General features: G+C 44.1%; 1 long non-coding RNA gene across 2 annotated transcripts; it reads right to left on the bottom strand.

Moving 5' to 3' along the window:
- Positions 1–16,506: 16,506 nt before the first annotated feature.
- LOC116594961 lies at positions 16,507–60,266 on the bottom strand. 2 transcript variants are annotated; one of them, XR_004287487.1, is made up of 4 exons: positions 60,205–60,266; positions 59,407–59,587; positions 32,109–32,227; positions 16,507–16,781 (listed from the first exon to the last, which is right to left on the bottom strand). It is a non-coding gene; the product is annotated as an uncharacterized LOC116594961 (long non-coding RNA). The 2 variants fall into 2 exon arrangements; XR_004287486.1 differs by lacking the exon at positions 60,205–60,266 and adding an exon at positions 59,670–59,801.
- Between the last annotated feature and the right edge of the window lie 11,823 nt (positions 60,267–72,089).

The following is a 72,089-nucleotide window of genomic DNA, read 5'->3' as shown; positions in this document are numbered from 1 at the left end:
TATTCAATAATCTCCATAACCCCCACCTTTGTCCAGTACCCTTCAGTCATAACAATCAACAGCTCATCTTAGGATGATAAAATAACCACATGCAAACATGAGCTGTTGTCCTCAGCCTCAGAGGATCTGTGAACTCTGAGGAGGTGTCAGAAGGACAAAGAAAGTTGAAATCATTCCCCAGCTGGATGCAAGAGAAACACTAAGTGACTCTTTTTGGAGAATATGAAGTCATAGCCCTGGGAGATAGCGTGAAGTGCAGAGTAAGTATATCCGTATCTCATCAACAGTGACCTACCAGACCTGTATGGACAGATTATGGTGGAAAGTCAGGCATTGTACCTGGCCTTGTGGGCTTTTTAGTCCAGTGGAGAAGCCAAATGACAATGCTTAATACAGCAATTTAACTTGTAATAAACTGTGTGCTTAGGGATGCTTTAGGAGGGAGTGGTCATGGGAATTCTGTTTGGAATGGATGGCTTGCCAGTTGATATATTAAGTGAGAAAGGGCCAGCCAGGTACTGGTGTTGAGGGTCTGGGCCAATGTGTATAAAGCCTTCAACTATGAAATGGAAGAAACAGACAGACAAACACCATAGGCATCCAAAGAGGGCAGACGTGGCAGTTTATAACTTGCAAGAGCTGGGATGTGGTTATGGAGAAAGCGGTGTAGGGGATCAAAGGTGTGGGCCCCCAAGGATGGGGGTGTGGTCGGGACTGACTAATGCCTTTAAACCTGGGCCAGCAGTGACCACAGAGAAGGCTGAGGCCACTGACACCAGCATGCCCCAGGCCTGGCTGATCTGACATTCCTTTACTCTGCGGTCCCACAGGGCTCGGGATTTTCATCAGAAGGAAGCATTATTAGGGGCCAGACTCAGGGGAAGGAAGAGGACACAGGCACAAAGAGTGAGAGGAAGGAGGCAAAGCAGGGAAAGTGGGAGGACAGGCCACATCTTGGTGCTAGGGACACAGACCAAGGGTGTATGGTTTTCAGGCTGGGAAGTATGGGGTTAAACCATGGGTACTTGAACCTCTGGCCCCACTGTTGTTCCTAAAAGGGGAAGTGTCAGGATATCGGGGTAAGAGGCATGGAGCAGGGGGCATTTCTGGTTGTCAGGGCCCTAGTTGCTTCCTCTGAGAAGCACAGACTGTGCTTAGGGGTTATCACCATAGCTTGGGCATGATACTGTTCCCTAGTAAGTAACCAGTATTTAGCATGAAGCTACCATGTTCCAGAAACTGCAGCAAATGTTGCCTCTGTAAGGAGTGATCATATTACACGCTGTGTAATCTGGGACTTTTGAGAATATTAGGGAGTGGGAAATATTCTGAGCCCACTGGAGTACTGACACCACTGGCAATAACTGGGTAAACTGGGGTGAAGGAAGGTCTCAGGTACACCTCCCTGCCCTTAGGAAGATGGTTGTTGACTGACTGAATGGGTAATGGGGTTAAAACCTATACTCTCATCTTTGTCCTTTAACAGGTAAGCAAATGGCAGGGCAGAAGAATCGAGAATATCCTGAGGACTTGGCACTCATTCTGGGCAGTGTGGGGGGCTAGATTTGGAGATTCCTTGATTCCAGTCCTGCCACCACTGTTAACTTTTCACCTTCATGTTATAAAGGGGTTAGCATGGTGCCAGGTACATAATATACAGCATTAAATCTCAGTTGATGGGATTAATTCTCAGGAGTGGAGAGAGACCAACACAACATTGCATCAAGACTGTGTTAAACGCATCTCCAACAGCACTGTGTCATCCATCCCTAGGGCCTGGTAGATGCTTTTCCTGTTCAAGGGACACACACACACACACACACACACACACACACACACCCCTCCCCAGAGCATGTTTTCCCCTGTTTCCAAACAGGGAATGTGCTGATCCATTTTCTCTCTGAGCAGGCTGAGTGGAAAACGCAAGGGAAGACTTGTGGTCCTTGGCCCAAAAACACATAAGGCTCCACTTTAGTCCTACCAGGGAATCACTCTGGATTTATTCACCACAAAGTGGTAGATGAGGATCACTTAGTAATTTGAAGGCCTGGGGAAAGAACACATATTCTAAGATGTTCCCAATGCAGGTTTGGAATTATGGAGCATTGCACATTTCAGCATTCGCTGGATGGTGCTACCCTGAGCTGTGGCTGGTGGTTCTAGGAAAGTCTGGAGATTAACCCAGAGGCTGAGACTCAATTGCAGGAATGTGCATCCCAGTTGAGGCCTTAGCCCATGTTCAGACCATACCTGTTGGCTTCTCACTCTTCCAACAACTGTATAATGAATCTCTACCTTATTTCCTGTCTATAATACATAGCATAGTTTTTTTTTCAAGACAGAGCCACTGAATGGAATAGATGTGATATGAGAGCAATGCAGGAATTACACAGAACACTGAGGGGCACAGACTGTTTTCCCAGGGGCTGATAGATCACATGAATAGGGCCTTGAAGGATAAGTATGCATAGGGAGTTGAAGGAAGAGGGAAGGAAGGGCATTGGCAAGATGGGAATAGTATGAACACAGGTATAGAGACTGGTGTGTCTGGAAGGTAGGTGAGTGTGTATACATAAGTAACATCTGGGAACAGTATGGGAGAAAGAGGCTACCTCAATTTTCTCTTTCTTATAAATTAGATTGGTGTCTTTCTTGGTCACAGACTGTGGTATCCAAGATTCCAAGGTGACTCTCAACTGCTTTTCTTATCTTGTGCAGTCACCTTTCACACTGAATAGGGCTGACCTATGCAACTGATAGGATGTGGTCAAAATTAAGGTGGCCCTTCCATAGCTAAGTCATAAAATTGTTTCTACTTAGCTCTTACTTGGGTCACCAGTTATGGAAAAGCCAACTGCCATTACCATGAGGATATGCAAACAGGCCTATGGAGAGGCCCATCTAGCAAGGAACTGAGGCTTCTAAACCAGTAGCACTGGCTTTAGTGCTACTAAATACCAGCACTACCTTGCCAGACAGGTAAGCGAGATACAGTACAAGTGGATTTTCCAACCCAGTCAAGTCTTCAGACAAAGGCAAACCTGGCCAATAGCCAAGTTGTATTCTAGGAGGCAGGATCACCCAACTAAGTTACTCCTGGATTCTGGACTCATGGAAACTGGATGAGAGAATAAGTGCTTATTGTTTGATGACACTTCTTGGGGATAATTTGTTATGTGGCATAGGTAACTAATACACAGATCACCAAAGTTATCTCTACTTTGAACCCTCCATCAGAATAGTCCTATGCTATATTTTTTTGGTTGGAGCTTCCACACAAAAGGATCTTCATCGTGGACTTCACTGTTGCAATAAATAGAAGACCTCCCAAAGAAGCATGTTAAAGGGAAGTGTGTCAGTAGTCAACCTGATATTAGATGTTTGTCAAGGTGGCTCTGTGTCTTTGTTTTCCCTGCACACAGACTATATTCTTCTCTGTGCAGCCCACTTCTTTTGTAAGGCTGTACATTTCCACTTCCCTATAACTTTGGTTAGCACATGGTTTGTGGGAGCAATACTGGTTCTAGCCCTTCTATGACCTTATTGATCCAGAGTCAATCCCAATCTTACTGCTCATTCTACAAGGCTTAGTTTATATTCTCAAGAGTGAAGCTGATTGGCCCCACCTTACTTGGATATCTTCCTATACACTTTTCAGGTAGGACCAAAAAGCAGAGTCAACCAGTGCAAAGCATGCCTGCCCCAGCCTCTCCCTTAGGATGGAATGGGAGTAGCATTTCCAAATCAAGGGCTATGGATTTGGCAAGGACTTCAAATGTGTCTAGAAAATGTAGCCTCAACTAAGAGCTTCCCAGAAAGCCTGCTCAAGATCACGATCACACACTCTCTATTTTTATTAACTCACTGGGGTGTGAAATGTTCTCTTCGGAATGGGAAGAGACATGAAATGTCCTCCTCAGCATGACAAAAGCCTGTTGGCAGCAAGACATTAGGATTCATGACCCAATTCCTATATTTCTACAAAGCAATTCCAAACTCTCAAAAGAAATTATACATCATATTATATCATCAGAACAAAATAAATATAAATCCCTGGATTAATAGGAAGGCATAAACAACTGCTGACAGCCTATAAATTGTATTAAGAATATTTTGATAAGCTCCCAGTTTTCCATACTTCCCTTAACCTCATGATAATAGCTGCTTAGATTCAGTACACATCAGGGGCATATGTGGTAAGTGTCTTGGTGGCAGCAGGGTGTAAGCAGGGTAGGAAATAAAGGAAAGAAAAACAAAGCAGTAGAAATGGAGTGGATGGATGATGACTTTAAGGGGAGAAAGCCAGAAGAATTTAATCTGGGAGCAGGGATCTCTTATGACTGGTCCATAAGAGGAGTTGGCTGGTGGAACTCTTTATGACTTTGCTCTTCATGCTTCTCCTCTAGCGCTTAGCAAAAAGGAGGCAATTCTGAATGAGTTAGTATTTATTCAAGAAACATTCACTGAGCATCTACAGGCTGAAGGGAATAGATGGGGTCATGATCTCGTACAACTTACAAGCAAGTGTAGGAAATAGTTGAACAAACAGTTGAAGTTCAGTGAAGTCACTTGTATATTGTGGTCATTGAAAAAATTAAATGTGTGCCCAGGGAGGTAGGGGGAGCTCCCAACTCTATTGTATTGACTCATGGAATGAGCATTGTTAAGGGTGCTGAATCGCATCCCCCTAAAATTTCTATGTTGATGTCTTAGCCCTTAATACCTCAGAATGTGACCTATTTGAGAATAGGATCATTGAACATATAATTAGTTAAGCAAGGTCATTAGGGTGGGCCAATGTGACTGATATCCTCATATAGAGGGGTGAGTTTGGATGTAGTGACTTATACGTAGAGAGAATGCCATGTGAAGCTGAAGGCAGAAACTGGGGTGATGCTTCTAAAAGCCAAGGGATTCCAAAGAATGCCAGCAAACCATTGGAAGCAAAGGGAGAGGGATGGGTCAGATTCTCCCTTAACCTTCAGGAGGAAGATATCTTGATTTTGGATTTCCAGCCTCCTAAGAGAACAAATTTCTGTGGTTAAGCCACCCGAAACTGTGCAATGTTGTCACAACAGCCCTAACAAATTAATTTAAGCATTTTAGATTAGAGATGAAGAGATTAGATTAAAGATTAAAAGAAAGAAAGATCCTCTAGGCTGAAGGGGTGGAAGAGAGACTCAGTTGCTTGAAGAAAATGAACCTTGGGAATCACTGCAAAGCAACTTGTGTTTCTGGAGTGCATGCTCGAGATTGATTAAGAATGTGGCTAGAAAATCAGGGCAATTGCAGAGAGATGCTTTCTGAGGTTGCAATGTCTAATTATAACTACTGGTGAAAGAGAGGATCAGGGCGTTGGAATAGCCTGAGGGCAACTCTGTGATGTGCCCATAGTATGCTATTTGTTAAATGAATAGACAAGAATTGGCTACGTGAGCACAGATATGCAAGATTTGGGACCCCTTGTATATCCAGCATTAGTCTCTACCTCCTGCATGAATGTTCCAGTGGCTTCCTTATCCCCAAATGAAGATAGACTCCTAAAGGCACGGTGCTAATAAATGGTGTCTGGAGTGAAAAGGTCAGTGCTAGCCTTCGTCTGTCCTCTCCATGTTCTCTGCCTTTCAACCTAACCCATCCATCATGTGTAGTTTGGAACCATAGGTTGCCAAAGTTCACCTTAAACTCAAAAGTTCACCTTAAACTCAGTTACATATTTTGGCATCTAGAGGAAAGTGTAGGATGTGTTGAGAAGACAGAGGTGGTAACTAGAAGGTGGGGAAAGAAGGACCAGCTCCTGAGACCATGACCTTGACTTGCCTGAATTCGGAACTGCTCTTTCTTAAACATACTTGATTTCTCCACAAATCACATTGTGGTGGGAGCCAGAGGGGGGCAGCCTTGTAGCAAAATGCCCAGAGGCTGCATTAACTTCTTTCCCTGGCAACTTGGAAGGCAGCTAATTTACACGCTACCTCCTATTAGTTTTGGGGAAAAAATATAGCTAACAATAAGGAAGAGAATGCCATCTATTTCTTCGACTTAAACACGCCTGCTTCAGTGGTGAACGGTTGATCTCCAAGCTTGCTGTTTTCAGGCTATAAAAGCTGTTTATTTCACTCTATAAAAGAACATTTGAACTTATATAGCTCTCTGAGTTTAAATGTTTGGGGAGAAAGAAAAACGCAAGGGGAATGAGCAAATTGAAGCTGAAATCTGATCTGTGTGGGCTGCGGGGCTTGCATAGAAACTTCCTTCATTGAGAATCCCTCCTCCCTGTCCCCAGCACACCCACAGCAGCCCCAGTGTGCACAGGAAACACACCCAGTCAAGTATGATTCCAACATCAGTGGTCATTTCTGCAAAGTTCTCCGAGTCAATCATTTCTCACGCACTGGCGCGATCCACACTCACTGGGGACTCCTTGGCTCTTAAAAAAGTGCAGCTGCACAAAGGAGGTGACAGACATTGACAGATCTGTTTTGTTTTCTCCCTAAAAATGGTGAGTTTCTGTGAGTGCTTAGGTTGAAATGAGTTTCCCCAGCATGTGGTGAGCTACTGCTCTGGGAATGGAAGGCCCCAAGGTTCTGAGAAATGACCTAAGTGCCCATGCCGCCGTCTCCTGAGGGATGCCCAGAGCCCCCTGGTTAGCCCGCAGAATTCTGGCCTGGACATTCTAGCAGAAGTGTTGAGGCTTCTCCAAGACAGGCGGACCATGTTTGTCAGCATAGTTCTGGTTTATGTCTGTTGTCCTCTTGGCATACTTTTAAGTGAAGGGGGCATAGTTGGCCCCCCTCACTCTCCACATGGTCTTGGTTTAGATCTTATATTATATAACCAATCTATTCCTAGAAGTCTGTTCGTAATTTGGGGACCACATTGTGTGCCCAGTGTGAGGACACAGATACTTTTGAGAGAAGCTTTCTTGGTTTAGGCTCTCAGAAGAGCAGATCTGAGTCAAAGTGTTGGTACAAATAGTTTATTTGGATGGTACAACAGCTGTAGGGGAATGGGGAAGTGAGAAAAAGGGACAGCAGCCAAAAAATGTGTGCTAGCAGACAGTACTGTGGGCACCTGGAGTTGGATTCTATGGAGGAAACTCTGGCAGACAATGAATGGCCCAGAATCATTCCTTGTGTTGGGGAAACTGTTCCCAGGGGGTTTATTTCTAGCACTGCCCGTCTGTCTGTAGCAGGACATGCAGCCTTCAGCTGCTTTGGAGAAAAGCTATAAGCAAAGACTTGTAGACCCTGGGGCATATTCTGAGCAAATGGAAGGGATGTGGCCCAAGACATGTGGGCAGGGACGGATACTGGCTGCTATGAGAGGGAAAGACAGGAGAGAGAAAGAGAACTGAATATTCTGGAGTGCCCACATTCTTCTTGACTCTTCAGTTTTGCTTAATTGACATGTACCCTCTTTCGGCAGGTTCATCATTACAACAGCAAAATTATTTTAAGCAAAATGTTCAACGCCAGTCTCTCTTATAAAACTATGATTTCCATAGGGCAGACTGCATTCACCTGCTTTTCTGTGTTCTGTAAATGAAGTATATTTACTAAGAAAAGCAATTGGATGAATGAATTGTGCCAATTTCTGTCATATCCTCTATATAGATTATGAGGGGTATACTATTATCTCCAACTTGTAGGCAAGGGAACAAGAAGAAACTTTCTGCAATATCACTAATTAGATAGCCTGGATTTGAGACCTTCAAATCCAGGCTATCTAACGTCTAAGCTCACTCTCTTTCAGCGTAACCTACTGATAAAGGGGAAATATGGATACATAAAGATCATTTGCATATATATGCATATATATATATATATATATATATATATATAAAATTATATATGTAACATAGAAACACAGGCACACAAGAATTGTGTAACAAAACCCCAGGCACTGCCTAATTGCTAGTTTTCATCACTTCCCACTCCTTTGGCATCTCTCCAATGTACCCTCTTACTTCAGGGTATGTCAGACTCAACTACTCTAACTTGAAGTCTTGGCATGGAAAAAGACAACTTTTTGCTTACTTAAATCTTCAGACAAGGGAAAAAAAAGCCAAAGTGTCAGAAACTAGTGTCTACCTTTCCTTTCAATGACTTTTCTCATCAAAGAGGTAAAGGCATTTAAGGATTCATGACATCATTATTTTTCATTCTTCATTGTTCCAAGTCTGGTCAAGTTTCAGTGGGGAGGAAAGACTCCAGTGTTGTGCTGGCAAATGTCAACAACTAGTTCTCTTGGGAAAACAACAGCAACAACAACAACAAACAACAAAAAAACCCCAAAACCAAACCCAACCAAACTTGAATTGTGGCATATGCAAATTCCTATGATGTAAATATTCCCATTAGGGCCCATTTCATATTATCAATGAGAAATCACTAAACATGGATACTGACAATAAGCGGACACGAGCACTCCATTCAACAGTGTTTGCACCACATGAACACAATAGGTGTAGATAACCTCACAAACATAGACAATAATAACATGTAGTAAACAATTAGAAAGCAATGAATTTTGAGTATTTATTACCTTTGCTCTTAATGCAACTTATTTGTGAGTTTATTGACTTGATTTTTAATAAAGGCTATGATAGGGGCACCTGGGAGGCTCAGTTGGTTAAGTATCCGACTCCTGACTTCAGCTCAGGTCATGATCTCAGGGTCATTGGGCTCTGTGCTCACTGGGGAGTCTACTGCTCCCTCTCCCTCTACCCCTGCCCCTCACTCATGCTCTCTCTCTAAAATAAGTAAATCAATCTTAAAAAAAAAAAAAGGTCATGATAAGAACTGGCACCAAAGATTTCTGCAAGTTTAACAATCACTCTTGTGACCTGGTATAGGCTGACTCCACCACCCCATTTTGGAGACTCTCATTTTGAAGAAGCTATCCAAACCTTTATCTTTAGTCCAAAAAAAGGAAGGTCTTTGGGTAAAATGGACGAATGACATACAGTTCAAGATTCTGGCTGGACAGCTAGAGCATGAGCCAACTTCTAGATGTTCAGCCAACTATCAAATCATCAAAAGTCCAAGATCCATTGTGAGTTGTTTTGTTTGCTATCACCCTCCTTTGGTCCTTCCTTGCACAACATCCTAGGCCCTATTTCCCAGTACTGCTCCCATTCCATAGGTGGGCCAAGTTTCCTTCCAGCCTTGATCCCTGTCCCCATGAAACTGAATTCCAAGATTCTTCAATAGTGTAGACTGTCTGATAGAACTGAGATATTCAGGTGGCTCCCCTAAATGGCTAACTATCAGAACCTCCCAAAGAGATTTTTGAAAACGGAATCTCAGGTCTGATCTCAGACCTGCTTGTTAGTTGGGGCCTGGGAATCTGTATCTTTAGGAATGTCCCATGTGTTCTGTGAATCAACCAGGCTTTAGAATGACTCTCAATGTTCCCACAATAACAGTAGAGAGAAGGAAACCACTGAATGTAGGTAGAAATGAAAACAAAAGAAAAGAAAAGAAAAGAAAAGAAAAGAAAAGAAAAGAAAAGAAAAGAAAAGAAAAGAAAAAAAACAAGAGTTTTAGGTGAATGCCAGGAATGGGACTACATGATTCTCAAATATTATGACTCTCTGAGGCAGAAGGCAGGGACGGCCTGTGCTCAACACTGTTGACTGATCGTGTCCTGGGACTGCTTCCTGTCCCTGGTCTCCATCCTCGCCTCCTCAGCACTCTGTGGGGCAGAGTCCCCGACAGTAACCAAGCAACTCTGGTGTCTGGCCTGAGCTCCCTGCTAGGGTTGCCAGATTAAATATAGAATATCCAGTTGAATTTGAATTTCAGATGAACGAGAAACAATAAATACTTTTTAAACACATATATGTCATATATATTTTAAATTATATGTTATATATACATGTATAGACATATATATACACACATGTGTGTGTGTGTATTCTGAAATTCAAACTTAACTAGATGGTCTGTATCCTGTATTTTTTATTGCTACACCTGACAGCCCTACTCTCTACAGTTATCTAATATCAGTAGGCTGAGGCATTAACCAAGACTATGCTCCTTTCTAAGAGGACATTTTGAACATCTATTCCTGTGGGTTGTTCATGGAGCCAACAGTCATAAGGAGGTCCCTCTTTAATAAACATAGCCTTCTGCACAGCTTGGCATTGTAGATTCCATTTTGTATGCATATATTTCATACCTATACCTGGCTGTTCTATGGGCCCCAAGTTCATCCCAAAGACCATGATGGTGAATGCTAGTGCTCTGGGAGGACGTGGGGAGAAAACCCCAACTTCCAATTATTTCAGAAGAGCAGCATCAGTCCAGCTAAACCAGCACCACTGTTGCAGGTGTCCAGTTTGTCTTTTCCAATTTTGGTTATTGGAAAGATGTCTAACCCGTTTGTCTAAGGGCAGATTCCACCTTTCTCTGTATTTGTCATAAATATGGATCAAACATGGAACCTTTTCATCAGTGATGGGATTATCTTGTATTTTGGAGAAACATCTGCATTTGTCAGTTAGCTATTTACTCAACAAATCTTTTCTTGAACATATACAATGTACTACATGTTGTTCTAAGTGTTGGGGATGCTGAAGTGGAAAAAAAAAATACACAGCCTTAAGGAACATGTCCTTTGGAGAAAATAAAGAAGGAAGGAGGATAGGGGTGCTTTTGGGGACAAAATTTTAAGTTGCAATTTTAAAATATTGATTAGAGAAGATCTCATTGAAAAAGTAAATTTAGGCAACAATTTGAAGGACAGATACTTTTAAGATTTTTAAGAACTCTGTAATTAGTTTGTTTACTCTTCATTTATTGTAAATACCTATTTACCCAAAAGAGAGTACTTCATACAAATGCTATCATTTATCAAGATATCAAATTTGTAAGATGATATTGGAATATGATGCACTAAACACAAATGTCCATTTCTCTGTCTCAGATGGGCCAACTCAGGAATATGCAGTGTATCACAGTTGTTTCTAATTAATGTTTGGCCGGGCAGGTAATGCTTAAAGCAAAAGCTCTGGAGAGTGACTGCTTGGTTTCAAATCCTGTCTCCACCATTGAACAATGATATTATATATGACAAGTTGCTTTAGTTTTCTGTGCCTCATTTCCTAATATTAAATTGGGGAGTAATGATATTAGTTACAGCACAGTATTGTGAGGATTAAATGACAATGTACAATCTTTGTTACACAGAAAGTTCTTAATGGTGTGATGAAACTGACTCTCCAAAAGGAAACAAAACAAAATTAAAAACAAAAAAACAAAAACAGAAAAATAAAAAAACAAAAAACCCCAAAGCCCTAATATGCAGTATTTGCCAATTTCCATGGTGTAAATATTCCCATCATGGCCAATTTCAAGCTACTGACATTGTCACTGAAGCTGACGTTGGGAATAGATGCACACAGGATGCCGGGACAAGTTGGCACAAGCTTTCCGTAACACCCCATCAGTGATTCATAGTGCCATATTGTCAATGGTATTTATTTTTCCATATATAATAATCTACACAAAGTATCACATGCATTTATTTATGACTTTAGAACAGTTTCTCAACCTTGTCACTGTTGACCTTTTGCACTGGATAATTTTTTATTGTGGAGGGTTGTCTTGTACATTATAGAGTGTTGAACAGAACTACTGACCTCTACCCATGAGACATTAGAACTACCCTCCTGCTCCAGTTGTGAGAACCAAAGAGTGTCCTTAGACATGACCACATGTTCTCTGGGGGACAAGATGTCTCTGGTAGAGAACTATGATTTAAAAAAAAAATACAAACAAAGGCTAGAAAATATATATGTCTAGAAGACACATTTTTAAAAAGAAAGTAAATTTCGTAAGTTCCCCATGTGGCTGCAAATACACTGAAATGAGAACAGGAATTCTTGTAGCTGCTGGACAGATAAATTAAGCACTGGTTTCACATTAGGAGAAAACATAGGCTTGGGCATCACTGATGGGAAGTACCAATGCAGACTGGCCAGGGTATTTGTGGTAGATGATTGTATAATGCCCACACTTCAATAGCCTCTTGATATCAGCTAAGCCTCAGCTTCTACTTAGACTCTGCACCTTATCAGCTGTGTAATTCTGAGCAAGTCACTTGACCACTCTGAGCCTCATAGTCCTCATTAATGGAAAAATGAAGAAGATTAATGTAAAAGGTTGTGAAAATCCTTACAAATATTTATTAAAGAGGAAAGAAAAGGGTCCCTATTAGCTCTCAGTTTTGGACGCTTGGTAGGTCTTGGGCAGGGATGGATGAAATGGGAAAGGTCAATGGGTGGGGTGGGCTGGGGAAAGCAGGTTGATAAAGTGCCTAGCCGGTCACACATGGCTGCAGGTCACTGCTTGGAAATGTGAGAACAAAATAGGACCCCAACCTAATGACTTTCAGGTGTGCTGGCCTGGCCATACGGCCATCGGGGAATCATGCTAAGGCCAAGACTAATGCTCCAGGGCTTCCAAAGCAAACATCCAGGCCTGGAGTAAACCCACCAGAGCCAGGGACCTGGGGCACACCGCCAGACTGGCCGGACCCTGTATCTACTGGTGCCCACACCGGCCCACTGTAGACTCCACAGGCAATGCCCAACTGTCCCTGATCTCAGCAGTCCCTGTTACCGTGTCACCTGCCCAGCCCAGCCAGGAGGGAAGCCACTGTCCCCTCTCTCTCACCTCCCTGGACCCCACTGAATGCCCTGCTGGTCGCAGCTGGGTGTGTAGACAGAAAATCTCTCCATTCTCCCTCCCAAGACCCTTTGCCTTCCTCAATTCTCTGCACCCCGCACCCTGCTCCAGCTCTCACCAGTATTCCACAGTGGTCTCTTCTTCCTTCCACTGCCCAGCTGTAGAGATGGACCCAACACCACTTGGATTCTACCTAAGTTCTGCTCTGCTCAAGTAACACTCTCTGATGGGCTTCAGGGCAAGCCCAATGTCATGAATGCAGCATTCATTAGTCCCCAGGACATGATGGGAGGTAGCCAGAAAGGCAGACAGGCAGGTAGGCAGAGTCAGGCCTTTGGGATGCCTGTTACCATGACACAAACTCTACTTTACAGGTACATGACCTGGGGCTTATAGGAAGAGACGTTCTGACTCCACAAGTAAGACTGTTGAGAAAGAATTTTTGTTCTGGGCCTTAGAGAGGGGATCTAGACAGCACTTCTCATGTACAAGCTGTGCAAACATGAGCATTACTTAATTTCTCTGTTTCCTCTGTCTATCAAGTTATAACGATACATACTTTCATATGATTGCTAGGAATATTAATGAGATTATTCTTCTTTCAACAAGCATTTATTAAGCACCAACTATATTCCAAGAGCAGTAGTAAGCCCTGGGAGATATATATGAATAAACCAAGGTCTCTTATCTTCATTCCAAGGAAAAGGCAAATGGGAAATTATAACAAAGTTATACATTATGTATATAAAATAGAAATAAGAGAGAAGTCTTCCTGGAATATGCCATTCATGAACCAACCGCAGGGCCTTTGCACTTACTTTTCTCCTTCTAACCCTAAACTCTTCCCAACGATACCTCCAAAGCTTATTCCCTCCCATTCTTCAGGTCTCTGCTCCAATGGTGTCTTGTCATAGACACTTCCTCTGACCACCATAACATAACATCCACTTTCACGTTCTGTTTCCCTTATCCTTCATTTTTTTCCAAGTCTGAAATACACTTTTTCTTTTCCCTTACCCCCTCTAGAATATAATTTCCATGAGAGCAGAGATGTTATTTTGTTCACTCCAGACCTAAGGCTATGTCTGTAATATAAATAAACACACCAAAATGTAGTTCTCAATTGAACGAATGAATCAATAAACGAATGAAAATTGGAGTCAACAGCTAGTTGAAGACAGACATCTTCCTGGGCGAGTCACAAAGAGGGAAGCTTGAGGGAAGCCAAGGGAGGGGCAGAGCTGTGGGGATGATGCCAGGGCGCTTAGGGGAGGGCAGGTACAAAGGACAGCAGAACATCTCATCCCCAGACTGCTGTTTTTTTTTTTTTTTTTGAGTCTCTAGGGAGCTACCAACAGGACCAGAGGCATTGGCCAGAAATGCTGTGTGGAGAGTAGGCTGGCAACAAATCCTACCAGCTCCCTCTGAGCCCGGAAGACCTGCGGCCACCCATGGGCTGGGTGAAGAACTTATCGATTAGGACCTGCTGGATGAAGAGGCACAAGCTGCCCAGGAGGGGTCCCCACATAGCTTCCTCAGAGGTGGGGCATTCTGGGGAAGTGAAACTCCAAGGTCATTTTGATTGAAGGCACGGTTTCAGTACACTCACAGGAAGCAGAGTCCTAAGGTCTGTTGTTTACAAGTCCCAAGAGAGGAATGCAGCCAGCTGGGGGAGGCAACCCTCCATCCCAGGTCACAAGTGGAGGGCAGGGTACCAAGCACTTATGACTCAGGAGACAGCTGGGGAAGCGGTCACTCATTTTTCACAGACTGGACTTTAACTGGCTATTTTAAAAGGCACCCCAGGAAAAGCCAGCTGGGAATCTGTGGTAGAACTCCTAAGCTCTGATGCTAAGGTCTTTATCTAAATGTCCAGACTCTGGGTGGGAAGAGTTTGTCATTCTGTGAAATACCCAGGTAGCCACTCAGAATGGTTATTTTCTCAGCGTACCCTCTTAGGAAAGTTGGGCTTGGCCTGGAACCTAGAATCCAATTTCAGTTTTAAAAAGTAGCACAGTGCCAGGCAAACAGAGGATGGTCATGCTTTCTCAGCATCGGACCTCCCCTACACCAGCCCCTGAGGGGTATACAGAAACCTCCAAGGGGACAGACTAGTTGACTGGGCCGAGCTGGCCCGACAGTCTCCTGAACCCAGATGAAGGCATGATGGCTGTGTCGGTCAGAATGAGCAGGCAACCCAAGACAATGTTTGCTCCTTCCCAGGATCCAGCCAAGGCCAGTCTGGCCCAGTCCAGCCATCCCATTTTGGAATTCTCCACTCAAAACGTGCTGTTCCCCAAGTGTTGATGAATTAGGGCTTAATTATCCTAGCTCCAGTTCCACGCTGCTCTGGTTACAGTAAATAAACCAGAGCCTGTTTAAATGGATTTTTACCATGGGGTGAGCATTCGCATGGACTTTTTGCTGTAATAGTATCACTGCTTTGAAGAGGGCCCAAGCCGCATGGAAGAGGTTTGCGGCAACTTCTCCCCTGCTCGGCAGACGTACTCCGGGGGAAAGAGGAAGCCCAATGTTCCCCCTGGACTGAAGTGAGGGAAGCTGAAGGACTGTAGAGTCAGCAATATTGATTCTTTCTCCAGTTCCTCGGCCATGTCCAGGGTTTTGAAGAGACCATGTTCTCAGAGAAACTGAAGAGGGTCATGGTAACTTCTACAGTTTTTTGAAATGCATTTTTAAAATTGATATTTCAGAAATGAATGAGCACAGCCACTGTGGTGTGGAGGCATGGTGTGAGGTAGGGGTGTGTGTGTGTGTGTGTGTGTGTGTATGTGTGAGGTAGGGGTGTGTATGGGGGTGTGAGGTAAGGGTGTGAGTGTGATGTAGGGGTATGTATGTGGGAGGTGCATGTGTGGGAGGTGTGAGGTAGGTGTGTGTGTGTGTGTGTATGTGTATGTGTGAGGTAGGGGTGTGTATGGGGGTATGAGGTAAGGGTGTGAGTGTGAGGTAGGAGTGTGTATGTGGGAGGTGCATGTGTGGGAGGTGTGAGGTAGGGGTGTGTGTATGTGTATGTGAGGTAGGGGTGTATGTGTATGTAGGACATGGAGGGATTATAAATTTTGGGAAATGGCCCCTTAGAGAAATGGTCATCTCACTTGTAATTAATTATTAATAAGTTACTTCCCAATTTACTCATGATTTGGGGGCTTTGCCGTCTCTCACCCAGGGCAGCTGTGCCATCCCTGTGCCTCAAAGCTCATCCAGGTCCAATCTTCTCAGATTTCATCAGAAAACTCTAGTATACAAATTATGGAATGCACTCCCTTGACCCAAATCCTCTCAATAAGCCAATGTCCTGGATAATAATGTCCAAACTCCTTTACTTGGCATTTATACATTCTGCTCAAACAGTTTGTGTCCACCTGGCACACGCACCCCTAGCACCCCACAGTTCAGCTGGAAGGAATCAGTAGGCCTGCTGTATCATTTCCCTTGACTGCTAACACATCGCTCTGCCAAAGACGTACTCAGCCTGTTGAGAGGATGCCTGGCAAATATTTCTCGACTGAAAAAATAAAGGGACGAGGAAGGATGTGCACAAACACAAACATCTCTTTATATTCTCCCCATTTTGCCCTTTGCTTTCCCATGGTCCCGACCTTTTCAAGAATATGGAACTCCTCTGACGGGATCCACGAGTGTCTACGTCAAGGTCAGAGCTAGGGCCATTGAAAGGGTAGGTAAGGGTGGGTAAAAAGTGGAGAAACCAAGTTCACGTCCTATGTCAGGCCCGGGCAGTGTCAGAGACGACAGCCCATGCCTTGTGAAGAGAGGACTGCGCCATCTTCGGGAAATGCTGAAGGTGCAGATCAAGAGACTGAGGCTGAATGAGAGCGATGGAGACCTCGCTTGACGCGTCTGAGGAGAGAGAAAGGGCTGCTGGCACTTTCATCCTCACAGATCTGCTCCAGGAGCCACCCGGATTCTGGTCACCCAGCCTTCGCAGACCTGCTGCTCCTCCTCCAGAGAAAAACTTCAGTGGCCACCCACTCTTCACAGTGGCTTATGACCGGTATGCCGTGAGTCCTGGTAAGAAGCCAGCTCAAATGACCACCATCTCTGTCCTGACTGCGGAGGAAAATGCTGTCATTCCAGGGAACCAGAATACCAAAAGGCTCTAAATTACCTGGTGATTTCAGAACCTCTCTCTTTTTTTTTTAACCTATCTCTAGCAGACAAAATAAGCTTTTTTTTTTTTTTTTTCCCCAAAATAAGCTTTTTATCTATACTGAATCTTTTCGGAAAATATTGGGGCTGTGTTCCTGTTAGCCTGGATCCTGGCAGCCTGAGACTTCACGGAAGCTGTTAGTTTCACTGGAATGTGGACGAATCTGAGATCTTCCACGATTCTCAGGGGTCACTTAAACAAGAGATGCCTCCGAGGTCAGCCCTAGATGGCTGAGAGCTGTTGTCCTCTCCTTCCAACCCAGGGGCTGGGCCGATGTCAGAGTCCAGGCAAATGCGGGCAACATATTCAAGGGGATGAGATCGGTTTCAGGACACTGGGACTTTACCTAATCACCGGGCCAGACCACACTCAATTAGAAACTGGGAAAAAGCAGATCCAGCTATGGGCGTGCAGATAAAGTCAGGGTGTGAACTCAGGTCTTCTTAACTTCAATTCAGGATGTACCCATGCTGCACCACAGTTTCTCCCTTAAGTCCACACTGCTGGTGTTCACTGTGTGAGTCCGTACCGAAAGGACTCCTTCACGCCCTAAACCTGGCACACAGAACCCAATCATGACTCCAGAGGTTGTGTCTCTCTGGCTTTGCTTGATTTTAATATGACATGGAGGGCCTGGAAGTCCCTCTTATTCATTTTATTTATTTATTTTAATGGCCTAAATTCAACTCCACTAAGCAAATCAATTTAGCGCCAAGGCTAAAATTTACAATACACCCACCAACACTATGGCTCAACAGGATGCATTAAGAGGCTAGTTAAACACCAAATGCAGTATAAATCTCAGCCTTATAGGTGGGCTGAAAACGTAAATAGCTTCCAAAGAGCTTCGATCAATACCAAGATATATGTGTTGGCTCAGAGTGTGCAAATAATTTAAATTTTAAATGAGCCCCTCCTTTGTACCCCTCCCCTCGTTCCTGGGCGCTGCAATTTCTGTTAATGGTGCCAAATTTCTAGTATCTGAGTACTGGTCCTTGTAGTTCTGTTAAGATGTCAAAACCAGAACTGAGGTAGTGTCATGGTCTGTATGTTGGTTGGAATCCAGAGGCAGAAAGGGGGAAAACCTGAAGAAGCTGGGGACATAGGGAGTAAGATAAAGGGTAGGCCCACAGGACATCTCAGAAGGGACAGATAGTCTAGAAAACAAGAGCAGGCCAAGCTGGTACTAAGAAATCACCAGGGCACACCCCAAATAAAGTGCCTTGGCATTGCCTTACTGAGACTGGGCTGATCTTGTTCTGGAAAGCCATAGATTCTGAGCATAGGCACCAAGTGAGGGCCTCCCCAGGGGGACACCACACACAGCTGCAAGACTTAAGAGTTATCAACAGAGACATAGACCCAGGGCCACTGCCAAGTCATATGGTAACTGTTTGCTTTGGGGCTGAGCTGCACTGAGTTCCCAAGTGAGGCAAGGAGGCAGAGACACACAGACAAGCTACAGTCTTTCTTCTCCAGGAGCAGTGTCAGCAGCCCCTGCATTTCTTGGGTGATGGGGCAGCAGCATTTTCATGATTTTCTCCGGAGTTTGGACTCCCTCTGTACACAGTCTGGATTGCAAATACTGGCGCATGAAACTGTCCCAAGGACCCTGGCAGCTCAGACTAAAGGAACAGTCCACAGCCCGCCTGCCATCTTCCCGGAGGGTACTGTCTCTGGGTTACACCCAATCCCACTTTGCCCTTTGGTTGTTCTTTGAGCTGTGGCAACTCCTTTGAGGTCGGGCTCATGAGTCTTCAGATCCCAGTAGTTTCAGGAATGAAGTCCACTGGAAAGAACCTTCCCTGCAACTCCAGGCCACCTGGAGGTCAGCCTGTCGACCCTCTGACGAGTCCAGTAGCAGGTGACTATGCAGAAAGATGCTCAGCAGATAAGCAGACCAGGTAGCTCTGCGTTTGGAGCCAAGCCCTCCAAGACGCTTATGCAAGGTGTGCCCTCAGTCATCAGCACCAACCCAATGGGACCAAGGAAGTTGCCTAAGGCTGGACTGACTCCCTGATGATCCAGCAGCTCTGGCTCCAGGGGAGGAGGGCAACTGGGTGCTCTCAGATTCAAGGACTGGGAAAACGGGGGCTGGGGGCCTGCATATATTGTGGGGGCAAAATAGGAGGGAGAGGCAAATGAGGGACAATTAATAAAGAATGAGAGAAGGATGACTAACGTTTTCACGGTCTGAACGTGTGCCAGACAATGTACCGGCAACATCTGCATGAGGACGGGGCACCCCCATCCCCGCACCTTCCCCCTGGATAACTGCAAGGAGCTCCCAGGAGGTACCCCCACCTCGAGTTTCAGCTGCCCACAGAGGCCACAGTTACCCTCTGAGACTGGAAACCCCACGGTGGAGACTCCTTCCATGACTTTCCACCTCCTTCAGAATAAACACCAAGCCCTTTCCCATGGCTGCTGAGGCCGCCTGCTCTGCTCCAACCCCTCTTCCTAGCTCACCCTGCTCCCACCCCTTTGAGCCATCCAGCTGCTCCTTACATCAAAAGCCTCAGGACCTTTGTGCCTCAGTTTGCTTCGCATGGAAAGTTCTTCCTGCCAAACTTTGCAAAGCTTGCTCTCTCACTTCACCCTACCTGCTCCAATGTCTCCTCAGAAAGTCCTCCTCTGGCTGCCTCAGCTAAAACAGCACCCCCAGCTCTGCTCTGGTGCTCTGGTGCCTATTCTATCTTTGCTTCTGAACATGTATCATTTGACTCGTCCTGGGCTCTCTGTTGTCAATGACCACCCTTCCCGCCTAGAAAGCAAGTTCCATGCAAGCTGGCGGCTTGTTCCTCCCTGCTGTGTTCTCAGGGCTGATGGAGTGGCTGGCCCCAGTCCCGAGAGGGTGTCCAGCAGGTTCTTGCTGGATAGAACAGTGGCGAGATGATCATGGGCCCTGTGAAATGTCTTCATGGAACTCCAACCTTCCATCAGCTGGTTGAGTTTATGTTCCACTGGTCTTCCTATCTCACAAATAAGGACATGAACATGTTTACAGGGTGGAAAACCTACCTGAAGTGGTGGTGCTAGTGGGCAGGGAACAGGGACTGGAAGTTGGACCTGACTCTCTGGTCCGGTAGGGGAGGAAATGCCAAACATCCCGAAGGAAATAAAGATAAAGGAAGGCCTCCTGCCCCTGAACCACCCACTGAATGATCCTGAACAATCCACTGAACTTGTGACTCACTCATTGTTATGCCCTCCACTCATTCGATTGGCCTAAATCTTCTTGGCAGGACACTGCAGCCAATGATGCCCAATGCCCAGTGCATGACAGCATAAAAGTGACCCTGACCTCAAACAGTTGAGGCACCAGGGCAAGAGAACACTGTGTGCACAGACAATTGGCAAGCAGTTAGGGAAGTCTGAAATCAAGGCAGGAAAATGTCTGGGGTCCCCAGAGGACCTTCACGTTCCAAGCTAGTCCTACATTCCGAGGTTCGCTGTAGTAGGATGGGCTTACCTCAACTCCCTCCTTTCCTGCGGGGACTGACACCGAGATGACAGGCTATGAACTTCTGACGAGTGCGACTAAATTTGGTTGTTGCTGCAGGAAGCCTCATCGGGACGCCCGGGTGGCTCAGTCTGTTAGGCGTCTGTATTCGGCTCAGGCCATGGTCCTGGAGTCCCAGAATCAAGCCCTGCATCGGGCTCCCTGCTCAGTGGGGAGCCCGCTTCTTCCTCTCCCTCTGCCCCTCCTCCACGTGTGCTCACTCTCTGTCTCTCTTGCTCCCTCCCTCTCTCACATACATAAAATACATCTTTTTTTTTTTTTTTAAAGAAGTCTTCATCATGCAGATGTCTGCTGTGCAACCAGTTTTGCCAAGTCTTTCCATCTGCCTTCCAAATATTCCCCCAGCCTTTCTTTCTCCACCCCCGGTGCCCTGATCCAGATGAGCCTTTACTGTCCCCAGAGTGGGTGAAGGCACCAGCCTCTCGAATGTTCCATCTGCTATCATTCTTGCCCCTTTCCACTCCAGACCTGAGCAAGTGCCCCACCCTCACCCCCTGACATCTCTGGCGCTCCCAGGGCCTCAGAAGAAAGTACAACCGAGCCTGTGGGACTCCTCTTGCAGCTGCTACGATGCCACCTGTGGGAGCTGTCCGGGTCAGCCCGAGTGCTCAGCTCCCCGGGGGATGCTGTGTCCTCATACACTCCCAGGCCTTCACATATGCCCTCTCTCCTGTCATTTTTATGACCCAACATCCACCTCAAGAGCAGCTTTCCCTGTGAAGTTTTCCATGATTAGCCCAGGAAATGAGATCACTCATTCCTCTGGGCACCCCAGACATTTTCTTACCACGATTTCAGATTTCCCAAATTGTTTTCCCATTATCTGTGCACAAGGCCTTCTCTTGCCCTGAGGCCTGAACTGTCGGAGGGTAGGGGCTGTTTGCCGTCGTTGTGCACTGGGTGTCGCTGGGTACAGGGCATCCCGTAAGTAGATTTAGACTTGATCTTAGCCAAAAGGCCGAGAAGCGATTGTAAATAGATTGAGGCCAGTCAAATGGGTGGAGGGTATGATGACCGAGTGACTCACAACTACAGTGGAGAAAGTCCCAAAACACTTTGCAATAATATTAGCCAAGATTTTCTCAGTGGTTCACTTTTTACTCGTCACATAAATCCCATGAAGGAGGCATCTTTATCCCTATTTTGCAGATGCCAACCAAACTGGGGCGTACCCAGAGAGGTTAACGGGATTGTCCTATGTCTGACCGTAGCTTGTGGTACAGAAGGCTGAGTTTAAAGCCTGCTCCATCTCAACGCACGAGCTCTTAGCCGTGGTGGGAACAGGGCGGTAGAAAGGAGAAATCTCTCTGCAGGTGGGAGCTGTGAAGCGAAGTTCCTCATATATGACTAGCTCCGAGGCTGGACTTGCAGGGAATTGCAGGATTAGGTAAGAGATGTGGTCGTAGCCCCGTCTGCAAGGTGTCTACCTCCAGCAGGCTGTACAGACTTATTTCCCCGGGATGTCAACAGTTCAAAGCACTTAATGTAAAAGCAAAACAAGCAGGACTTACGTGACTTGGCCCCATCCTTCACTGAGAATTTCAAATCATACTTGTCAACCTTGACATCCAAGTCCAGCCCTTTTGCCCCAGAACAGAGACACAAAAGGCAACTTAACTAATTGGTAAACATGATAGCACCCTCTTGTCTTCCTGGCCTTGATGTGAGGGCAGTTATTTGTGGTTGATCGCAGTGCATGAGGGCCGAGGGAGCACAGGGAGCAAAGGAGATGATGTCACCAATGATCCCTGGACAGTCTACACACTATCTTTACTCAGGAGGCTCTTCGAGTCCAAAGTCCTATTCTGTAACCTACTCAGCACTCTTATGGACCCTCCTATATTCATTCAACAAACACTCATTACCACTTAATATACCAGACTTTGTTTTAGATGATGAGCTATGGTGGCAAACAAGAAGAAGTCTCTTAAAACCATGAAGCTCAGATTATATGGGTAGGGCCAAAAAGTAACTACATAAATAATTATAAAAATAAAGTAGTTTTACTTTGCGGTAAGTATTATCAAATTGCTTAGGAGGCAGGGAGAGAAAATAATGAGGGTTGTTTTGCTTTTGATGGTGTGGTCAGGGGAGGCTTCCTGGAGGAGGTGTCATTTAAGTAGAAGCCTGAAGAAAGCAAAGAAGCCAAGCATTTGAGGGTGGTGGAAAAGAGAATTCCAGGCGCAGGTTGTCAGAAGACTGCCCTGGCAAGCCACAGAGTTGAAAACACATGCCTCCATGAGGGTGCCCAAGATAGGGATGGCAACAACATTGTCTCAAATTTTACTGTTGAATACCACAGTGCCTGTGTGCCAAGTGGGCCAGAAAATTGCTTTTCTTTTCTCTTCACCTTGATTTCTACACGAACTGTATCGCTGTACAACGACTTTCTGTTTTTATCCCTGGTGCTTATGGACAGACATTGAGAACACACCTTGGAAAATTTCTTTGGCTCCAAGTTACCAGCAAAATAGAACAATATGGATGCTGCCTCTGAAGGCAGCCTACTGTGGGCAGGGCTTCTACTTCAGGCCTGCCACAGACAGGAGACCAGCTCAGCAGCCCCAACGCCAGAGCCACCTCTTTCTTTTCTTTCTTTCTTTCTTTTTTTTTTTTTTCCTTTTTTTTTAAGTTTTATTTAAGTTATCTCTACACCCAGTGTGTGGCTCGAACTCATGACCCCAAGATCAAGAGTTATGTGTTTTTCTGACTGAGCCAGCCAGGTGCCCCAGAGCCACCTTAGTGAGAGATGTAAGGTGCTTCACATAAAAATACTGATCTCTTCTCTTTGTATGGCTCTGTATGGTTCAGAGGCAGTCAGGGAAGTCTCCTGGAGGAGGTGACTTCAGGAAGCATACAACGCCGGTTGGTAGAAAGGAGAAAGAGGCACATTCCAGACTGCAGACACAGCCACTTAGTTTTGAAAGTGTGGCCACCTGGTTTGTGTACAGGTGGAGGCAAGCTAGGTTAGAGCAAGTCTGTGCTAGAGAGAAGTCAAGGTCAGGAATACAAAGCTAGGAGACCAACAGCGGGCGGTGGGGGGGGGGGGGCTGTGAAAACCAGGCCTGAGCACTTTGATCCTGCACCTGCATCCCTTCCATCTTCTTTCTTTGGTGTGAGCGGGACTTGTTTCCTGTCCCCTCCAGGGGCAATGTCACAGCTACCACCTCAGTTCTCCCAGCCTCCTTGGGAGGTACAGTGACTCCCATGGACTAGGTTAGCTCAGAGATGGTGGAAGCGGAATTCAGCTCACATCCCGCACGGGTCACCAGAGCTGCCGCAGAGCTCCCTCCTTCCCTGCGCACGTAGGTCACAGCCAAACTTTGCTTCTTTGTCCCTTTCCCTCTCACACAGACAGATCCCATGATTATCCCATCTCTACATGCAGACTGGGGCTCGGACGCGTTAGGGAACTCCTCCAAAGGCTAGGAAGTGGCAAAGGTGTCCATTACTCAAAGCCAGGGGCCTCCTGCTCTCCACACCACCCTCCCCCGCCTCCCAGTTCCCCTTTCGTTGCTATTGTTAGATAATTATCGTTAATAGTACTACAATTCCTGCTCTGGGGCCATGTCAGAAGGGCTATAGTGAGAAGGCGAGCAAGGTGCACAGGCAGCTAGCTTGGCTACATCTGCCTGGGAGCTGCTGTTGGCCTGTGCACCAGGGACCCACCGAAGCCTGAGAGCTGTCAGCACAGATCCCACCAGGGAGTGAGCAACACCCCTTACTTCCTCGGGCCTCTCGGAAACCCGGCCAAGGAGCAGGCGTTGAGCGAACGCTCAGACAGCTCCTGGAGCCTCCAGCCCCGGGCACGGTGCCCTCGCCTGTGAAGATGGAAACGGCCAGGCCTGTCTGACTCCAAGACGCTTCATTGCTCCTGACACCTCGGACTTAAAACCCACCATCACTGTCATTCATCATCTACCCCGCGGGGCATGATGTAGGGAAAGATGGCGAGGGAATGAAAGGGAGCCGCGGAGCGAGGGCGGGGTGCGGGCGGGCGTACAGAAGTTGGTGGAAAGAATTAAGGACCCACTTGTGGGAATCCTAGGGGGTGCGTGGTTAAAAGCCCGGCTGTGGGGGAATCAAAGGGGAGCCCCCAGCACAGCTCAGGGCCAGAGGATCAATGCCTTGCAGGCCTCATTAGGCCTTGATCTCCCTTCTCCTCTGCCTTTGAGGGCACACGGCAGCCGCTGCTTGAGCAAATGCTGCCTCAGGACGAGCGGTCTCCAGTGGGGCCTGAACAGCCTTCTGACAGGAAGTCCCCAATGGGAGTGTCATAAATCTGGATTGTTCCACAAATCATGAGGTAAAATCACATCAAGAGAAAAAAAAAAAAAAAAGTCATTCCCTCTTCAATTCTCTTTCAGTCCCTAGAGTACACCAAGGGCAATGCATCCGATTAGTTCTAGGGTGTCTGTAATACTGAACTCCTTCCTCAGCTTCCCTTCAAACAAAGAGCCCAACCTGTGGTAGGTAACGGTGTCTAGGTAAAACAAAATCACATTGTCCGGCTTTCATTACACTTCTATGCTTAACTGCTGCTTAGTACAGGAAATATTTGTTTTCTCTCCAATAAGGATACAAAGTTCTGTGTAAATCCTTGTTCCTGAAGTTTTTGTTGTTTTATTTTGTTTAGTTTCTAAGTGAACAGAAAAATAACACAACAGAAAAATAACACAGATACTTGGGATATTTTGAGGAGATTCAGGGCCAACTGAAGGTTGGGTGGTAGGGCCCAGGGTGACAAACCTCTGAGGACTCTGGGAAGGTTCTGGAGCCAGGGCAACCAGTGCAGAAGCTGCTGGTCTCTGGCAGCCACAGGAGCCCCCTGAGCAGCGGCCTTTCTTCGAGCAAACATCCGTCTCTCTCCTCTTTGTCCTTAATGACCACAGCCGGGGGTGGGGGGAGCAGCTTTCACTCCCAAGGAGGCTGTTTGTATCCAGTCCGTGAGGAGAGGCCTAAATTGGCATTCCACATCATAATAAAAAAATTCCCAACAATTATTAAAAGATTCTTATCTCTTGCTCCCTACGTGGATAATGAGGTCCTTCTCTGCTGGACTGAGACAGGCTGTCTCTGCTCTCACTTAATGAAACAGGACCAAGTTTGCAAATGAGCCTGCCCTGGCTCTCCCCTTAACCTCTGCTTGTCGAGTTGTACATCAAACCTCCTAGCTCTGTCTTTCCTTATTAACAGCCCGTAATCTTAGCAGGGCCCTCGCCTTGGCACTTCCTCTTTGCGTGTACAGATCTGGTTTTCCTTGGACAGAGGGGTTGGGGGGGGGGTGTTGTCCTTGTCTCAGGGACTGAGGTTTTAGGGGATCAAGGTGCTCCTGCTTTCATGTAACAAGAAGGGTTCAGAACACTGAGTGAGACAGAGACAGAGAGAGAGAATATGTGTTTGCTGAAGAATCGCTAGCATTCTCTCCCTGGGACTACTGGTGCGGGAAGCTCTGTTTAGTAAGGGTTCTGATGGGTAACCTCTATCTGTAGCTGTGGGGTTCAGGGGTTCGTCTTCTTCTCCAGGCCCAGCCCACTCCCAGGGCAGGATCAGGTCAGCTGAGTCACTGTAAGAGAGGTCACTACATTATATTTTTCAAAGTCGTCCCTCCTCCGGGAGTCCCAGGGACTTTCCTTTATTTTGGCCCCCCACAAAAACCTTTGAAATAGGGACAGCTCTGCTAAGTGGAGTGTTTGACAGCTTCTTCTTAAAGGCCCATCCCCTGCTAGGGGAACAAGGAGAAGGCAAGCATGTGCTGAAGGGGAAGTCTTCGGAATAGGCTGACCCATGTAGTCTCTTGTGTGTACAGACTATTACTTTGATAAAATGAGAGTTGATGGGCCCTTCGCTCCCAGAAGGTGTTGACTTTCAATGTCTGGTGGAGCATGGCCAACGCTACAGCTCTTGAGGAAGCTGTCCGGTGGAATATTAACCATCCTCCATTTCTGGAGGGCTTCACGCAGACTCTGGGATTCTAGTCCAACTGTCTGTTGCTACCTAGCAAAGTATCCCTAAACTTAGTGGCTTGGAAGAAAACCTCCTGATTTCGTCAGGGCTCAGGAATTCAAGCAAGGCTGCATGGGGGCTCTTCTGCTCCTCAAGGCACTGCCTGGCATCTCGAGGTGGTGCACTTGGTCTGATGTCCCAAGGTGACTTTGCTTGCACATTTGGTGGAAGACAGTTACTCTCAGCAGGCTGTCTGGGCTGTCTGGGCTCCTCTCCCTCTCCACCTTTTCTCAGGGACTCTCCAGTGGTCTCTCCAGCAAGGTATCACACTCCTTACATGACTGTTCTGGGAATCTAGGAGCGAGCATTTCTGAAGACAGGAAGCAAAAGCTGCTGGCTTCTTGGAGTCTGGGCCTCTGATACATTTGGCTGGTCACAGCCACCATACTCTGCCCAGATCCAGGGAAGCAATACACCTTGGGAGCAAGGGTTAGGTTCCTAGTCCAATGCTTATGGAAGAAGGTACCAGCAACACACAAAGAAAAGCCTGGAATGCCTCTTGATAGACTTAAGTGAAAGAGTTGCTGAAATGGGACCAACCTCCCCGGCCCTATACAGAGCCAAGCTCAGGAAGTGACAGTCACAGGAATAGGACTTCGAGTATCCAAAGATGTTAAGGGAATCCAGATGTTAAGGTCTCCAAGGAGACAGAGGTCCTGAGATCTGGGTTTCCCCTTTGCTGCCCAAGAAAGGAATGTAGGGCAAAGACCAAATGTCAATGCCAGTCTCTGTTGCCAGTTTCCCCCATAGATGATCCCTTGCAGCTCGGGAAGTCGAGTAACCCACAGTTGAGGATGACACTCAAACCCGATAACTTACTTGTCTCTTCTACGGTTGTAAACATGACTATACTCTCACTGCTTACTTTTGGGGTCGTGGGGGAATCCAGAAGCAGTAGCTCCTTCCTTCCTACCAAAGCAGGGATATTAAGTCACCTCTTCATGCCTGTGCCCAGCCCCTATTATTGCCATCTGTTCCACCAGTCCTAAGCACTCCAGAGTGACAAGCTTGAGACATGGGGTACACCAGTTCTCCTTCCATTTTTTTTTTTTCCCCAGCTCAGCACCTGGAGTCTCCATTCCACCTGATGATCCTCGGGGTGACACGAGAGAGGAGGCTATTTTCAGTGGTGCCCACACCTAGCTGTGCATATGAATAACTTGGGAAACTTAAGAAACAAAATGTAGATCCACATGATACCTTTAAAGAGATCCTGATGCAGGAGGTCTGGGCTGGGACTCAGGAATCTCCAGGTCCTCAAGTCTTCCCCGGTGATTTTGATATGATTCAGTGCTTTCCTAGATGCATTTTATTAACTTCCAGCTATGCTGGGTCCATTTCAAAGGGACGGGGCCAATTAGCTCTCTCAGTTGGCGAGACCAGCCTGGTTATTGAGGAGACAAAGACCTGGGGTGTGTTTTCTATAGCGAGAGCCTGACCCGTGACCTTAGCCAGCTGCCTTGCAAATGCCATTGGTCACCAGGGCAACCCAGCCAGAAAGGGCTAACGGTTCAGAGCAAATGCATCTTCACTGTGGGTGTGGGAGGGAAGGAAAGACGACTCTCTCCTAAGAACAGACCATACTGACTGTCACTTCTGAACAGGATCATCGTCTGTTACTCTGAAACCATGTGATGGAACTAGACACCTCCTTGGTTCTTAAGACTGTGGGCCGTCCAACAAAGAATCCCACCCCTACCCCTTTCCTCCTAGGACATCTTTGTTTAAAGCAAGACAGAATAATATATCTCTGTGACATAGTGGTTAAGATACAGCCTCTGGATCTAAAGGTCTTCTGTGGATTTGTGGCTTTGGTGAGTGGTCTGTGGACAAGCAAGTGAATGAACCTCTATGTCTCAGTTTCCTCATCCTGCAAAATTCTGGTAAAACTGGTGCCTTTCTTGTTCCCAGGATAAAACGCCACGTCACACAGAGCAGCTTTGACTTAGCACAGGGTGTGCTCTCTAGCAAACACTCGGGAAATATTCTCTGTTGTCATTGCTGTTATTATTTTTACAAATGATAAATCCCTCTCATCACTTCTACTTTCATGACCAACATTGCCCTCAGCTTGTCCCCCCTTGCCAGTAATTTCCCTTCCTGTGATCGCTCCCCAACTCTGGTTCAGAGGACGCCTTCTAAGAGATCAATTTTAACAACTCACTCTGTTTAAAGAACTTACTGGTTTCCATCTCTTATGACACTCAGTACAAATCATTTACTTGGTACACAAAGTCCTTCATGCCTTGTCCCAGAACTCTTCTCCAGGCTACCGCCCCTTGATTTCCTCTGTATAGTAGGCACCAACAAGAATTCCATGTCTATAGAGCCGACTTTCAATGGTTCTCTCTGCAATATTTTTTTCTGCTGGCCAAGACATCCATCACCTTCTTTTCTCCATGGTGAGCCTCAAGTCACCCTTAAAGACCCATCCGTAAAGACACAATGTCTCAGGTCCTTCTTTGATGCTTTTAGCTTGGAACCAGTCTCGTCTGTGTTCCCGTATTTCTCCTTAATTCTATCAGAGTAGGGACTTACCTCAAAAGACTTTCTTAAGGACTTATCTCAAAGCTGTATGGCAAGTGCCTGAGGTTCAGGCTAATGGGATGAATTGCTCAGGCTCGGAGGGCACACATTCCTGGGTCCTAACCTAAGTGTGACTCCATTTTCTTCTCTATAAAATGGGCATAAAAGTACTCCTTTCCAGAGTTCTTGTAAGAATTAAATGAAATCATGCCAGAATAATACACAGCAGAATACAATAGTACTAAATAAGCACTAGCTGTTTTTTGTTTATTTTTCTTTTTTGTCTGTAGGTCAGTCTTCCCTGTGAGTTTTTTGGGTCAGAGCCCCTGACTTTTAGAGCTCTGCATCATGAGCTGCCCAGGCAAGGCCTAGCACTTCACAAGGGCTTAATGAATATGAAAAGTCAACAGATGCCTTCTAATCCCAAGTTAAACATTAACGTAATTACCTGCTTATGGTACTATCTGAAATGTGGTAAGAGTCCTGGCCTGAAATGCTGGGGCCCTATTTTCCTTTGTATTCCTTGCTCTCGTTCCTTACTCCTTCTTTTCCTTATTTCTTCTTTTCCCTTCCTTCCTTCTTTTTCCTCCTCTTTTCCATCCCTTAGTCTTTCATTCTCTTCTTACCTATTGGAATGATAATTGATTGATTTGCAATGAAATAATGGAATTGTATTAACAAGAAATACTTTGATCTTAGCGACAAGCCATCATACGACCACTTTGAAGGTGTTTGGGAGCTCAGGTCATAATTAAAAATTGCTAAGCTTACTCAGCAAGGAGTGACAATAAGTAGCCTGCCTGTTGAACAGCCACAGAAGTAAACTTGAAACTGGATTCTCCAGCCCTACTTCAAAGCCTGAGAAGACAGTAATCCCAGCTGACTGCATCTCTGAAACCTTAGGGGAACCAGAATCAGCCAGCTAAGTTGCCTCCAGACTTCTAAACCTCAGAAACTGTATGTGATAGTAAATCTTTGTTGCTAAGTGCAAACTAAGTTTGGAGTAATTTGTTAACACAGCAATAGATAACGAATATAGTCCATATCAACAATGTATTCTTTACTCTCAGACAAGAAGAAAATATGTGGAATTATAAGTTCTTTACGGAAACATGTATTTAGCATGAAAAGGGAGGTGAGAAAGAATGAAGTGAGCAACAGGTTATTTTTTAAAAAAATACATATTTCTAATATGTTTATACTATAAATGTTAGTAGTACAAATTCACGTAGTATAAATATTATAAAGTAAAATTTAGACTCTCTTCATTCCCCAGTCCTATGCCTCCAAATCGATAATATTATTTCTCCCAGAATGTATCCATTCATACATTAGTAGACATACAATGTGCCATTCACTGATCAATATGTTTCAAAGTGTGGTCCCAGCAGCATCAGCAGCATTACGTGGGAACTTGTTGGAAATGCAAAATTTCAGTTTTTGACTCAGACCTATTGAATCAGAAATTCCAAAGTGCATCCAGCAATCTTCGTTTCAGCAAAGCCTTTAGGTGATTCTGATGCAAAATAAAGTTTGACTCTACATACCATTCTGTAGCTAACTTCTTTCACTTAGCAGACCTTAAACAGCTTTTCCTGTATATATTTAAATGATACATTATTTAAACTGCCAAGATTCTGTCACATGTGTACATCATACTTCACTGAACAAATCCACAACCACATCTGCACCCAAGTTTCTTCAGTATCATAAGCAGAGTTAAAAAACAGAAAGACTTGTGCTATGCTTATGTGTTACAGAAGGATGGATGGATGCATAGATAGGTACATAGACAGACAGATAGATAGATGATTATAAATTTTATAAGAATTCTCTAGGAGAAATTCCCAGATGTGGTACAGTTAGGTCAAAGAGTAATTGTATATTGAATCTGGACCAATTTGGCAAGTTCTCTATGAAACTATTTCATCGATGTGTAGAAGGTCTGTCTACTCCTTGAAATCTGCTTCCATACTTGGGCATTATTATCAATGTATAAATTATCAATGTTTAAATATCAATGTTAAACCTTGATGGATTAAAATCATTACTCCCTTTATACTGCATTTCTTTAGTTATGAGTAATATTAAGTGCTTTTCATAGTTTTATTGACTTTTCCCCCCCTAGGAACTGCTTTCAGATAATTTCTTTCTAAAATGAAGATTTCAGCAAAGAGCTTATTCCGACTGGGTTGGGAGTCATTACAGAGTGTGAAGAAAAACTGCATTATTAGCATCCTGCCGATTGCCCTGAATGTTTAAATACGATTCATGAGAAGTGATTGATCATAATCAAAAAATTAATCACCAATCAGCCCTAGTAATTAAATTGTAATCATATTTGCATATAGGTGATAATTTATGCAATCTTTAGAGAAGGACATTTAGATGGGAGTCATTGACTGTGGAAGAGGTGCCAAAGTTGTCAGTCATGGGAACAGTGATTTTTAACGACAGTATGGCTGGATCCCTATGGTTAGTTCACTGGACTAAAGGGGCAGGCTAGACAGTGATGTCCACAGACTGGTCGGCATCTTTCTACCTCATACTCAACAGGGTATTTTATTTTTATTTTATTATTTATTTATTTAAAGATTTTATTTATTTATTTATTTGACACAGAGAGAGAAAGAACATGAGCAGGGGGAGCTGGAGAGGGAGAAGTAGGTTCTGCACTGAGCAGGGAGCCTGAAGCAGGACTCGATCCCAGGACCCTAGGATCATTACCCAAGCTGAAGGCAGACACTCAACCACTGAGCCAGCTAGGTGCCCCACTAATGGGACATTTTAATTTCAAGGACTATGACGATTAAAAATATGGATGGTTCCGGGCAAATCCAGTTTCCATGCTCAAATAGAGCTCACAGTGTACCCACACAGAATGGGTCTGAAAGGCAGACATTATGAGCTGATTTATGTCCAGTTCAGTTCCCATTTTTGGTAAAGGGCATGATAATAAACATTTTTGGCTCAGTGGGCCATATGGTCTCTGTTGTAAACACTCAACTCCGACATCATTTTGAAAGCAGCCCGAGATAACACATGAATGTACATTGCTGTGTTGCAATAAATCTTTACCTACACAAACAGTGCACCAGATTTGACCCATAGGCCAGTGTGTGCTCACCCCTGGCTTAGACATTCTTAGTGGACCAAGAGTTCAGGGTCTTACCTGGGATGAAATATCTCTTCTCAGTTCCCCTCCTTTTCCTCCTCCTCTTCTTTCTTCTTCTTAATAGTTGTGTTATGTAAAGACAGTTTCTTAACATCTCTGCAGCTCAGTCTCCTAATCTATAAAAGAGACTGAACTGCAGAGATGTTAAGGGTAACAATAATAGAACCTAATAAAAAGGTTATTGGGAAGAGTAAATTAAGTAAAGATTCTGGAAAACTCTTTGAGATATTCCCATGGCTGTGAGTGTGTGTGCACACAAAACCTCAAGAAGGGGAATAGCCAAACACAAGAAATTATTACAATTCTGAAATGACATATTTAGCTTCCAGATTGAGAGCATGCTTTAATGTGTGTCCATTGCAAAGTTGCAAGATCTCAGATATTGTACCAACTGTGTGAAACAATGAAAAGAGTGTTTCCCTTCCTTGTCTTCTGGGTTGGCCGGCTGGGCAAAGAGCGCTTCAGAGCTCCCTTCTTTTTTCCTGGAGCCAGAGCATTTTTGACCTATTTCTATTTACTAGCTGGGGCAAAACTCACATCTATCCTTCTAGAATGGGAGAAGTCCCCACTGGTCACAGTGTTTCTTCCAGACCCAGCCTACTCCGCTGGAATGCCTTGAATCGCTACAGTAATCTGAATCTGCCTTGACGTTGCAACATCATTTTGAGTACCTTCTGTTGGACAAATGGCCTCGGCACTTACCATTGGGTCTAGCTGTGTGTGTTGTTCTCACCTGTACTCCTGGCTTTTTCCCTCTTCACCCATCCTTGTTCCTTAGATTCTGTGTTGATGTCCTAACCTCCAGGGCTTCAGAATGTGATGTTATTTGGAAATAGGATCATGAAAGATATAATTAGTGAAGATGAGGACATGTTGGAGTAGGATGAACCCTGGATCCTTCAGAACCCTGATGTCCTTCTAAGAAGAAGAAATGGGGACACGGCACATGCGCCGGAAAAGGTCATGAGAGGGTGGAGGAGGCAGAGACTGGGTGATGCCACCTACAGGCAGAGGACAGCCAAGGATCACCAAGAAAGCACTGGAAGCTGGGGGTGGTAGAGGCCTGGAACGGATTCCTCCTTGAGGCCCTCAGAAGGAAGCAAGCCTGAGGAAAACTTGATTTAGGAGTTCCAGCCTCCAGAAGCAACCAATTTTGCGGCACTTTGTTACAGCAGCTCTAACAAACTAATACACTTGCAACTACACTCTTTTTTTTTTTTTTAAAGATTTTATTTATTTATTTGACAGTCAGAGATCACAAGTAGGCAGAGAGGCAGGCAGAGAGAGAGGAAGGGAAGCAGGCTCCCTGCTGAGCAGAGAGCCAGATGCGGGGCTTGATCCCAGGACCCTGGGATCATAACCTGAGCCGAAGGCAGAGGCTTAACCCACTGACCCACCCAGGCGCCCCTCAACTACACTCTTAGTAATAGTAGTAATAACAACAACAAAATTGTTTGGAAGGTTAATGATGCAACAGCCATATGCTGGGTCCTCTTACATGTATTATTTAATTTTGTCCCTTCGGAGGCAGGTGCAGTTAGTACTCCTATTAGATAGATAAGGAAATGGAGTCTTGGAGCCTAAAGAAGGTAAGTCTCATTTTCAAGGTGGGAAGAGGAGTGGTAAGGGTTTCCATCAGGCCATCCTGAGGCCACATCCTGTGGCTGGATCCACCTTGCAGTTCTGGAGAAGCTTGGGGAGAGAAGGTCCAGTGGAGTTGCTCCGAGAAACATTCACTTCCCATCAGTCTCAGTAAATGAGAGGTAATAAGTGATATGGAAAGTGGGATGTTGACAGTGCAGCAGCTAAGTGGGAGAGAAGGGTCCAAATGGACAGGTTGTTATTTGCATGTGCTGCTGATTCAGGTCTCGGGCTTGCTGGTCTGAGTCATCTGTTTGTCCTCCAATGTTCTGTGCTCAGAAGCCATCGAGGTGCTGGCCTGCACCAGCTTCCCTGAGTCTGAGCCCTTTCCCTGTGATCACTGGCCTGTTTTCCTACACGACAGCCCTGGTTATGAATCCAATCAGTCCTTCCCTCATCAGGATCCTGGAGAAGCTGCTAGAAACACACTTCTCACCAGTTGTGGGGCTAGGGTCCATCCTGCTGAGAGTCATCAGATCGAGAGAGAACTAAGTCCAGAGGTTAATTGGAATCAGAAGTTTGGAACCTGTTAAGTCATTCAATTAATTATGTGCAACCCCTCCCTTGTCCTCCCCTTTTCCTGCTTTCACACTCGCACAACAGCAAGGAGAGAGCTCTGGTTGCATACAGATGCTCACCTTTCACCCGAGAAGTCAGGAGGGCCTGTCTACCAGTGCAGTCACCCAAGAAAGCAAACACACATTGTCCATGCCCTGGGAGGTAGTGATTCTGAGATGAGAGACTATGACATGTCCATGTTCCCTCCCTCATCTCGAGGATCCCAGGTTGTGGTGGGAAGCTAGCTGTGTCTGCAGGCGGAAAATCTGCTTGACTCCCAGCATGGCAACAAGCAAATACTTGAAAAGCAGGCTGACTTGGATTCTCTTCCTGGCTCCACGCGCCCTAGCTGCATGCCCTTGAGAAAGTTTTGTGTCCTCCCAGCCTCACATTCCAGGTCCACAAAATGGGTACAGATCTTATGGTCGTTGGGCAAATCACGTAGCACAGAACTTGGAGACACAGAAGTTGCTGGATTTAGGCTAGCTTTTCGTGGATGCTTTGCTGTTGACAAACTGAGGTTTTGCCTCCCTTCTTCTTGTTGAGACAAACGGGCAGACTGTGGCTCCAGGTCCTGACCGATCCCTTCTGTTCATGTCCCTGACTCCTAAGACAGCCTTCCAGGTTTTGTCAGACTTCAGTGTGAATCGTTGGCTTCCACTTCATTCTTTGCAGAAAGACAAGTCCCGTGGGAGGCAGAGCTCAGCCTCCAGAATTCACTGGGGGGCCCTTTCCTGTTCATTTACTAGGTGGGGTTCCACTGGCCTGAGGGAGCTAATATGTTTCTCAGCATGTTTTGTAGATTGCATCTGGCCAGATGTTCCTCTGTGTGGGCTCCCTAAGCAATGTGGGAGGGAAGGAACACCCTCGTGTACATGGAATTCCAGCCAAGAGGTCTGGTGTTTCACCACTTTTGCTCTAGACCAACCACCCCCATGGCTCTCAAGGAGCAAGACTGTATTCCAGGCTGAAAGCTTGCATTGTATTCTGGAAACCACTTTTGATATCTTCCATTAGGTGCAGGTCTATGACTGCGTCTCTGATGACACCGGCTTCTTTTAAGAAAGGAGACATCTTTCAAGACAGAAGCCCAATTAGAGACCCATTGCAAACACTGGAATGGGTATTCCCCAAAGTGGCCTTGGAAGGGGTAATACGTAACAGCCAGGGGGACCATATGTCCTTGTTTGCTGGAGACAGCACCACTCAGCACCCCATCCAGTCCTGTCCGGTCCCATCGAGCATTCTCCTCTTCCACCTGGTTTGAATCTGAAAACATACGCACATCCTAGCTATCACTCAAACTTAAGGCATCTTCCTCCAGGGACACAGTAGACACGTGGCCGTCATGGCAAGCCTACAGGCGGCATCCTCATCCTGAATCAGAGGGTGCAAGGAGGCTACAGAGAGTTATCATTAAGATGTCAGTTACTTCGCTAGACAGAGCCCATAGATAGGCAGAAAACAGAGAGAGAAGAACGTGGGTGGGGCAGGCTTAGAAGAAGAAATATCAGAGCAACCAGGCTCTCCCTTGATGGAAGAACTTGGATTATAAAATCCATCTCACCTTTGTCAAGCATTGTGGAAGATCACCGTGAGGTCCCCCGATCCACAGCCTTGCCTTGCAGGGAACACTGTCCCATTCAAAGCAGGTGGTTTGGGTGTCATGGTTTCCCAGTTCCCACAAGTCTAGAGAGGGTGATCTTACACTGGGGTTGGAATTACAAGGACAAGGGGTGGCTGCATCACAGTACCACACCAATAACAATAGCATCAAGAATGGGAAAGACAAAATTCCTCCCTTACATGGACACTCAGTCCATGATGGTTATGCTACGTTATTCACAAGCATTGTCCCACGTCATTGTCACACAGCCAACTGAAGAGGGGTCTATTATACCAGATGAACAAACGACTCAGAGAGAGAATGACTTGCCCAGGGTCACACAGTCAGGAAGTGGAGAAGCCGTGTCTTGAATCCTGGTGTGCCAAAACCTGAGCACCTAACCATCACCTTACTCTGTCTCTTGGGAGTGATCAGTCTTCCGATTTCCTCCCTTTCCAGGGAATAGCTTTCCCAAAGCCAGCTGGCACCAAGCAGTTTTGAGCTGCTAGGACACTAATTAAACTCTTCCCGGTTTGGCTTTTGGCTGGAACTGTGCTTTCCTCTCTAAAGCTCCACCAAGCCTGCCTGCATGTTTGGCTGCCATTCTTCTCAAAAGGTAAGAAGCATGGGAAAGAACCTCACTGCAAAATAAGTCTAATTAATTTTATTGTAAAGTCAAATGAGCATCAGTGTGTTCCTGGTATGAGTGGTGCTGCTGCTGGTGAAATAGTAAGAGTGGTGATTGTGGTAATCCTTTAAATAAAAGAAGAATGGTAGTTATTGTAATTACAATATAACACCAATACTGAGTACTTACGGAACACTTACTGTGGACAAGTTCCTACCCTTTTACATCTAACAATGTACCAGCTCTCAAGTCCTCGACTCAGATGAGGCTTAGGAAGGCTCCCAGGGGCAAAATGCAAGAAGGTGCTCACTTTGAGGGCTTGAAGGGCAAGTACCCCCTTAAACATGGCACCCTAGGTGTCCTTCATGCCTCACTGGAGTCCCTCTGGCACCCTATGACCATGGTGGGGGTAGAATGCTCATAGCCATATGAACCATCTATAAGCAAATAAACTGGAACTTAAAGGGTGGGAGTAAGTTTGGGGGGGTCATACAGATAGCAGGCAACAGAATTAGAATTCAATCCAGATCTGTGTCAGCTAATGCTCTTTTCCTGAGCCATACTTCCTCTGGGTTCCACCACTCTCTTAAGAGGGAGCTTGTGATAGAATGGTTCTAGGATCTAAGCATGGGGGATGTTTGCTCAAAAGCTCAGTCTTGCAGGGAAGAGTCAAGAAATGTTATAAGCAGGAATAGAGGAAGGAAGAGAGGGAGGGAAGAAGGTTGGTGGGGGGGAGAGAGAGAGACGGGGAATAGGAGGGGAAGGGTAGAAGGGAGAGAGGTAGGAAGGGAGAGAGGCAGGGAGCAGGAGTGGTGGAGGATTAGTTCAAATCTTCTTCAAAAGCCAAACTGAGGAGCTACATTGTGCCAGTCCGTGTATTAGGTAGAATATTTCTTGTACACAGGACAGAAACCCAGTTCACATTAGCTCAGGCAAAAGGTAGAACGTGTTTTAAATGTAGGGCTTCATCATGTAATAAGAAACAAACGGAAACCCAAACTATAGGTAAGGCGCAGACCCGGCAGACTTGAAGGATAATTGAAACTAGGGACCTGAACTCTTCCCCATCGTCATCATCACCAGCACCAGCACCAGCACCAGCAGTGGCAGCCGCTGCAGCAGCATCTTCTAGAAGGCTCAGGGAGAAACTCAGACTACCTCAGCTGAGATCTCACGCTGGAATTCTCATGGTAGATATGCAGATGGGGCCTCATTACCTGTGTAGTGACAATCATATTACCAGAGAGAATATGATAAGGGCACACACTTTTGTGCTGTACTATTTCTAGGAATGGAGAATTAACATCCTGGTGATAAATCAGTGGGGGGAAAAAAAGCATCAAGAAAAATATGACATGATAGGATGGGTTGGATTTTGACAAGTAGAAAGTGTAAAACCAGGACTTGAAGAGGGGAAGGGAAATTATCAACAAATGCCTGGAACAAGGAGCATTACCGAGCATTACTGGCCGTGCTCTTTGGCTGGATTGCAGAGGGTAAATCAGGTATCATGGGGGTGAGACAGAAAGGGGGAAGTTACAGTAGTGTGGTAGAGAACTCTGAATATATAGAAGAGGAATTGTATGTGCCTAATGTTATGTATTTGTTTACTGATTTAGTCACGTATGGTTGGTTATTTATAGGACACTTGTTGGACTCCTATTAAGTCTCTAGGTGCAAGGATAATCACAAAACATAAATGGTTTCTAGTTTAGATTCATTTCTCATGTGAATGAGAGTGGTGAGTAACTGAGGACAGCACTTACTGTTCATATGGTACTGAATCACCCTTCTTATTTGGGGGCTTTCTAGAATATTGCTATGGTGACAAGATGGCAACTCCTGTCTTGCCTCTGGCTTTTTTTTTTTTTTTTAAGATTTTATTTATTTATTTGACAGACAGAGATCACAAGTAGCAGAGAAGCAGGCAGAGAGAGAGGAGGAAGCAGGCTCCCTGCCAAGCAGAGACCCCGATGTGGGGCTTGATCCCAGGACCCTGAGATCATGACCTGAGCCGAAGGCAGAGGCTTTAGCACACTGAGCCACCCAGGCATCCCTTGTCTCTAGCTTTTGAGGAGAAAACTGTTGTGTGAAAGAATCTAGGAAGCTCTGAAGCTTTTTGATCAGGGGAATGACATGTTAAGGACTTCCCTTTAGCAAGCCAGTATTTGTGGTTCTAGCAAGGGGAGACTGGAATTAGAAGATTTGGGAGCAGAACAACTCTGTGGAAGTGTGTGTGTGTGTGTGTATGTGTGTGTGTGTGTGTGTTTGAGGGAACTGTTATGTGTTTGCATAAAAGGAAATAACATTTACATAGTTATAAAGCCTGGATTTTGGAGTGGAATGAGAAAATGGAAGGACGTGTTAGGGGACCTGACAGTCCCCTGGGTATATTGGCTATCAAAGGATATTGAGGATTCTGATGGCTATTCAGATGGTGGTACCACTGACTCAAAGAGGAAGATCAAAATTAGGCACAAGTGTGAGCACAGCATGAGGGGACAGTTTAGGACATGCGAAATCTGTGATACCGTAGATTTCCTAGGAGCAGCTAGAAATCAGCTCAATAACAGTAAGGACCAGTTAGGAGACTGAGGATAGAGATACAAATTTGGGGTCTTCAGTTTAGAACAGCCCTTCTCAACTGGTTTCTAAAAGGATTAACCCCGTCTGTCCCAAGGTATCCATTGTCTGTAATGAATTGACTTTCTTCCTGTACATGGACAATGATATTAGCTATGTAACATCCTTGAGGGAATTGAGAAGAGTCATTCAAGTCATCAAATGATCCCATTTGAGAAAGGCTATGTTAGAGGTAGTGGTGCTAGAGTTGGCAGTTAGCGAGGACATTAGGAAAAAGGATAGAACTCATGCAAAAGAGAACATAAGTAAAATGATTAAGTAGATCTAATATTTAGGAAGCAAGAGGGAAAATAAACTACTCTATCAGTACGGAAAGGAGCAGCCAAAAAAGTAAGAGAAGAAAATAATCTCCATACTGTTTTTCACGCTGCAGTCACTGTCTGGAAAACCCTCCATCCATGTCTTTTCCTGTTGACTCCCATGCGTGTTTCAAATGTCAGAACAGGGGCTGTATGTTCTAGAAAAACTCACCTATAAATCTCATCTAGGGAACTGCCACAACTTTATTACCCAAGTATGTCAAAACGCCCCTCCAGAATACCCAAAGCACCTTCTGCAAATTTTTATTGTCACAGTAACTATGTTATTTTGAAATGTGCGATGTGTATAATCATGTCTCTTACTAGATTTTGGAGCAAAAGCTGTATTACATTTAACTTTATAGTCCCATTTGTGGACAGAGAGCTGTGCCACTCAGATCACTCTTCACAGAAGAACTTATCTCAGATGTCAACTCCTACAAGGTTTGCTCAGCTGCCGAGATCCACCTTGCCCAAGGGTATAACCTTCCCATGGCAGCCCATAACCAATGCCTGGAATAACTCTGATGAGCCATATACACTCCAGAGTTTCCCATGTGGTAGCCTACGTCTTTGTCAGACCTCTAAAACAAGTTAACTTCTTCATCTGCTAATCTTACTTCTTGCCTCTCCCTTCTGAAAGTGTTAATCCCTAATGGAGCACTGTACATCAAACTCTTTCTCAGCATTTGCTTACGAAGGGCTCAGCCAGTGACTGCCCAGTATCTAGAACAAAATCTGACACATCAAAGAAGAGTGATTGCTTTTTGTGCAAAGAAAGAAGTTGAACACCACCAAAGTTATGTATTTTATTTATCCCTGCAATGAAATTTAAGTATGTATTTAATCTGTGTCAGGCTCTGTTCTAGGGACTAGATTTTGACATAGTTGGAGTTGGTCTTCAATGCTTTGAGAGCAGTGAGTCAGGGCAGGGGGGCTAAATCAAGACTAAAATGTTAGGGAGAATGACAGCTAAGGTGGTCAATGCTGTGTTAAATGTAACACACAATTCAGAAGTTAGTAACTTTTATCTTTCCTTCAAAAATGATAGCAGGGGAGCAAAATAAGTCAAGCAGAGAAAGACAATTATCATATGATCTCCCTGATATGAGGAATTTGAGAGGCAGGGCAGGGAGTTGTGGGGAGTAGGGAAGGAAAAACTGGAACAAGATGGGATCAGGAGGGAAACAAACCATAAGAGACCCTTAATCTCACAAAACAACTGAAGGTTGCTGTGGGGTGGGGGAGTAGGGATAAGGTGGCTGGGTGATAGACATTGGGGAGGGCATGAGCTATGGTGAGTGCTGTGAAATGTGTAAATCTGATAATTCACAGACCTGTACCCCTGGGGCAAATAATACATTATATGTTAATAAAAATTGTTTTAAAAAGTAAAAAAAAATGAAAGCAGGAAACAAATAGAAAGAGATGAGTCATGACTGAGACTGACGGTTTATCATAATACCTAGGGTCTCCTCTACCTCTTGGCACTCTACTTGACTACCTCACCCAACCTTATTGCATAAGTGGGACAAAATAATTATTTCTGACCAATCTAATATGAGCATAAGTGATGTACATCACTTGCAATCTTGGGCCATAAAACCCTCCACTGGAGAGCCTCCAATTCCTCTTTCCCCTTAACTGTGGCAAACAAAGAGCAACACAAGGAATCAGAGCAGAACTGCGAGATAAAATGACCCTAACTGCAATGACTGCATGACACAGCAACCCGCAACATTAGCTACCCTATACCCTGATATAAGCAAGAAATAAACTATTACTGTATAAAATCCCTGAGATTCTGGAGTTGTTTGCAGGTTGTCTATCCTAACTAATCCCTAAAGTGTAGAAGTTAAGGGATGATATTCCTCTTGGAATGGGAAAGCCCTGACTCTATTTAGAGGCCAAGGAGGTGGTGCCATGAAAGATATATTGAGATAGCAAATGCTCTAACTGTTAGAGCAAGTTCCCTGTGGCACAGAAGGAAGTGGCCCAGAACAGGATCCTTTGTTCTCCTGTATTTTGTTGTCAAGAATGAGAAGAATATTGGCCATTTTTTTGTTGTTGTTGTTGTAGTGGTTTTACTACTGATTATGTACTAGAAAGAAATGTTGGGAGAAGAACAGGATAGGAAACATAGGCAAGTAGCAAAGGTTCAAGAATCTTTTCATGTTGTTATGCCATGGTGTGTTAACAGGAGAAAAAAAAAATAGTGAGGCAACATGAGCTTAAATCGTGGTTTTGCCATATCTTAGCTGCAAAATAGAAAATTTATTTCGAGATTATTCATTCAGTTCAGCTGTAACGTGGATAATCTGGTAAACACCTGGCATGGATTATTTGTGTGTGTATGGGTGTGAGTGTGTGTGAATGGGCGAGAAGGCGTAAGGGGATGTCATGAAAAGCACACCGGAAAATGTTTGGAATATCTTGAAAATCATAACACGAGTTCATAATTATCAGGAACTTCTCTAAGAAAAATATAAGCATTGAATCATTGATTTCTCATAACAACTCAAAGAAGTATGTTCTCTTATTATTCTCATTTTATGGCTCAAGAAATCCATTCAAAAAGCATTAACTGTCAAGGCACACCTGGGTGGCTCAGTCAGTTAAGTGGCTGGCTCTTGATTTTTGGCTCAGGTCATGATTTTGGGGTCCTGGGATGGAGCCGTGCTTCAGGGGGTGGGGGTGGGGGTGGAGGTCTGTGCTCAGTAGGGAGTCTGCTTGAAGATTCTTTCTCTCTCCCTCTGCCCCTTCTCCGCTCTCATGTGTGAGTGCTCTCTCTCTCTCTCTCTCTCTCTCTCTTTTAAATAAACAGATTTTCTTTTTTTTTTTTACATTTTATTTTATTTTTTATTTCCAGCATAACAGTATTCATTATTTTTGCACCACACCCCATGCTCCATGCAATCCGTGCCCTCTATAATACCCACCACCTGGTACCCCAACCTCCCACCCCCCGTCCCTTCAAAACCCTCAGATTGTTTTTCAGAGTCCATAGTCTCTCATGGTTCACCTCCCCTTCCAATTTCCCCCAACTCCCTTCTCCACTCTAAGTACCCATCAGAAAGGATGAACAGATTTTCTTTTTTAAAGGATTTGCTGCCAGTACTTGTCCTTGGGCTAGAGAGATTATGGGTATACATTTCCTGATATTTTCATTATTTTTAAAATTATATGAGACAAAAAAAATTCTACGAGACAGGCATATTTTATCTTTATACTTAGAAATAAAGGAATGGTATTTTAAAGACAAGGGAAATATTAGGTTTTGATTCCTTTTGAGGAAGCCGGAGGTGTGCTTCTTCAGTGTGGATGAAACCCCGAGCCTACTGATCCTTTTACGAAGCTTCCAGGTGGCTTTGTGGGGAATAGCATATGGAGGAATCAACAAAGAGAGAACAGGGAATGCCTTAGCTCTGGGAACCTCCAGTTTTGCTGGTATTCGGGTCAGTACGCTTCAAACGCTCCTGGGCATCTCCTCACAGAATGTGGCATGGGTGTTTTCCCACTAGAGAGCTGAGTGTTCTTGGAACATGCCATTTGAACTTCCCCAGTGATCCTGCCGGGGACTGTCTGAGAACCCATACAGACACATCTAGGAATCGTCCCGGAATCGCCCTGGGGTAAGGCAAATAGGATGTTTAAGGACCAATTTATACCCCTGACTGTCTGGGGGTCACTGCTCGTTCGTACAACACCTTGGCTGTTCTGGTTATCCAGTGCGCTGGGCCAAAGTCTTCCCATGAGCAGAGGACACTGAGGCCGACAGACACAGATCTCTCTAGTACCCATTGTGACCTCTGAGCCAAGTAGAGGCGACAGGCCCAGGCACTAACAGAATCTGCTACGGATGTCAAAAAGATAAATAAAATGACCAGTTGAAGGATTTAGCACATGGTAAGTGCTCAGTAAGTACGAATCGTTCTAATTAAAATGACAGCATTAGCGTTATCGTAACTACAGCAGGATTCATATTAAAACCCGTGTCTTGTGAGTCCAAGCCTCAGAAAGTTGTAATTAACAACAGCATCTTCAGGTTTCTTTTTGGTCATTCTCCTTCTCCCTCCCAACCATGATGGTGGCTTCGGGCTAACCCTTAACTCCTCAGTCTCTGGGTAGGAATAATTAAATGAGAGTCTTTTTTACAGACTAAATCCACCATCCCTGAAATTCTGTGCTTTGCTTCCGGAAAACCCCCAAACAAACATTAGCCTCTCTTGTTGTTTTATTTCTTCAAGCTAGGCCACTTACGGCTCTGGGGTCAGGAGATAGACATCTTGTTTGTATGAAGGCTCCCGAGGGGTGAACTACGGTCAAACCATGTTACCCTGGAAGACTTTAAGCCATTTTAGCTGCTCAATGGAGAACACGTCGCAGGATGCAGGCGGGTTTCCAAAACAACTGGGGTTTGATGGGTCATTGAAGGCTGGCCAGAGCAGCTGTGTACTGGTGCTCTGCAAGCCTGAAACTACTCTGCAAGAGCTCTGGGTTCAGAAAATCCAAAACACATTTGCCACAAACATTTTTCTCCTCCATTTTTAATCACATATATATTGCAAGGGAAATGTATCCCATCTGTTTTTTTTTTTTTTACTCATTTATGCTTATATCATCCAAATAAAATTCTGAAGTTTATTTGATGTTTCACATTAAAAAAAAAAATACTCTAATGGAAGAATATATTTGGTAAAAGGCAATGCACGGCTTCTGCTCCTCCTGCCGTCAGGGACTGCTGGTCAATGAAGTGGCCTGCAAGTCCACACGGTGAATTGGCCACGTCCTGGATTCCTCTGAGAGACAGTTCCAGCTCTCCCAGTGGCAGATACAATGGGCAACAAAGGGCTCATCTAATTCTATTAATCACAGAATCTTGGCAAAAAGAAGAGCATGGTCAAAAGAGGTTAAGGGACCTCAGATATCAATGAGCCCAACCTCACTGTCATTTTTCAGCTGAGGAAACTGAGCCCCAGAGGGAAGAAATTCTTTGCCTAATGACACATGGTTAATTAAAGGCAGATTTGGGGTCATAAACTCAGGTCTCCTGAGCCAAGGAGCAGTATAGCAGTGTTCTTTCTACTCCCTGTTGTACAGCATCAAAGCACAAATGCAAAACCAGATTGCAAAAGCAAAGGCATAAGTGTAGGAAGAGCCATAGACCGTTATGAATTTAGGGGCAAGAAGGATCACAGGGATTTTAAAAACAGGCTCCCCTCCCTGAAGGAGCACAGGCTCTGGGGCTAGCCAGGTGCGTTTCATGATATAGTTTAACAATTTTCTTGATGATAGTAATAACCCTGGGAATGTCCCCTAAGAGCTCTGAGCATATTTCCTAATCACTCTGCAAAATGGGTTAAAATTAGCAATTGTGTCCCGTTTTTTCATGAAAATTATATAAAAACCTGCACTTCAAAGTCCTTGGTGGGGTGACCAGCACAGGGCATATATTCAAAACACAAGTTTTTCATAGTATCGTTATTCTCTTTATTACTCAGAGGTCTTCCTTTCTAAGACAGGGTTTCCTAAACTGTGTTTTGTGGAACACTACTGCCAGGAGATGTGAACTGATCTTACGAAAAATAAATAAATGTGAGGAAAACATCCCATATCATCGTATGTTTTGAGAACACTATACACTCCAGCTTTCTTTCACAGATTCTGAGGGCATAAAACACAACTGGTAAACTCTCCGAGAAGGCAAGCAAGAGAAAACACTGTCTGTCCAATTCTGTTGAATGGAAACAGTACCAAAGGTGGCTGATTTTTGTTGTTGTTGTTGTGGTTGTTTTCTTCCAGGAATGCAGGTAAATGAGTTCTCCGTGGACCAGCTTGCCGGTGCACACCAGTTTGGGCAAATGAAGGTACGAGAGAGAGGAAGGTAGGTGCAAATCTGTAATGTGCAGCGAACAGTGATCCGTCACGAAAAGGTGTGCACAGGTGAGTGCTCAGAGGCATTCCTCTTGGACAGGGATGCTCATGGTTGACTTCATAGGGAAGGGATATTAAAGCAGGAGAAGGTCCCCTGGATATGGAAATGAGGAAGTTCCTGGACACAGAGTCAAGGGAGTGCCAAGGAAGTTCCAGAGAAGAGCAAAAATCCACCTTCCTACCTTCAGCAGTGGGCGTAAGTGGGAAGAAACACTGGCTGGGGGGCTGGGGACCAGCTTCTCCTCTTTTCTTCGCCCAAGGGCAGGAAGCATCCCGGCTTCAGTTTCACACTTACAGTCCTAGCACAGGGGCTGGGACGAAGCAGAACTCAATAAATGTGCACTGAGTTGAGACCAGATCTAAGTGGATGTGAAAAGCCATGATAAGGAATCTGGACGTTATTTGGCAGACAATGGGGAGCCGTCGAAGCTTTTTGCTTGGGGGACTGACATGTTCAGAAGTGCACTTTAGAGAGATTGGTTTGGCAGCATGTGGGGGATGGAGCCAAAGAGAGAGAGAAACTGGAGACAAGAATCCTCCAAGAATCCACACAAGCAAGTGCACTCAGGGATGGGCTATAGTGATGGCAGCGAGAAAGCAGCTGCAGGCATTGAGATTTAATGAAACTTAATTTTTTTTTTTTAAAGTTAAAAGAGGAAAATTGACAAGGATTCATAAGTGATTTCATGTCATGCAGAGAGAGAGAGAGACAGAGAGAGAGAACCATCTGGAGCTCCACGGCTTGAGCCCTGGGAAAAGGAATGACAGTGGTGTGGTCAGGAGACAGGAAGGGGGAAGGTGGCGTGGACTGAGCTGGGACAAAGATGGCTCCCTCTGGCCTTGCTAGGGTGTAAGCTGCTGACGAGGCATGGAGGGCACCCACCAGAAGGCATCTTGGAGCATTCAGTGGAAACCTGAAGATAAATTAGGAGAGAGACCACCTGAGTGGGATTCACCTGCATGGAGCTGGGGCCTGTAGCTCTGTGATGCCTGAGTGTAGACTTGGAGATTAGAGAGAGACGGAGAAAGAAAGTCAAGGTCTAAAGCATGTGCAGCAAGAGCACCACGGCAGCAGCCTGACAGCCTGGCCCCTGCCCCCACTCACACTTCTGTCTAGTCCCTGTGGCCACCCTGCAGGACTGGTTTAGCTCCCCCCAGGGGGTGGAGTCTGCATATGACATTGTCCTTTTGTGGGGGGGGGCACAGGGAGCGCCCACCTGCCCCCTCAACTGAACTCTTCCTCCACCCCAGTATCTTCGGAATGCCACCTCTGGAATCAGACTGCTTGGATTTGAATCTCAGCACCCAGAAAGTGGAAGGGCTTTTTAACCCCTGTCTTTGTTTCTGTTTTTCTGCAAATTTGGAATCAAGGTAGTGTGTATAGGAGAGTACTTGTGAAGAGTAAATGTAAAGCATTTAGAAAGTTCTTGACATCTAGTAAGAGCTCAATGTATTTTGGCCATTATTATTATTACTTCTTTAATCATACTGACCATTTGTAACCAGGACTGCTGACTGGGCTTGTGCCTCAGTTTCCCTACAATGATTAAAAACCAGCCCTGAAGTGTGTTCCCTCTATGGAATCTACAGTACTTAATTTAGGTTGTGCTAGTCACCTCCCGGGTCTAGCTAGCTCTTGTCCACCGTGCTCCTTCTCTCTGGATAGCACTATGCACACCATCACTGTCTGGGAAATGTCACCTGCTACATCTCTCCCACCACCCACTCATTCATTTATTTATGGAATTATCCATTTAGTTAATATTTATGGAGCATTCACTTTATGCTAGATACTCTCTCTACAGCTACCAGATAACACTACTGGAAACTGAGGTACCTACATCTTTTCCTGGTTATTATGACACTGTGACCTTCCACCTCAGCCACCCGACCAGCAGGAAGGGTTGGAACCCCACTCTCCCATGAGTCTCTTGCATGCTTTGAGGCAAGGCATCATACTCAGCAAAGTAACCCTGCTTTGTTGTGTCTTCCCAGGCTCATGAGCACAGGGAGGGCACAGGGCAAAAACCCAGTAAATGCATGCTGATGACTTGGGAAGATACACAAAAAGGTCAGCACTGCTTTTACCCCATCATGACTCAGGCTAGAAGACATTTGTTCTCCCCCATATCTGTTCGCATCTGCCCTGATACCTCATAAAACCTTCTCCTGGATAGTCATTAACGAGGTGGCAACATGGATTTCAGGGCCCCAGGGAGACCATTTGTTTGATGTTCTGGATGAAGGAAACACAGACTTGCTCTTTGAGCAAGCATGGGAGCTCACTCTGAAACTCTGCTTGACAGTCTCTCCCTGTAAGCTCAGACATGAAGTCAGGGGAATACAATGGTGCAGAGGCAGCAAAGCCTCAGAGTGCTGGATGGGAGATTTAGAGGCTCAAGGACAGGAGTGGAAGAGTAAAAACAGACACAAGAGCCTGTGCCTGGCTAACATGAAATGCTAAGTCAGATCCACATCAACAGAATGCTCCCTACTCTGCCTGTGTTCTTGTGTGTGTCCCAGCTTCTGGGTACACATCTACACTCCTGACTGACAGTAAGACTGAAAAGGGGCTGTTCCTGTAGTAAACTTACATCCACGTGTCATTGTAGGTGTCTCTTCTCTTCTGTTCTTAGGCAACACTTAACACCATGCCTGGTGTGTGCGGAATGCTAAGAAAATTTGAATGGGTGGGTGGGTGGATGGATGGATGGATGGGTGGATGGTTGGATGAATGAATGAATAATCAAAGAATGGGACCATTTAGCAGGGAGAAGGGACTAACCATCATTTTCCCTTTTATTCTCTTTCATGTCTAAGACTTGCCACCAGACTTAGGCAAAGGGTAGAGAAGAGGCACTGGAGAACCTCATTCTAGGAGTCCTGTGGACTCCCAGCTATCGATGGGGCTGACTCCAGTCAATTCTGGGAAGGTGACCTTCTGTTGCCGAAAATGGAAAAGACCCCGGCATAGAGATGCAAGGAAGCCAGACCTCATTTCTCAGTCCTGGAGAGTCTCTGACTCTACCCCTAACCCAGCACCCTTAAACACACACACACACACACACACACACACACACACAATCCATGGTAGAAAGCAGACACTGCTTTGAAATGGGGAAGGCCACTTCATCCCACCCAACAGTGACCACCTAAAATCAGCCCAGCGGGGATATCTGCACAAACCTTAGGGTTGTCCTGTATGTAGTGGAAAACCAACCATTTTTCTATGCTCTAAAAACCAACTGCAGTTCAGTGGAAGGATCACCAATGTTCCAATATCATTAACAAATACCTTTTGAGCATTTATTCGCACAGGTCACTTATCTTTAAAACCTGGGTACTAGTTACTTTGTGGTTTTAGTTCTGTTACATGCATTACGCTATAGTTTTCTCACCTATAAAATGAGAAAACAAAAACAAAAACAAATTTCTGTCCTAAGTTGTCAGGGTGAGGGGTGCAGAGCAGACACACAGTGTCTGGCGTATAGGACATTTCTTTCCCTAACATCTCGGTCATTAAGACGAGCTCGTATTTCAAGTTCCACCAAGTCTAGCTCTCCCTGGATCTGAGAGTCCCTTCCGCCAGCATGGGAAGGGCTGTTGGGAAGCTGTTGCTTCTCAAAATGAGGGAGAGGGCACCCTCAAGGTGTGCCCAGATCAAGTTCATTCATAAAACAAACATTTTTGGCACTGTGGCAAGAGGCTGGGCAGCCGCAGGAACCCAGCCCAGAGGACCGTGCAGTTGGCTCGTTAGGAGCTGCAGCCCCCTGGAGGTGGGCAGGGAATGGGGCCGGTGGGGAGAGCCGTGCAGAGGCCAGCTGGGTCTCCGGCAGCAAAGTCAACATCGCCCCAGATGTCTGCCCCCGGGGTTGGGGCCATTAGCTCCAGTTTACCTGCTCGCTTCATTTTTCAAAATTAGCCACAAAAGCCTCCCATGGAAACACAATGCACAGCATTTCTCAGTGGGGGAAAAAGAAAACAAAAGTATATCTTTTCCATGCACTTGTTTGGAGTTTCTGAATGTCTCCCAGAGCCCGGAGCCTTGGCAGGCATGTTCCTGATTGCTCCCACATGGATGTCTACGTGAGCCCCTACTTTTCTGTCTGTCCCCAGAGGCTCCTCAGCTAAGACCAGGCTGCTGTCCCCTCCCTGTCGCCAGCCTGGCCTGGGCACCCCAATGCTGAGCCCAGCAAGGCACTGACTTTCTCATTTTCTTCCTCCCTTTCCTGGGGGATAATATTACAGTTGGAATTCCTGGGTTCGCTTTGAGGGTTGCTTAGAGACGGTGTTAGCTTTCAACCACCTGATTTAATCTCTCTGCTCACTCCCAGCTTCCCCCACTGCTGCTCAGACAAGGCAGAGGGCGAAGGGGAGAGGTGAGGAGGTGAAGCGCTTGTCTGCGGTGACATCTTTTCATCAGGTTGTGCTGAGAGCGGAGCCAGACAGGAGAGGCTGGGCAGCCGGTGTGGCCGTGATGGGCTGTCTGTCTCTTGGCAGCCTGTACAGACCTCAAATGGGAGAACGGGGGAAGGGAGGGCAGAGGCAATGCACCGAGGCAAGGAAAGATGGACACAAATATAAACACTGAGATGTAAGGCTGTGCGGTTGAAACTGTGAGGCACAGACTACATTTTTGTCCTTGGAAAGTAATTCCCGCCTACAGATCAGTAGGAATTTGGGCAACAATCTACTAGGTGCTGAAAAAAATCCACCCCAAATATAAAGGCAGCAAGAAGACTTTGAAGAGAAGAACCAGATGCCACCCAAGTGATGAAGGCATGCCCGGTGGTGACTTATTGGTTTCTACTTTTAATCTCTGGGGAGTCAAGGAAACAGGAGAGATGCCAGAAGACTGGAAACTGGAATGTTTTTATTTACACTTAATTTAGTCATTAATGAAGTGTATTGTTAAGTGTCAGTCCCACCACAAGGTCCAGGAATCTTGCTTTCATCTGCTCCCTTGATGTAACCCGGTGCACAGAACAGAGTCTGATTCACAGCAGGGGCTGAATAATATTGGTTGAGTGAGTCAATAAAAGCGGGGGATGGAGATGAGCCTGCAGCTCCTCTCATGATGATGCTCCTCAGGGCTTTAGTTGGCAGACCAGGTAACTGTGAGAGAGCCTGCATGACTTGAGCCAACACTGGGGGTTTCTGCTCTCTCTCCTCACTGCGTGTGCCTGTTCGTGCATGTGTAAAATGTATGTTCTTAACCTCCCTGAAGAAGTTCATGAAAGATCTTAGTAGCCCCCAACTTGCCATCCTCCCCATTTTAAGAACTCCGTCCTCCTGCGTCATCTTTGGCTCTGGATCCACTCCAGCCATCTGGGTGGCATACTACGCTGAACAGTGGCCCCCAAAGAGATCTAGACTTGGGGGACTAGGCTGTATTACCTAAGTATGTCCTAAATCTAATCACCTGTTGTTATTAGGGGGAAGGAGAGGAGATCTGATAAAAACCAAGAAAGCAGTGTGAAGATGGAGGCAGAGATATGAGTTCTGAGCCAGGGAAGCTGGAAGCCACAGGGAACTGGAAAAGGCAAGTCCTTCTCTGTTCCATGAGAAGGACTGAGACCATGGAGGCTCACCCATCTTTACTGTATAATTTCTGAGGTTGCCTCGGGCATCTGCAGTCAGGTATCAGATGGAAAGAAAGGAAAATTACAGTTGGGGTGTTTTTACAAGTCGTGGTTATAAATGGCACATATCAATTCTACCCACATCTCATTGGATATAAGTAACTTCGTCATATTACCCAAAAAGGGCCAGGAAGTTTCATTCCTGATCAGGTAGCCACATTCCCACCACAGCACCGTCATGGTGAGGGAGCACGGATTCTTAGTGGACAGCTAGCCAAGGCCTCAACAAGAGGGAGAAAAATACCTACAGAGGGATTAAAATTAGGTAACTAGGTAATTTAACTCAAAATATGAAACCTCATTTTCACTTTAAAACTGACACCAAATTTTATGAATGAATATACAAGATTCATATTAATTTTTAACATAGAATAAAAGACATAGAGTGAGCTTGCCTTTATTATGCATTTTGGGGAAAGCCTCTAATCCAGTAGACTTATGTGTCCATTCTCCTTTGACTTGTCCTTTGGGGAAAATAAACACAGACCCTGGAATCAGAAGGTTTCCTGGATCAAAAAGTAACTCTTCTACTTACTTATGTGACCTTGAGAAATTACTTCACTGTTCTGATCCTTAGTTTCCTTATATTTGGAAACAGGGGAGTAGGTTTCCTACCATCCATCCATCAGTATGATGGATGGAAAAGACACTTGCAGTCTGGTGAGCGCCCCCTGGAGGATGAACTGGGGAAGAGTCTCTGGTGCATACCAAGGGGTGAGAAGGTGATTTCTGTTAATAAGAATTAATTTGAGGCTATATGCTCTAAAAAGCTTCTGGTACTGTTTGTTCATTGTGTCTCTGGCTATCTTAAGAGTATGTAAACATTAATCACACATCTACATTCTATTCTATGTTCAACTCATCAATGTGACTGACCAGAGTAATTGTTGCAAAATGAAAGACTCCTTGCTTTCTATGGGAAGGATACCCTGGAACTGAAAGTATCTAGGTGGTCTGTTGTCTGTGCAATGCTTTCTGTCTCCTTATTACCACCCAGAGTGGATGTGTTCTTCCTCCCCACCCCATTCCAGATTCATTTATCTGAGAGAGAGAGAAAGAGAGAGAGAGACCATGAGCATGGGGGAGAGGCAGAGGGAGAGGAGTGAGAGAATACCAAGCCAACTCCACATTGAGCACAGAGCCCAACATGGGGCTTGAGCCCATGACCTATGAGATCAGGGCCTGAGCCAAAACCAAGAGGCAGAAGCTTAACCAACTGAGCTACCCAGGCACCCTGGATATGTTTTACCTATGACATGTCCAGAGTAGGGACAGAGCCAGGAGTCAGCCGAAAAATTCATAAGGAAGAGTCAATGAGTCAATATACACACATACACACAGCTCTAAAATTTGAAGGAACTAAGATAATCTGAAATATTCTATAAAATAACATTAAATGTTATTAAAAATTAAATGGCATTGTAGAATGCATAATGAAAATATGGTATAAAAATAAGATATTTGCAAAAGGATCAAATAATACTTCTTGAAAAAAATACAGAAAGCAAATTTTTTAAAATGCCTCAGTGAACAAATGAAGTACCAGAATAGACACAGCTGAAGAGAGAATCGATGAGCTGGAAAATAGATCTAAATGCAGCAGTGGAAGGTAAAAATGACATTAGTGCCTAAAGTCAAGTCCAAACTGCAAAGGTGACTAATATTGGTGGAAAAGCAATCTGCTAAGAAGCCTGAAAGAGTCACTGAGTAAAATATGAAGCATGATTAGGGATAAGATGTTCAGAACCAGGACTGGAAATGTGGGTGAGGGCTGAAACTTTATTTATATGTTGCTGCAATGTGATGATATTCTTTAACCCCAGGTCTGTGTGACCATGATCTTTTTCTTCTGTACTATGTGGTCTCTCATGGAATTGCTTGGGCTGGTGTTGTTACTGAGACAGACTGAAACTGGAATTGCTCATTCATTTATTTTTTCTTTAAACGTAGATCTATAACTGTTTTGAAACAAAATAATGTGAATAATAAGATTATATTTTACATGCTTCCCTGACAGGTATTTAGCCATGTCAAGCTCAGGATAAGATATTTAAGATTGAGAAGCAACCTAGCAAAATCATAATTATAGCTATAATTACAATGGAGACTGCATAAATCTCTCCCTCTCACTCCTGAAGCTGGCAAGGCCTCTCAGGGGGTTCCAGGAGAGTGGAGAAAGGGAACCAAATAAGTTTATCTCTAGAAGCATGTCTCAGAAAGGGAGGCAAGATACAGCCTACTAACCTCCTGGTAGGCATTTCCTTGCCTATAAAAAGGCCAGTATGTAAAGGAAAAGTTCCTGGCCACCAGGGCTTCAACCAGAGCCTTCCTGCTGAAAACCTCAGAAGCCCCTCATCCCCGCCTCACACTAGCAAGGCTGCTATTTCCAGCCCTTACTCTGCTCTATTTGCCTTCATGCCTCAGAAAGCAGGGAAATCATAGCCAAAGCTTGAGCTGACAAATAGTAATAAAACCAAAGAACTCCCAGGCAGGATTTTGAGCTTGACCTCAGAGCTGCTGGTCAAGCTGGAGATATATTTTTAATGTAAATATTCCTGGTAACATGAGCTTGGGACTCATGCCAGCAAAGCTTCTGAGGGGCTTTTCTCACTCTGTGTTCTGTGAACAAGTTTCTCCTTCTTAGAGCCTTTTCCTCTGTTTAGGAGCAAACTTTGTTTTATGATCGCCAAAGCAGTTAGCAACCTGATGATTTTTCCAAAACTAAGGCTGAGAGACCATAAAACAGGTTTCAGAGTTTGAGCTGAGGCCCTTAGAAAATAGCGTCCGGTCTAGATTTTACAAATGTTTGTGAACATTTGGTTCTAGACTGTCATCATGCATGAGAAAAGGCCCATTTGCTTATGCGTAACTTGAGGTGGCTGAATCTTATGGCATGTAAGAAAGAGCATTAGAGATATATTCATAAGGATCCAGAATCTTTGGAGACTTAAATGAATATGCTAAACTCAAGAGTAATGTAGTTGTTAAGATGAGAAATTTATTTGAGTGTCTTAATGGTTGGGGTTAAAAGAAAGTTCTGTCAAAAAGGAAGACCCAGATTGATTCCTAAGGGGAAATGATGGGTTCCATTTCATTCTCTGTATTTTTCTTTCAAAAGAAACATGTTACATGACATCTTCTAATGGGGATATTGATGGGCAGAATGAAAAATACTTATAGCAACATTGAAGCCAAGACAGAAGTGGTTTTTAAATGGTTATTTGATTTTAAAAAATCTCTATTAAATATTAAAGGTAAAATACTAAAGCAAGATTTGGTGAAGAATATCTTCCAAGGGACTGAGCTTCCAAGGACTAAGTATACAAATCTTCTAAGGGACTGAACACACTTGGGCTAAGTGTACGTATCTTATAAAAATAAAGAATTTAGTTTATTTGAAGTGATGAATGAGTGGGCTGTCTTTTGGTTTTATTTCTTCTATGTACTTTTTTCGCCTCTTAGATACCCAAAATGCTGAGCAGACAATGTGAATCCAAACTCTTGACTTACAAAAGACTTCACTGTCCTTCTATTTCCCCCTTCTCATTTTCCTTCACTCTCCTCTTCATCCTAAGATTTACTGACTGAATCAACGCATGAATAACTAAACTTTGTGTTTTTCATCTGTCACCTTGATCACTCTTCAAAATTATCTTTTGAAACAAACAGCACTATATCCCATTTATTGGATGCAAAAATTGAGGCACAGAGACATTAAGTAACTGGCCAAAGGTCCCAGAGCTAACAAATGTCAGCTCTGGGATTCTTACTTTGACCTATTTCACACTGATCTATAACCTCCGTAATACTCTGAAACAAGCCACCAATTTAATGGCTCAAAACAGTAACCATTTATTGTTAATGAGGTTTGAGTAGGCTACACTTTTCTGGTCTCACTCATGTCTCTGAAGACAACTGGGAGCGAGATAGGTGGCTGTTAATCTTGGCTGGTATTTCTCTCTTTCTATCTCTCTTTTTTCCGGTAGGGGAGTCAGCTAGCTGTCAAGTCATCTAAGATGACCTTGACTTTTCTCCGTGAATCTCTCACATTCCTCTAGGAGCTTAGAATAGCACATTCTTATGGCAAGGAAGAAGTGTGAAAATGAAGAAGCCCGGCAAGAGGAAGGAGAAAGGAGAAACGTGAATGTGCTTTTCAAGATGCTGCTTGCGTCAGGTCTGCAAACAACTCCATAACCAAGGAAGTCACATGGTTGAACCCAGAGTTGACAAAGGGAGGGACTACAAAAGAAAGGACAAAGAGTGCACATGCATTTAGGCCATAATGCCGTAAGTCAACTTTTGAAAGATTCTCAAGCCCCAGCTTTTAACTACTATGTCTATTGCTCATCGAAATTAATAATCCTTTGAATCTTGAGATTCCTGCAGGGGCTACAGTCCAATGGGCCTTCCAAGCAAACTCTTTTGGCCACTCCATATCCATGTGGGGGTATGGAAAGTTAAAAATAGGATAGAAAGTGAAATGGCTTGGAGATGAGGACACATAGTGGATGCTCATTTCTGAATCTGCTGTTTGAGGGATGACAGTAAGTGATACTAATGGCAGTAAAAGCAAGCTCCACATCCCACAGGCTTAAATCTAGTGAAGGTTGTTTTTTTTATCATCAAAAGGGCAAGTGGCTATCCCCATGCAGGTCTAGGGCTTCAGAGCCCTAGGCTAGATCCCCTGCATCCTGCCGGAAGACAAGGGAAGAGAGAACAAGCATGGAGGATTGCATGGGGCCAGACCTGAACCGCTCATACTCCACTGGTAAGACCGCAGTCATAGGGCTATATATAGTAGATGAAGAAGAAACAGGACATGATAAAAACACAGCAGTCTGCATCATTTTTATTTTAGTCTTTCTATCTTGGACTCATACACCTCCTTGTGGCAGTGGCAACCTGATCCTTCACTGGGTGTAACTGACCTCTGCCCTATCCCATATCTCTTTAGTGAAGCAATAATCCCTCTAGGGGCTGAGGGATTCTCTAAAGTGAAGATGTTTAGCCAAGACCTTAAGAGTTAGCCGGCTGAAAAATCTTGGATAAGAGAATCCCAACAAGTGAAAAGGTCATGCAGCACAGTGCTGATGGAGGAGTGCTATCTGTGGAAGGAAATGAGAAAAGGGCTACTGGTTCATAGAAAGGAAGCCAGGAATGAAAACGGGGATGTAAGCATGGGTGAGATCCTATGGCATGTGGGTGTAGAGTTAAAAATACTGGATCGAATATAAATCCGTGGATTCTAAGAACAATGGAAGAATGAAGAATACCAAGATGCAAGTAGCACAGATGATTTCTGTTTATAAAAATTTTACATCAGTTACGTTGTGAAGAAGGTATTTGGCTGACAAAGCATAGAGAGGACAACTGGGAGGTTCACTGTGGTTGGAAAGACCAGGGTGACAGATACTCCATAATCTAGGAAGAAAGAAAGGAATTCTAGAATATGGATGAGAGGCTAATAATGATGGAATAAGTAGAAACTTAGAAAGACTTTGTTTGGCACTAATGGCTTCAGAAGAGAGGTGAGCTCTGGACAGAGAGGAATCCAACTTTTATGGGGCCTGAAGATTATGCAATTTGGGGGACCATCTTTCAGAAACAAATGAACAGAATTACAAGCACAAGCTTAGGTATCAAAGGTAGTATTTATCTAGAGTGGGAAAAGAAGTCACAACAAAATTACCGTAATCACGAAGATTCAGTTTCTTTCCTTCTGAGATTTCTTTAGGCGATTTGCCAGGAATGTTTCCAAGGAAATGGTCCCTAATTGTAACTTTTATTTCCCTCCACATCTGAAACATTGTACATTCCCTGGAAGCTTGCAACACTCACAGAGGCCCATGAAGAGCAGCATGGCATAACTACAATCTCTTTAGCTTTACAATAAACCCATCTCTGGGTTTTGAGTCATCACTTTTAGCCTCACTGGGATCTGGTGGTGGCTAAAACAATGGGGAATAACTTATTTAAAAAATCACCTAGGAATAAAATAGAACATACACAAACGAGGGTCGCATAAATGAATGCAAAGAATACAAAGAAACAAGTTAAAGCAAAATCCTGAAGGATTCCAATATGAAATAACCGACCAAAGAGGAAAAAGGGTTGACAAAGAGGACTAAAGAAAGAAAAAAATGGATCAGATTGGGAAGAGGAGAGGCAAGAGTGCTGGATCCCACAAGCCCAGACTGTCCCAAGCAGGAAATGGTCAAGTTAGTTGAAGTCTGGTGAGTGATCAGACTATTCAACTTGACTTCTTGAGTTTATTATCTGTAACCTCCTCTATAATGGTGATGTGCAAAGAAACAGGAATTCTTGTCAGTTTTCTTGACTGCTGTGTCCCCAGTACCTGGAACAGAACTTGGGTAAGTAGCAGGCATTCAATAAATACCAGAATGAGTAAACAAATGAAACAGAGATCGAAGGGATCCATTTTATGTAGTGGTTTTGGGCCTCTTATGGCATTGAAAAGAGGCTATCTCCTGGACTGATAAGAATCAAAGCCAGATTTGGCATGTCTAGAGAAGTGAGCAGTGTTAGAAAATGGAGATCAGTGGAGCGGACAACTTTCCGAGAAATGTTGCTGTTAACAGAGGGCATAGAGCAAGAGTTAAGGGGGAAGTAAAATCAAGGAAGATTCTTTTTTTTAAGAGTAGAGAGAGTTGAGCAAACTATATTCTGGAAAGATCCACAGTCCAGAGAGTGCAAAGTTAGTGAAAAAACAGAAATGAATGTCATCCAGGGCACAGATGAAGGAACTGCCTCAGGTAGAAATCTAGAAATTCTTAGAATTGTTCTTAACTTGGGTTTGATGTAATTACCAGCACTGCACACTAACATGTGGACAATTATATGATGGTGGGGGGGACATGAGTTATCTGGAACTCTGCTTTGGGATGCCACGACAGCAACTGCCAAAGTTATTTCCCCACCCTCCTTGCAAATGGACTGTTTTCTATTCCCCCTAATAGTCAAACGACTTAGAATGAATATTTTACTCTCTCAGTAAAAATAAATCATAATAATATTTCTGGAAAAAATATGCTCAAAGTGATATGCTCCTCTCTGGGCTTAGGTTTACGTATTCTCAGTTGTTTGCCAAGGGCCAATAACCTCTGACAGTCCCTGAGGATAACATTGATTATCTGCTCAAATGTGGCATTGTTCTGAATTGCCTCATGCCAGATAATCCAAGGATCACTTCTTTTATGATCTGGGACTTAAGTTTAAGGAAAATTATAAAATATGAAAAGCATGACTCTGTACAAGAGAAAAAAGTTTTATAGGGTGTATAAAAGTAAAACACAGTAACAGATCCATGCTTGAGACTTCTCACTGCACGACAGAATTGGCATTAATTATCATCACTGGCACTAATTCTAAACAGTTCTTTAAAAAATTAGATTGGTAGTATTTCAAAGAGTAAAAACACACTTGACAATAGATAAAATTAAATTTTAGTTAAATCCCAAGTGGATCACTTGAAATGTATTTATTTTTCAGTACACACACACACACACACACACACACACACACACACACACACGCAGAGGCAGACACACACAAGACACACAGGCAGGCAGAATTTCTTCAGTTCTAACTAGACTATTGTTACCAGAATGATAAGAAATAAGGGTTTAAGAGTGATTTATGTTTTCAGTACTGATCTGGATGCTCTGTTCCATGTAAACTATGGAAAAGTTCCCAGTTTCAAATCTCAGGCTCTTCTAGGTAATGGGAGCAGTGAAATTCTTCCATGCTATGTTCAACTTCGGGGCAAAAGCAGAGTATGTTTGAAGGGATCATTTTGTATCAATATGCTTTCTTTAGCTGCTGTGGTGAGTGTATATCCACTTCAGAGCTAGTTAGGGGAGTATGTCATTCTTGTCGTCGTCAGAAAAATACCCAGACAGGTACCCAGAAGAAGAAGCTTACAGCAAATAAGTACATTAGGGTATCTTACAAAAAGACAGCAGTGTTGGGCTGCCTCCCAGACCCCCTCCTTTGTGTTTGAAACCCTGAAATTGAAGCCCAATGGGGTGTGTTTCCTGATGGATGCATGGTGAAATTCTTCTTATTTAACTTACCTGTCCATGGGCCACCGGAAACCAGGGACCAAAAACAAAACAAAACAAAAAAATTGCTCTTGTTCAAAAGTTTAGAAAGAAGACTAGGGAGAAAGTTGTGCACAGGTGTGCCTTGTACCTGGGCATGTCAATACAAGAGGGGTGTGGCTTGTGGATGAGTGACAGTATAAATGAAAAATGGCAGGAATCCTTACCTCTTGGCCTCTCCTCCTCCAGTTTTCTATGGGAGACACACAAATCCATGCACTTACGTGACGCACACAGAAGCTCCTTGGAATGTCTCAAACACCACTCTTTTCTAGAGCCTGGCACTTAGTAGGCGCTCAGCAGGGGGCAGTGTGACACAGTGGGTAGGAGCTTGGACGCTATGTTGTCTCTCGGCCTCCTCTTCCTCATCTGCTACATGGGGATGATCAGTCATTTCATGGAGTCCTGCAAAATTAAATTAGATAATAGATGGTTAGCTTTGGCATCGAGCAAGTATTCAATAAATGGTAACATTTGTTATTCCTACTTTCTAAAATTATTATTGTAAAATGTTCTCCTCCAGCCCAGAACTCCCATCCAAACTCCAGTCTTGCGTATCTTTGTCTGGGAGGTCAGGGAAGGCTTCCAACTCACAATGTTCAAAAATGTAACTCATGACCTCCACAGCCAACCTCTCCATCTGATGACTGTCCAGCACTCCCTGCCTTACTTAGTCAAGAGAGCAGCACCCAGGAAGTTCTGCAAACTCATGCTTAACACCTCCCTCTCCCCTACTCCTGCCCACCAACCCAACCTGAGTGCTTTCGATTTTACCACCTACCCCTAGGAACACCCTACTTCTCTCCACTGCCCCCACCACCTCCACAGCTCAGGCACCAGGACCCCACCCTGGGGGCTTTGATGCAATCCTAGCTGGTCTGCTCCCCACATCCTTTCATGTCGCTCTCCAATCTGTCCTCCATATTGGCCGAAAGGTCACTAGTGTAGGAACACAGACGCCATCTTGTTGCCCCCTTCGTTTCTTCCCAGTGCTCTCAGAATGAGGACTGAAACGTACCCACCATGAATTACTCTAGCCTTAGCTTCCCAGACATCTCTCTGCTTCCTCCTTCCTCTGGGCTCCTCTCACTCCAGCTTGTTTCAGTTCCTCAAGGGGCCCTGATTTCCCTGGTCATGGGACATTAGCACCAGCTGGGCCACCCTTCCCTGTCGCACCCGCCTTGGCCTTGGCCTGTTGAACCCTACCACCCTCCAGTTTTGACGCTTCTTCAGAGGAGACATCCTGAATAGAGCCGTCTCCTTTTTTGTGTTCTTAGGATGCTGATACCTCTCTCTGATGCATGTTGATCACTGTTGTGATGCCACGTACACTTTTGTGGTTATTTGCTTCATGTCTCTTTTTCTTGAAGGTGTAAGTTCCACAAGAGCCAAGGATGAGAGATGGAGGTAGGATTTGGTTTTGTTTGCTTTGGGATCTTACACTCCAAAACTTACCTCAGGTTTTTATTTACTAGTCTCTCGCCATTTTTTCTCCAGTTATTTGAAATCCAGTGAAATCAGAGATTTCATTACATATTGATGACAATGTCAAGCCAAATAATAATTGGGGCAAACTATTCTCTGACTTTGCTCCGGTTATTTTTTGTTCAGTGAAAGCCTTTAGCACATATTCCCTGAGGCCAGACTCCTCTTTGTTTCTATGTGAATTCAGGCTCCAACACCCCCTAACTTTCTAACTATGGTGTGCCTGCAGAGAGGAACATCATAGAGATGGAATGTCAATCAGTGAGGAAAGCTGGAAGAGCTAGCAGCATACCCTCATTCTATGACTAGCATAGGGAACTGGTCTTGGGAAGCCCCCCTTACACCAAATATCAGGATAATTGTTGTTTCTCAACAAGGACCAAGGATCAGGTAGAAAGTCCAAGCCAGGAAATAACTCAAAGAAGGCATTTATATAAATGCTAAACCAGTGGTACAGGATGGTGAAGAGATGGAGAGAAGCTACTCATTTAGAGGGCTTTGATTCAAGGGGATGTTAAGAGCTTTATCTAGGCATCAATTTTTGGTGGCAAAAGAATGAAGGTTGTTTCTGGAAAATTTCACAAACCTTGGGGATGAATTTCTCTTAATGCTGATGAAGAACAATACTTCCTAAACTTAATGTGCCCACAGGTCACTGCGGGGGGGGGGGGTTCTGTTAACTATTCCCTTTGTGATTCAGTGGGTCTGAGCTAAGACCAGTGATTTTGCAGTTCTAACCAGTTCACAGCTGATGCCCATGCTGCTGGTTTAGGTTCCCCAGTTTATGTAGCAGGTACACAGAGCACTTCTACCAATCTTGGAGCAGATACTATCTAGATGAATCAAATGCTGATATAAGCCATAGCCTACGATAATAAGTTTGCTGTGATCTCTTCTGAGTGCTCTGGAACTCAGGTCTATTCCAGTGCTCTGTCAATGCAAGTCATCATTAATTACTCAAAGAACAAAACAAAACAAACAAACAAACAAAAACAAAAACAAAACTGGGCCACCATCAGTCTAAGGTGTACCCATGTTGGAAAGGGTTTCTTGATAGATCCTAGCATCTAGGCCCTTGGGTTGTACCTCTAGCCAAGATGGGGCTCAGCACGCTTTGGCACCTGCTAGCAGGTTGAGGCAAAGGTCATAGATGGAGAAAGGATGAGAATTAAAGATGGGAAATACTTATTAAGGGGAGGTAAACAGAACAAATACCCACTGAGTACTCTTCTCTTTATATGTGCTATTTCACTTAAATGCCATTGCAACTTTATGAGGAAGGAAATTCTTTTATTTGTATTTCCATTTTACAGATGTGAAAACAGAGCCCTGAAGAGATTATGAAGTTCCCCCAAAGTTGTGCAGCTAGTTATTGAAGGAACCCAGATTCTCACTCATTAAGACTCACTTTAAATCTATTGTTCTTAATCTGACTGCACATTAATATTTCCTGAGGAGCTTTGAGGAAATACTCCTTTTCTGATCCCTCAGTAATTCTTATTTCATTGCTATTAAAAAATAAACAGACCTGTCCAATCAATTTAATGTATATCCAGTGTTGAATACAATTTCCCAGGCCCTGACTCTTAATTACTAGGATTTATTCCCTCCAAAAGGGAACTCAGCATTCAAGCCAAAGAACTAGGAATGCTTGATGGGGTATTTTGAGAAGGTTGCATTTAGGGTCGCCACGTGTCCTGTACTAACTCCTGACCCAGTGAGCCCTGATCTTAACAACTGAAAGATGATTTCCAGACTCTATTTGCTAGGACTATATGTGATAATAACTATGTAGAGTTTACATCACCAGGAGACACTATTCTAAGCACTTTGTATACACCACCTCCTATCTTTCAAGAATGCCTAAAGTAGATACCCAGGAATGGTCCCCATTTTACTGATGGGAAAACTATGATCCTGCAAGGTTAAATGCCTTGCCTCCTGACAGCTGGACCAGGATTCAAACTCAGGCACATTGGCTCTAGTGTATGGGCTAAGCCACTTTGCTGTGCTGTCACTTCATGGGCTGTGCTTGCTTCATATTGGTTCAGATGATGCCCGTCTGTAGTACCTCTCATGTTGTGAGAGCAGAGAGGGGCTGAAAGAGATTCATTTTGTCACAGAATGAATCCATATTGGAGAATGGGGCTCAGTGCCTGGAAATTTGGGAAGCAGATTTCCACTTAAAACCAGGATTTTTTTTTTTTTTTTTTTTTTTTTTTTAGCTCGCAAAGTCATCCAGCAAAGGAAAGGGCTACTTTGGGCAGGAAGGAGTCCCTCCATCACCAAGACATCAAATATTTCCTGGGTGTCTCCATGGTAGAAATGTTGTTGAAAGGGTTCAGGGACTGGGTGCAGAGTTGGCATGGGTGCTGTCTGAGGTCTTTAGGCATGAGCAGCTGTGATCCTGTGATCTGACTTCAGTCCTCAAACACTCAATCAGCAAGTAAGGGCTTGATCATTTACAGTTATACAGTGAGATGTTTCCAGGAACGATTTCCCTGTAGCATTTTAATAAGTACTCTATAAATAATAATTTATTGAAGTTGTCTACTATGTTAGAAAAAGAATATATTAAAGAACCCGGGCTAATTGAAGCTGGCAGTTAAGTTCCCTGAATCGAAAACAATCGGTTTATCTACATGATTCTAAAGATTTGGGATGAAAACTGCTCATTATATTCCAACATCTTAATACCCAAAGATCCAGATGTTTCACAGTATATTGACATAGCCTTCCAGGAAACCTATGTACAACACTGAGTTGAAAATGTTCTGATACAATTAAAAATAAATTGGATCAGAGAGAGCCTTTGCTCTTCTTTTGCTGGGAGCTGGAGCTTTGAACTTGAAAAACACTGAAAGCTGTGTGACTCAAGTCAGCATGATGGCTGGTCTTTTCTGCTGCTTTTGTCTTGTAAAGATTTTATTTATTTATTTATCTGAGAGACAGAGTGAGCAGGCGGAGGGGCAGAAGGAGAGGGGCAGAGATAATCTCAAGCAGACTCCACGCTGAGCAAAGAGTCCGATATAGGGCTTGATCTCATGACCCTGAGATCATGACCTGAGCTGAAGTCAAGAGTCCAATGCTTAACCAACTGAGCCATCCAGGTGCTGCATGACTACTGGTTCTAAGTTAGATGATCAAACAGATGATCATGATGAATGACTTGTGACTGTGCAATTCACATCTGCAGTCCCAGTGTAAAGTTTAACAGCGTACCCTTTTCCTCCCCAAAGTGTCCTGGTTGTGTTGTTGTGTAATTTACATACTTAGTTATTGTGTGATAGTGTATTTTACTATTTATTTTGTGTAATTATTGTGTAATTTATATACCTAGTTAAACTATAGTGAGAGACTGGATGGGGTACAATCTATTTGGGGAGGGGGCAAACAAGTCACTTGAAGAAGAGCCCAGCTTGTTCCTTCAGCTCAGCTTCCGTCTGTGTATTTGGGCATGTGAGGAATCACAACCTGGGTTTTCTGTATTTGTGTGGTCTCTGCATGAGCTCAGATTTTTAAGATTACATATATAAGTGAGATCATCAAAAGGTATAAACTTTCAGTTATAAAATAAGTAAGTCCTGGGGATATAATATACAGCATGGTGACTACAGTTAATAATGCTATATTGCATATTTGATGGTTGCTAAAAAAGACCTTAAATATTCTCTTCACAAGAAAAAAAAAAGCTGTAACTATGGTGATGAATGTTAACTAGTGGTGGTCACTTTGCAATATATACAAAGACCAAAGCATTATGTTTTATACCTGAAACTAATATGATATATGTCAATTATATCTCAATTAAGAAAAAAACCTATGGCCATCCTTTTTTCTTTAATTTTTCACAAGTTGCATTATTGTAGGGTAGTTAAGGACACACTAGAATGGACCTAAGGGAAACAAGATCCTCTGAAGATTTTGACTTCACTGAAAAAAGTGAGTGTGAACCAGGCTTGACAATTCAGCCTCTCTAATCTTTTCTCAGGATTTTATAACAATGACTAACATTTCTGAGTATTTGGTTGAGTTATTCAAAACATGCTATTTTTAATGCTCATGCAATTCCTAGAGGATAGGTATTATCACTATCCCTGCTTTGTCATTGAAGAAAATGACACTGGAAGAGATGAAGCAACCTGCTGAAGATTCCACATCAAGCAGGTCATAGTGTCCAGATTCTTACCTAAGAAGTCTGACCTACGGTCCTCCTGACTAATACTCTATTTTGAGCAGAATGTTGTACACAGTTCATCAACAAATATTTACCAAGGCGACTGGGGCAGAGAAAGCTGTAGGAGACAGCCCCCACTGTCATGAAGCTCCCAGTCTCTGGAGTGGAACGTCCCAGTCCAAGCAGCAGAGAGGTGGGAGGCGGAAGTGCTCTAAGAGTTACAGACTCCCCATGGGGAGAAGAATGCCTACTGGAGGAAATGATCAGAGTCTCCTGGAGAAAGGAGCTCTAGGGTTGGTTTTGAGGAGAGAGAAAATGTGAAACAGAAATTAGAAGCATGCAATGCCTGACAGATGGTATAGCCTGGCAAACAGCATTGGCCTGAGGAGTACATAGGAGTATGGGTCTTCAGGTAATCCATTGGGGCTGGATCATTGTAAAGTTCAAGTTAGTATGACTTATAGAGATGTCCCACAATGGCCTCTGCTCCCTACTTCTGATCACACATTCTCTCACTTGGGTTCTACTCTCCAGTCACACCTTTTTATAGGACCCCTACTTTAAGGTAGTATCGTCCATGATCTTCTTTTGTACTATAAGACCCTTTTCCTGGACGTTTTCTTCATCTGTTTTGCTGTTGTTTGCCTCAAACCCTGCTTTGTCAAGGAAGCCTTCTCTGATCTCCTGCGCCAGGTCATTTCTCTCTGCCATCCAATTCAGTGGCTCCCCAGTAGGTACCCAGTGCTATGAATGGTTTGCTTGGTACAAAGCAGGAGGTTAAAACAACAAAATAAAATCAAATGGAAAGAGATGCATAGCTTAGAAGCATGCAGCTTTGAGTCAAATTCAAAGACTGCTTCTACAGTGGTTCTAGCAAGAACCAGCTGTGTCTTCAAGTATAGCCTGGGGGTATAAGAGGAAGGGGGACTGCTGAGATAGGACCCTGGGTGTGGATAGAAATCTCCTTCTAAACAACGTGGAAGGAGAACTTAGAATTTCAGACTCAAAGGAATGGAAGAGTTTGGAGTCCATCTAATCTAAGAAACCTCCTCCCCACGCCTCTCAAACTTTCCTTGCAAATACTTGGCCATTTCTTCTTAAGGGAGTTTTCTCCTGTTTCTTCTAAGAAACCTACACTAGGAACTGGATTCAGTCGGTCAGTTAGGTGTTCATCCATCCACTGAGCACCTGCCATGCTCTCTGAACACATAACACCAGGATCCAAGGGTGAGCATGGCTCCTTTCCTATCCTAGCAGAGACAAGAGGCTGGTAAAGGGAATACTCTTGGAACAGAGGATAAATCTGTTTAGATATTGAGTCTCCTTTTCTCATTAGGCCCATTTTGGCCTCTGACAGTACAGAGTTGACCAGTCAACCTCCTTTTATGTGAAAATATCTATCACGCCTCCCCAAAGATCTGCCTACACGTTCTTCTGATATGAGACAATTATTTCCTATTTTCTGCATTAGTTGTGGCCACTGATACTCTCACAAAGACCTATAAATGTCAACTTGTTCTTTCCCAATGTACTTAACGTGTTTCTTTAGATGTGTGTGTGTGTGTATGTGTGTGTGTTGGAGTGGTGGTTATGGAGGGGGTGTGTGATCAACAGATGCAATGGGAAATTCAGTAAGAACACGCAGAACTGCTCATGTTTCTCAATTATAAGTTAAAAGGCAGAGCCTTGGGGACTGAATTTTCTTAACGTTGGGGAAAGTGTGACGTAATAATCGTTCCTTCTTTCTGAAGAAATGAAGAGGAATGAGTGGTTTGTTCAGCCCTTGATATAAAAAAGTCAACTGGAAAGTGATATTTTATTAGAACCATAAGATTTGTTAAAGAAATTTTAAAATCCAGAGTTTATTTTCCTTTGGTATTGCTGTAGAGAGTCAACAGGAATTGAGATAATTTTTTCTTGTATTTGTGCCCACTTATTAAACACATGTGTGAGTGAGATTCCTCGCATAGGTGCAAAAGGGATTAGAAGCGGGGGGAGAAAGGTGCAATTTGGTCCATTGACCTGTTTCCCTGCCCTCAGGACTCTTTCAAACAGCTGTGAGAAAGAGGAGGAGGAGGAGGAAGAAGGTAATTTAGCAGTTCATATCCAGATGTTCATTTCAAACACACCCTGAACAACTTTTGCATGGTTTATTTCATTTTCTGAAACCATTTTTCACAAGCCTGTTTTCTCAGCTGGGAAACTTCTGGTGTAGTCTTTTCAAACAAATATTGCATTTGGCATTACAAGAAAAAAAAAAAGAGCTTTTGAGACATTCAAAGGACAATCTGTTTGCCTTGGTCCAGAGAAGCAGGACTGCAGGAATGGGGGCATTTTGTACCACCCAAAGTATAGGTAGGAAAGTTCCATGCTCACATTCCATTTACATGGAAATTGGAGAGCTCCTTTAGCTTGATCATTGTAATACTTTGCCATGTTTTAGGTTGACCTGAAGTGCTGGAGAAGAGAAACCTGGCTGCAGAAAAACAGGGCCCATGGAAGAATCCTCTAGGATTAACACTAAACTAGAACCTTCCACATGGCGCTCCATACACAGTAGTCCATTAAAACAAAACAAAACAAAACAAACAAAACAGTGTGCTGTTCTACTTCCACCTCTCTTCTTAAGTAAAATGGGAAGAACTAGAAGCAAAATATTTCTGAATGCCAATGAATCTCTTAGGCAGAACCCCATAGTACATCATCGCCATGGTCCCATCCACCTCAAGTTCTGGGTTCTGGCAGCAGATTGCTCCACTAGAGTCATGGGAGTTGGGGTTCAGGACATCCTTACTCCCACTACAGACTGAAGCTGGTCTCATGGCCAACTGTAGAATAAAGCCACTCCCTCTTCAGAGTTGAACCAAACCTGGAAATAGCCTCAGAAAAGAATGGATAGCCTAAAAGAATGAGTCCAAAGGGAAAGACTAAGATACTTCTCTTTAAAGAAAGGAAACCAAGCCATGAAGATAATCAGAAGAAACAATAGAGAAAAGTTTTGATGTTGATGAAATATAAAATTCAAGCATTTAAACCCAAAACTGGGACTTGGATAAGTTTCTTAACCTTCCCAAGACTCTTCCAAGACTCTTTTTTTTTTTTTTTTTTTTTAAGATTTTATTTATTTGACAGAGAGAAATCACAAGTAGATGGAGAGGCAGGCAGAGAGAGAGGGGGAAGCAGGCTCCCTGCTGAGCAGAGAGCCCGATGCAGGACTCGATCCCAGGACCCTGAGATCATGACCTGAGCCGAAGGCAGCGGCTTAACCCACTGAGCCACCCAGGCGCCCCCCAAGACTCTTTTTGAATTAGACACCTGAGTCATCAGACCAGTGTTAAAATGGGGATTGAGTGTAAAAATGCTACATGTGGACCCAGGCATATAATAGGTCTTCATTATTGGTCAGCTCTGCACCATGTTCCCTTGACTTGAGAATGTGAGCAGTCTGTATTTCTGTAACTGTTTCTTTTGAAAATCTTTGTGTGTCTCTGAGATATTGAAGAAGATATCCAAGAAAGGTGGCCCAAGATGGTGACATAGGAAGACCTTGACCCCACCTCCTCCCAGGACACATGAAATCTGCAGACATATGCTGAGACGGTAGCCTCTGAAAAAGACCTGACAGCTTGGAGAGCAATTCCTTCTCATGGAGAAAACACGAAAGGGGCCACATCTGAGGTAGGCAGGAGAGGCTGAAACTCAGTCTTGCCATACCCCACAACCCTGGGGAGACCCACAACTTGGAAGGAACTCACAAACCTGGAGCATTGACCTCAGGAGTGAAGGGTTTGTACACTGCATCAGGTACCCCAACTTTTAAGACTTGCATCTGAGAAATAAACCCCCAAAACATCTGGCTTTGAAAGCCAATGGGGCTTTCAATGAGAGAAGATTCCAAAGTGAAGCAAGCAGTGCTAAGGGAGTCATTAAAAATAGCATCTGGAGGATACTGAGGAAGTTAGGCCTATGCAAGTCTCCTGTTCCTATGTGGTTTCAATTTTTGGAACACCACGGACTTTTGACTTTTGTCCGTTGTAACTTGTCTGTTGCACCTGGACCACCTTCTGGAACACACCCTTCCAACTTTGGACTGAAATAAAGATAATGTAACACCTGTTAGCTATATAGCCAATGATGTGTTAGAGAGTCAGCTTAACTCTGTCAGCACCAATCATAATTTCTTCAAAACAAGTTACGTAACCTTGTGGTCTCTGCCTTTATAAGCCTGCACTCCCTACTTGCAAGTCGGAACGCACTTTCGATTTCGGTCGACTCTGTGTCTCCCAGATTGCAATCCCTAAAACCCCAAATAAACACTTTGGGTTGCTTTACAGCCTTGTCGTCTTCTCGGTCAACAGTCTGTATATATTTGCATACTTTAAGAGCTGCTGCCCCAGGATCTGGCTTCCGATCAGCCTAAATCTAAGTACTGACTGAAATTGCCCCCTTTGGGGACACCGTCAGGTCTTGGCACCCCTCAACAACCACAAGCTGTTAGAAGTAAAATATGCTGCTCAGACAATCACTGAGTTTCAAAAGACAACCGAGAGTCAGGACACAGTTGAATGGTAAGTTTCACTTCTGACATGAAGGCGACCCTTCAAGACTGGGAAAAGAGATCCAGCGAGCTGTTGGGTCCACCAATCTCAATGTCAGGAGAGAAATCGGCCTGGAGAACAGAGATTCAAGAGTCACAAGCACAGATGTGATGATCAGATGCCTCAGAGTATCTGAGACCCCCTAGAGGCTACAGAGATCAAGAAGAAGAAGGCACAGAACAGAGACCCCGGGACGGCCTCTAAGAGCTGCCACATCAAGGACCTAGCAGAGACAAGGGAAAAGTAAACTGAACAAGAATATTGAAAGTGGAAATTAATGAGAATGAGGCCAAGAACGTTTCTGAAAGAAATAAGGGGGGGGGATTTCTAAATTTTAAAGTAAATATTTATAACTTAAAACATAAGATATTTTAGAAATAATAACTGTTGCCTAAAATCACATATGGTACCATGAAATACCGGGAAATGGGAGAAGGGATGAAAAAATAAAATGTGCTAAATTTCTCGACCAAAATAGGATTGAGTCAAAGGCTATTGTTTCTTCTTGACCTTGATAATTAGAGGAATATCAGATCAAGTATGTTATTTTGCAAAATTTAGTAGAAACAAAAACAGGATGATTCCTCCCAAATTACTGCAGGAGATTAAAGAAATCAAAGCAGAGTTCAACTAGCAAAAGACAGGAAATAGGGGAAAATGGTAGGAAAGCATGAAATACAGAAAACATAGGATCACAGAAGGAAGCAGGAATTTATCTCTTATGACAATAAATGTAAGTGATTGTAACACCACAATATTTAGAAACCACTGGTTCAGGTGAGAAATAAAAATATACCTTTTGGAAGGTAGAATTTTTAAAAATGTCTCAGATAAGTGACTCTTAATCTCACAATTTTTAAAAAAATTTTAAACACAGTATTTGGAAAAAGCATATCAGGAAAATACAAATAAGAACAACATAGATGTGTCAGTATTAATACCAGATAGAGCAGATTCCTGGGTGGAAAAACATACAAATAGGACAAGAGTTGATTTACTAGGAGTTATATTCCTTTTTGAATGAGTAACTAATATTCTCTGCTAGTCTCAATAGCTCAGTATTAAATAAACATGCCAAATTTTAGAAATTCAAAGGGAATTTTTTGTTTGCAATATATACATTACTCTCAACTAGACACATAATACAGACAAAATAAGTAAAGATATGTAAGGCTTTATTAATGTGATAAGAACACATAAACTTGTACACCACACCTAGAGAATGAATACTCATTTGACCAGCTATGTTTCAGATATTTTCCCCTCTGAATTTCAAGGAACTCTTCCTAGGACCAATTTCATTTCCCTTAAGGCATGGTTTTCATAAGAAGATTAAATTATTTCTCCATTTTGTCCTACCATAAGGTCACACTTCTCTGACGACATTCAGTACTCAGCACTTATGGGTGTGTTCCCATATGTGCAACAGGATCTTTGCTAAAAAGATCCTAAACTCTTTTTCTACAAATAAGGGCAAACTCTTCTGAGATGCACAGAGTCTCTGGGTTCCCATTTTACAAGTAAACTCTTGGGAATAATCACTTAATCTATCTTCACAGAAAGCTCTAGGAAAACTGCCTTTTAATGTCTCCTTATATTGAACATCTTTCCAAGACTTAACTCCTGCACAGACTTTGAGAGGAACTCATTCATATCACCCATGCTAGAAGAAACATGTGAAGACACACAGTCGTCTCTTACACCAGTGAACTATCTGGTACATTGCTCACAAAGTAGGAGTTGGCTCTACTATCGGGAGAAGAAATTGGCTGATGGTCCAGATGGGCACTTGCTAAATACATCTGGATAAGTCCTCAAAATTGCAATCCTTTTTAATTTTTTTTTTTTTTTAGATTTTATTTATTTATCAGGGTGGGGGGAGAGCAAGTGGGGAGCACAGGCAGACAGAATGGCAGGCAGAGGCAGAGGGAGAAGCAGGCTCCCTGCCGAGCAAGGAGCCCGATGTGGGACTCGATCCCAGGACGCTGGGACCATGACCTGAGCCGAAGGCAGCTGCTTAACCAACACCACAACAGTCTTAAAATACCTTTGAATTGTCAGAATAGTTATAAAACTGTCCTTCTCTATCTCATTACTCACATACCAGAACTGGGAAAACTCACTCAAGACTTCCTGATCAGAATGGAGTATTTCTGATAAGCTTTGCAACATGATCTCATCAACTGTCATTACCCTCCTCCTCCTCCTCAGCATTGTTCTCTTCATCAGGCTGACTAAATTGTCACACACTGGAATTATCATCCATACAGAACACTGTGTATTTTTATATAATTTAATCTTACAATAATACCATTAAAACTTCTAGTTTAGTGATGAATAAACTGGGGTTCATGCCCAAAGCCACAGAATAAGGGCATTAACAGAGCTAGTACTATTGATGTCTCCTTTCTCCAGTCACCCTGCCCCTGGATTCTTATTCAGTCTCTAATTACAAGGACTCCCAGGTCATTTCAGGGATGTCACCCTCTTCGATGGCTTCCAAAATGTTTGTTAACTTCTCCTTACTTCTGTTTTTCAATGTTCTCAAGTGGTCAAGCACCAGGGAGATAAATTATCCAGGCCCTCTCATTACATGTTCTTGGGAAATAGACCTAAAGCCAGAATGTTTGGTGTTGTCCTCGATTAG

The sequence above is a fragment of the Mustela erminea genome, chromosome 7, assembly GCF_009829155.1.
Source record: "Mustela erminea isolate mMusErm1 chromosome 7, mMusErm1.Pri, whole genome shotgun sequence".
In the NCBI taxonomy this organism is placed as follows: domain Eukaryota; kingdom Metazoa; phylum Chordata; class Mammalia; order Carnivora; family Mustelidae; genus Mustela; species Mustela erminea.
This window is presented reverse-complemented; position numbering and strand designations above follow the sequence as displayed.